Genomic DNA, 68137 nt, shown 5'->3' with positions numbered 1-68137 from the left:
CTTAAAAAAAAGTATCTATGTCATATGTGTAAGAGTGCATGCACGCCAGGCGGTGGTGGCGCACGCCTTTAATCCCAGCACTCGGGAGGCAGAGCCAGGCAGATCTCTGTGAGTTCGAGGCCAGCCTGGGCTACCAAGTGAGTTCCAGGAAAAGGCGCAAAGCTACACAGAGAAACCCTGTCTCGAAAAACAAAACAAAACAAAAAAAGAGTGCATGCACTATTTGTAATAGCCAAAACCTGGAAACAACCTAGATGCCCATCAACGGAAGAATGGATGAAAAAAATGTGGTACATATACACAATGGAGTACTACTCAGCAGAGAAAAACAATGAAAGCATGAAATTTGCGGGCAAATGGATGGAACTAGAAAAAATCATCCTGAGTTAGGTAACCCAAACCCAGAAAGAGAGTCATGGTATGTACTCACTCATAGGTGGATTCTAGATATAAAATAAAGAACAATCAGACCACAACCCATAGAACCATGGAGGCTATATATATAGCATGGAGGTCCCTAGGACGACTGTGGCTTATAATAAATTTCAGTTTTACTCAATTATTGAAAAAAAAATAGCCAAATGAATGGAAACACATGAACTATGAACCAAAGGCTGAGGGGCCCCCAGCTGGATCAGGCCCTCTGAATAGGTGAGACAGTTGATTGGCTTGATCAGTTTGGGAGGCAATTAGGCAGTGGGACCAAGTCCTGTGCTCATTGCATGAGTTGGCTGTTTGAAACCTGGAGCTTATGCAGGGACACTTGGCTCAGTCTGGGAGGAAGGGACTGGACCTGCCTGGACTGAGTCTACCAGGTAGATCGCAGTCCTCGGGGGAGGATTTGCCCTGGAGGATGTGGGAATAGGGGGTGGGCTGGGGGTAAGGGGAGGGGGTGGGAGGGGGGAGAATAGGGGAACCCATGGCTGATATGTAGAACTGAATGGTATTGTAAAATAATATATATATATATATATATATATATATATATATATATATATATATATATTGCATGCACACATGTATGTGCACCTTAAGTGTGCCACATGCTTGAAGAGACCAGAAGGGGGTGTCAGATCCCCTGGAACTGGGGTTACAGGCAACTATGAACTACCATGTAGGTGCTGGGAAACAAACCCAGCAAGAGCAGCCCGTGCACTTAACTACTGAACCATCTCTTCAGGCCCATCTTCTCCTTTTTTTGAGGCTTTGCTCTGTAGGCTGGCCTCAAAACTATGGTGATCCCCTCACCTCTACTTCCTGAGTTCTGGGATTACAGATGAAAACTGCCATGCCCAGGCCGCCATAATAATCTTGAAAAGGAACAAAGTTGACAGACTTATGCTTCTCATCTTTAAAACTTAACGACCTAGCCACAGAAATCAATACCTGGTGGCATTGGCTTGAGAATGGATCCACAAGCTAGGCATAGTCATACACACATTTAATCCCAGCCCGCAGGAAGCAGAGGGCAGGTATAGGGTTGTGAGTTCAAGGCTTGGCCAACATAGGGAGTTCCAGGCCAGCCAGGGCTACATAGTAAGAACTTGTCTCAAAAACAAAACAAACAGAAAGAGGAGCTTGAGCAGGATCGAGTTCAGGGAGAGACCCACGTGCTAACATCGATTGATTTTGGACAAGGACACCAAGTAATTCAACGGAAGAATGAACAGCCTTTGAATAGATAGATGGTGCTAGAATCTTCATGGACAACACACACACACACACACACACACACACACACACACACACACACACGCATTAAACCACATTAAACCACAACTATGGAGTTGTGACTTTGTGCCAGACACAAAAACCAACTAAACAGATGAAACTCCAAATGTAAAGGCTAAAGCAGAAAACTCTTCCAAGAAGACTTAGGGTCTTACAGCCTTGAATTCGACTACGTCTTCTCCCATGTGTCAGCAAGGACACAACAGAAGGAAAAATAGACAAGCTGGACTTCATCAGAACCTGAAGACTTATTTTTATTTTCTCCAAGATCTATTTTCTTTTCACCTTTCCCCTGACATGGGGGAGTTGAGGAGGCAGAAACCTGGGGGCACTGGTTTCGCTTCTCCCGAACACCGCAGCCCACCTCCGTGGCTGAGGACGGCATCGCTGGCGGGAGGTGTAGTAGACACCAGGACTGCTCCACAAGAGTCGAAGAACTCCGTGGTGGAATTCACGGAGCTGCCAAATCTTAAGACAAGTGTCAAGCCCAGCCTTGTGTACATCAAACCGCGGTGAGCCAACGCACGCCAAATTAGCGGAGGCTCTTTGTGGTGAGTGCGGTCATCCTAACTAAGGCTGAAAACAAGCAGAACCTAGGTGCTGTAGAACACTGTTCTAAGGTGTGTTCCTTTTGTTTCTGCTGCATTTAACTCTGTGAAACTGTGTTACTGTGCCTGTCTAAAACACCTGTTGGGCTAATAAAGAATTGGCCAATCGCAAGGCAGGAGAAAGGATAGGCCGGGTTGGCAGGCAGAGAGAATAAATAGAGAAAGAAATCTGGGAGGAGAGAGATCAAGGAGCCAGAGAAGGAGGAGGGTTCTGGGGGTCAGTCACCCAGCTTCACAGCAAGCCATGGAGTAAGAAACGAAGAGAGGTGTACAGGAATAGAAAAGGAAAAGCCCAGAGGCAAGAGATAGTTGGGATAATTTAAGTTAAGGCAAGCTGGCTAGACACTAAGCCAAGTTAAGGCTGGGCATTAATGATTAAGACTAAGCCTCCATGTGTAATTTGTTTGGGAGCTGGGTGGCAGCCCCCCCCCCAAAAAAAAAAAGACTAAAAACCGCCAACAACACCCAGAAGAATGGGCAGGCCTCTGCAGAACTGACGGAAAGGGAACCCCGCAGGGTGGCTGGTTGCAGTTTGTGTAGTGGTTAAGGGCCGTGGAAAGAATCTCAGGCCCAGGATGTCTTTGAAGAGCACTTCAAATACAAGAGAGGGAGAAATTTTAAAAATATTATGCTCAAAACAGGAGCATAACACAGCTTAGGGTGATGGAGTTTTCCAGTGTAGGCATAACTAAAAAACCCATCATGGTAGCACATACCTAAGGTTCTAAAACGGGACGCTGAGGCAGGGGGAATCATGAACTTGAAGCTTGTCCAGGCTGTATAGAGACCTGGCGGAAGACAAAAATGGAAAAACAAACAAGGCCATGCTGATTAGCTTTGCCTCCTGGGAAGTGGTTCTGGCAATGTCACAATGGGCTGTATCAGGAAAGGAAGGTGGCCAACCGATGGGTCAGGGCCTAGTGCAGTGGAATAGCGACTCAGCTCAGGTAGCCTTGGTAGAGATGGAGAGCAAGGGAGAGATTCAAGGTCAAGACTTCCTTCTCCCCAAGGTGAAGCACCCTGACGAGCTACTGGGACAGACAAGTCAGAGCCACGGGCTGAAGGGGGTCCAGCCAAAGGTGGTCATTGAGGCCACAGTGCGGGTGAGATGGTGTGGATCCTGGGGCACCACAAGAAACAACAGTGTTTTAGAATCTTGGTATCAAGTGGAGGAAGACAGTGGAGGGTTGGCCGGGAGGCTCAGTGGAACACCTGCCCGAACCACAGAGAGAAGGAAGTGTTTCATGTGGTGGTCACAGGATCATGGGCGGCCTTGTCCAGGCCGAGTCCATGCAGCAGGCAGTGGCAGAGGCCTCAAGTGGGAAGAAAGGAGGTGATGAGGAAGTGGAGACCATGCAGAAGCCGGCCAGGCCCAGACTTGAGTGTGAACAGTGGGGGTGGGGGATGGGAAGCGTTTGGGGCTGCAGGTTCTCCTGACACACAGGACAAGAGCTCTGGTTTTCTTTCTTCCTTTCTTCCTTCTTTTCTGACAGGTTCTGGCTATTGTAGCTCAGGCTGGCCTTGGACTCTTCTCTTGCCTGGGCCCCTCAAGTGCTGGGGTCACAGGTGCACACCACTGCACGCAGCTTATTTGCTTAACTCCCCCCCCCCCCCCCCCCCCCCCCCCCCCCCCCGTGGTTCTGGGGATGTAGCCTAGGGCCTGTGTGTGTTAGGTGATTGCTTCACCACTGAATTACACTCCCAGCCCTCAAGTGGTTTTTTTTTTTTTTTAACTTCTCTTTCTCCCTCCCTCCCTCCCCGGCCCCCCCCCCCCCCCGTGTGTGTGTGTGTGTGTGTGTGTGTGTGTGTGTGTGTGTGTGTGTGTGAGAGAGAGAGAGAGAGAGAGAGAGAGAGAGAGAGAGAGAGAGAGAGAGAGAGATAGCATGTGTACAGAGGTTAGAGGACAATTTGCAGGAATCACTTCTTTCTACCATATAGGTTTTGGGCCTCACACACCCTCAGGTAGTCAGGCTAGGCAGCAAGTGTCTTTACCCACTGAGCCACCTCACAGGCCTATTTAAAAAAAAATAAAATTTGTTTGGAATGAGCACACTATGTCAGAAACATAGATAGGCTGAGGGGGGTGGCACACACCTTTAATTCCAGCATTTGGGAGACTGAGGCATGTAAGTAAGTAAGTTTGAGGCCAGCCTGGTCTACATGGTGAGTTCCAGACAAACCAGAGTTCCATGGTGAGATCCTGTCTCAAAAAGAAAGGGGGTGGGGAGGGGAAGGAGGTCTGTGTCTTTCCACAACGTCAAAAATGGAACAACAATAAGTTCACAAAGAAGGGTTGTCAATGGCAACAATTTGTTGATAATCCTGCACTTCCGTGGTAACCCTGGCTGAAGCAGACACAAGCTCCTTTCTAAGTTTTGTTTTGTTTTTATTTTAGGTGCATGGCATTTTGCCTGTGCTTATATCTGTGAACATGTGCAGTGTCCATGGAGGCCAGAAGGAGGAGTTGGAGCCTCTGGACCTGGAGTTTCCTCTTTCCCTTTTTGTTTTGTTTGTTTTGTAACATGGTCTCTTTCTGTAGCCCTGGCTGTCTTGGAACTCGCTCTGTAGACCTGGCTGGCCTCGAACTCACAGAGATCCACCTGTCTCTGTCGAGTGCTGGGATTAAAGGAGTGCTACACCAAGCTTGGCTTGAAACTGGAGTTACAGACGGTTGTGAGCCACCATGTGGGTGCAGGAATTGAACCTGGGTCCCATGCAAAGCAGTCACTGTTCTTAACCACTGAACCATCTCTCCAGCCCCAGCCCAGAACATGAGTTTTCTTACTCCAATTTTAATTGCTATACTAACTCTTAGGGGTGGTTTGGATGAGAGTGAACTCCATAGGCTCATATCTTTGAATTCTTGGTTCCCAGTTAGTGGGCCTGTTTGGGAAAGATCAGCTGTGCCCTAGGGAAAGCCTTTGAGGTTTCAAACACTCCTGAAGTTCCCAGCACTCTTTCTCCGCTTCATGGTTGTGGGTAAAGATGTGATCTCTCAGCTACTCCTGCCTTCCAGCCTTTGCTCTGCCATCATGGACTCCAACCCTCTGAAATAAGACAAATTCAATGCTTTCTTTTATGTTTCCTTGGTCATGGTGTTTTATCATAGTGATGGGAAAGTAACTGAGACATCCTCAAATCTCATGTTATGCAGCACACAGTGAATATATCTATACATGTGTATATGTAGGTAGGTTGCAGGGTACTTACAAAGGATTGAAGAGGCAAAGACAAAAAAAAGCCCAAGAAGTGAAATTTGGGAAAGAGACTGGGATGGAAAAGTCTGTACTGGTAAGAGAATGACCCTGCTGCTGTGGGTCGCAGGTTTGGGAGCGAAGCTGTAGGGCCGAGCCCAGCTGCAGAGGCAAGAGGGCAGGACTGGATGCCCAGAAGGAACGGTTGGACAGATCCAGATGAACAAACAGGACAGACAGATAGCAACTGAGTAAATACACACTGAGATGGTTAAATGACAGATTGGTGGGCCATCACAATTGCAGCAACTAGTTTGTGGGTTACAAGTGAGGGAGTTACCCCTTTTCTTCTGACTGGTGTGTCTCGGATTTGATTTCCCGTATTTTACTATGCCCATGTTCCTCTACACCACAGTCTCAATTCACCCAGTAAAGTGTTGTGGATGATTTTGTTTCATGTATAAGAGTGTTGTGTCTGCGTGCCTGCTGATGTCAGAAGAGAATGACAGATCCCCTGGAACTAGTTATTGACAGTCATGAGCTACCATGTGGGTGCTGGGAACTGAACCCAGGCCATCCGTAAGAGCAACAAGTCCTTTTAACTGCTAAGCCTTTCTAGCCTTTCACTGAATAAATTGATAAGAGTGGCACCCTATCTGCTCCCAGGAATAACTCGTGTATCAGTTTGTGCTGTATGAATGGTGCCAGGGAGACGTGCTGGTCACGTGTTCACCCTTCATGATGAATGAAGATGCCGTCATCCTTCATCCTTAAAGGCTACTTGTAGCCAGGTGTAGCGTTACACACCTTTAATCTCAGCACTTGGAAGGTAGAGGCAGGCAAATCTCTGTGTGTTCAAGACCAGCCTAGTTTACAATAGCAAGTTCCAGGCCAGCCAGGGCTATATAGTAAGACCCTGTCTCAAAACAAAACAAACAAACAAACAAACAAAAAAAACCCACAAACAAAACAAAACAAAAATGCTGCTTGTTAAATGGAGTCTCTCCAGGCAAATTATTCTCTACAAGAACTACTGTTCTATACAGTATGGAGTAACTTGGCACATGGCATAGCCTGATCTCATCACTACTCCAGAATGGATGAACCCAAAGGACATTGAAATAAATCCTTTATTCCTTACCTACAGCAGCTGCTCCTGAAGAACCTTGAATCACTTTCCCCCACACTTCAACGCCGTATTCAGGGAGGTGGGTTTGAGACTTGCATGCCCATCTCCACACACAGCTGTTTAGGAATAAAACCTCTTTTACAAAACTGTAAGCCTGGTTAGTAACAGTGCCAAGTGACCAGACTGACCGCTTGTTCAATGCAGTCCTGTCTCTGTGTGATGGCTCATCCTCATTGCCAACACAACTAGGTCTGGAATCACCTGGGAGACACACTGGGTGTGTATGTGTGGGTATTTCCAAAGAGGGTCAAGTAAGGAGGACAGACCCGAGTAAACGTGGGTGGCACTGTTCACAGGCTGAGGGCCCAGACCGAACGAAGAGAAGGAGTGAGCCAAGAGCGGAATTCAGCTCCCTCCCTTCTCCTTCCTGGCTGACAGCACAGTGACTGGCAGCCTCCTGTCCCTGCCACTCCCCCACCCCCCCACTTTCCCCCGAGCCAGCATGGTGGACTGTATTTCTCTGAACTGTGAGCTAGACTAAAGCATTCCTCCACTAATCGATTTCTGCCAGGTATCTGGTCACAGTGGTGAGAAAAATAACAAATACACATTGCTGTGCTTGGCCACAGGGGCAAACTTGACTCAAGCTGGCCTGAAACTCTCCACCCTTCTGTTTTAGCCTTCCAAGTGCTGGGCTTACAAGTCCATCCCACTCATCCCCCACGGGCTTTTGCTGCCATTTATTTGTCAAAGCCAGGTCGTGTGTCCTATGACATTTCCCACACCGAAGATTCATGTAATTGCCTCCTAATAGCATTACTTTGTCTATTCTTCTATCTTTATTTCCTATAAACCAACAGTTATATTTAGAGGCATGTCTGGATTCAAGATCATTATAGCTATTATTATTATTTTCCTAACATTAATACTTCCAAGGTGTTTCTGTATATTCATAGCATGAGCATAGTGTTTGGCTGTCTGATTCTTGGTAACACTGAGATGGAGTGATATGAACCAGGCACCTGTAATGGGTGAGCTGGAAGATCAGGTGACTGAGGCCAGCCTAGGATACAATAGCAAGATGGAGGAGAAGGAGGGAGAGAGGGAGGGAGAGTGGGAAGGAGAGGAGGAGGTGGTAGTTTGAATGGAAATGGTACCCATAGGCCCATGTTGGCCCCCAGCTGGCGGAACTGTTTGGGAAGGATTAGGAGGTGTGGCCTTGTTGGAGGAGGTGTGTCGCTGGTGGCGGGCTTGAGGCTTCAGAAAAGCCTGTGCCATTTCTAGTGTCCCATCCGCCCCCTGCTTAGGGAGCAAGCTGTGAGCTCTCAGCTGGTCCTGCTGGCACGCCTTCGCTCTGCCGTCATGGACTCAAACCCTCTGATACCAATCAAACACTTGCTTGTGTAAGTTGCCTTGGTCATGGTGTCTTATCACAGCAGTAGAGAAGTAACTTTTTTAGAGGCAGATAATTGGTTGTTTCACAGAAATGGAGCATCCTTCAAGTATATCTGGGTCCGCGGCGGGTCTGGAATATAGTCCTCGGGCCCCTGTCTTGTTCTCTTTTGGACCTCTCTTGTCCTCTGGCAGGGTCTATCCTCAGGCAGGCTTGTTTCCCGTGAAGATGAGAAGACACCAGAACCCTGACTCTGGCATGCCATGCATTTGTTGTCCTACTCCATTAGACTAGCAAGTTCTGTACTTTCTAGACAAGTTGACATCACTTGGGGAGGAGCCACAAGGAAACAGCAGTCACTGGGCCCTGTCATGTCCCACACCCCCTTGAGGCAGACAGACTAGAGAAGGCCTTGAGAACCTCCGGCAGGAGTTTGGACTTCCTATATTTTGGTCCATCTTTACTGGGCATATCTGGCTCCTTGGGTCTCTGACCCTGTCTCCCGCCAGGGTAGGTAGACCAGTTGGCACTCAAACTTACTGGTTTATGTGGGGGAAAACCCAACTTATCTCACAGAAAGGCTGAGTGATTCTGACATAGCTTGATCCAGACACTCCAACTATGCTTAGGATCTGTCTTTGTATCCTGCCTCTTTGTATTCACTTTGTATCCACTTCTCTTAATGGACTGTTCTGACTAGTTTTTTGTACATGGTGACAAGATACTCTATTAGGGTTGTGTTCACATTTTCAGGCTATTAACCAGAATGCAAAGAGGGTTTCCCCCACCTCCTGCAGCTCCAGGATGAATCTCTTTCTCACAACATAGACTTGAATCAAATCAGTGGAGCTAAACTAGTGAAAAGGGGTTTCACTGGACAGAGAAGCATGGCGCTACATGCTGAGTCCCAGATGGTCTATGATGGAACGCTACATCCCCAAAAGAAAATCAAGGTGATGCCACAGATGAGGGCTGGGGGTATAGCCTAGTGGCAGAATGCTTGCCTAGCATTCTCAAGGCCCTGGGTTTGGTCTCCAGCACACAGTCATACACATGCATGCGCGCGCGCGCACACACACACACACACACACACACACACACACACACACACACACATTAGTGAGATGCTGGGCCAACCTGCCACTGCGCTGATGCTCATTCTTGTGTTCTGTAGACATCTGCTTTGGAGAAGCCCCTCCCACCCAGGCTTGTGTCTGTCCTCTACAACAGCCCCATGTCACCCTCTCCCCACACTGCAGACTGTGCCTGGCATCTAAGGGCAGCACGTGGCTGCCTAGCTTTCTCTCTTTAGCCTGAACAGCTCACTGCCCCAAAGGCATGGGTTTTATCAGTGTGCTTGTTCTCCGTATGTGTGTGAGTATTCGTCCCTTCCCGGGTGGTGGTGTATGCCTATATACTCCCTAAGAAATGGAGAGTACCACCAAGTTCTAGCCACTCTCAGGGTTGGGGGTGTTTTTGAGATTTGGTCTTACTGTGTAGCCTAGGCTGCCACCCTGTCTCAGGCTCCAGAATACTGGAATTGCAGGTATGTACCTCCATGCCCAGGGAGCATATACATCTATGTTAGAACAGTATATAGTAGCTGCACAATAAACACTAGCTATTAGTATTTGCAGGAGACAGTTGAGTCAGGATCTCTTATAGCCCATGCCATCCTTGAACTCCCTAATGTAGCTGAGAATGATCCTGGATTTCTGAGCTTCCTACTCTCTACTGCCCAGATATTACAGACATGCACCATCATACCTGTTTTTGGTTTTAGATATTTAATTTTTTTTTCCGAGACAGAGTTTCTGTGTAGCCCTGGCTGTTCTGGAACTCTCTCTGTAGACCAGGCTGGCTTTGACACCAGAGATCCACCTGCCTCTGCCTCCTGAATCCTGGGATTAAAGGCCTGGGTCACCACCTCCTGGCTTAGATTTTTAAATGTTATGTGTGTGGTGGTTTGAATGAGAATGGGCCCCATAGGCTCATATGTTTGAATGCTTGGCTCCCAGCTGGTGAACTGTTTGGGGTTAGGAGGCGTGACCTTATTGGAATAGATGTAGCCGTGTTGGGGGACGTTTGTCACTGGGAGTGAGATTTTGAAAGCCTGTACCAGGCCCAGTCAGTCAGTCTCTTTCTGCCTGACTGTGGATGAGAATGTAAAGCTCTCAGTTACTGCTCCAGAACCATGATGATCACGGACTAACCCTCTAAAACTGTAAGCAAGCTCCTAATTGAATGCTTTCTTTCAGTCAGGTGGTGGTGGCCCATGCTTTTATCCCAACACTTGGGAGGGAGAGGCAGGTGGATCTCTGAGTCCAAGTCTAACCTGGTCTACAGCCTGGACTACACTGTCTAGAAAAACAAAACAAAGATTGAATGCTTTCTTTCATAAGAATTGCCTTGATCACAGCAATAGAGCAGTAACCAAGGCAACGTGCATGCTTGTTTCGCTTGCCTGTATGTATGTGCATCACATGCATGCCTGCAGATGGTTGTGAGCCACCATGTGGATGCTGAGAACTGAACTCAGGTCCTCTGCAAGAAGAGGAAGAGCTCTTAACCACTCGGCCATCACCCCAACCCCGACACCTAGTTTATGTGGTGCTGGAGGTCATGGCTTTATGCACCCTATGTGAGACTCTGCCAACTGAGCTCATTCTCAGCTCCACTACTGTTAACACTTTAGCTGGAGTCTGTATAGTCCCTGCCCACAGTTACAGATCCTCAGGCACAATACAACCCTGTACGGGTAACCGAGCACTACTCAATCTACATCACTTCATTTGAATCCCATCAGCTGAGGGGGGCAGGACACCTTTGCTTGTTTCTCGCCTACAGAAACTGAGGTTTGGAGAGGTTGGGCCTCTTGTCCAAGACCACACAGCTAATAGCAGAACTGGAGCAGGCCTCTTGCTCCTTTGAACTTTCTTAAAGAACAGTTTCTTCTGACAGGGTCTTACTATGTAGCCCAGGCTGGCCTCCCAAAGTGCTCAGATTACAGGAGATTATCAGTACACTTGCTTCCTTGACCTTTGCTGAGACTGCCTCAGCCCCCGCCTCTCCAAAGCTATGTCTGGTGTTCCCTCACCCCTCAGGACAGCCCAAAGCTTGGGCAAGTGATAATAATGAAAAGAACCAACACCTTTTAGTTTTTTGAAACAGGGTCTCATGAGGCCCTGGCCTGGAACTGTGGACCATATAAGTCACTGTGGCCTTGAAGTCACTGTGATTCTTCTGCCTCTGCCTCCCCGGTGAAGGCCACCACACCTGGCTCTAAGACCTAACTCTACTCAGCACCTGCCATTCTGTAGATGTGTGTCCAGCTCTCCATATGAGACAGGTAAGACCGTTATAGAGGGAAAATTGGGGTTGAGATGAAATTAAAGTGACCGGCCAAAGGTCACTCAGGAGCCATGATTCTAGCAAAGGCCTTTCTTGCCCGCCCTTGCTTCTGCGACAACCCACCCGCCACTAACTGGGGGACAGTGTGTGCTGCCAGACTGTGACAGACCGCCCCCACCCCAGGCTGAGAGCGCTACAGAGGAGCCTGACTCAGTTGTCCTCTCAGCCTGGAGCACAAAACAGGTGCTCCACACTGCCCAATTTCCGGTCTCTACCCCGTGAAGCAGAGGGCAAGGGTGTCCCCGTTGAAGCCCTGAGCCCCGAGAGAAGAACTGTGACTCCCAAGGCCACCCAGGGCTCTGTTTCGGGGCAGCAGCTAGAGCGGCCCCTCCTGTGGCAGACAAGGCTCTCAAGCTGGTCGCAGCCCTTCGGGAGCTTTCTCCGGTGCCAGGGAAAGGACCTCGAGGAGGCTGCGGGTGGACGGGGGAGGGATGAAGGAGCGGGATATTTTTGCGTTTTGACATTAAAAGAAGAGCTGATTCGCGTCAGCATCTGTTGGGGGTTGGAGCTGAGAGCGTGGAGAGCGGGTCTCGGCGTCGCCGCCGCCCGCCCGGGAGCGAAGGGCCGGGCCTCCACGAGCTCCGCCCAAAGGGGCGCTGCCACCCCGAGGAGGCCGGCGCACGGCCGCTGCTCATTCATTGTCTTGACAGAGCATCCTCGGCGGCCAGCCCGCGGCTCCTCCATCCTCTTCTCCTTCCTCCTCCACTTGGGGGGTCACGCTTAGCCCCCCGCCCGCAGCAGGTAAGACTGGGCGCAGGGGGAGGGCTGGTCACAAGGCGGGCATTGCTGCTCCGGGCCACCTGTAGGGCCAGCGCCAGCGTGGGAGCAGGGCTGTGGGGGCGGGCGGCCGAGCTGTCAGGGCCACCAGGCTGTGGTCAGGGAGCCTGCTCCTGAGCCTCGCCGCCCAGAGGGCCCGGGACCAAGGGGTGCCGAGCCACAAGCAGGTCCCAGAGTGCTCCAAGGTGAGGGCGAAGGACCATCGTGACCAAGATGGAGGTGGGCGCACTGGGAGCGGCTGCAGCTGGTCTCGGGACCCAGGTCCCTGGGAGGCAGCTTCTGGGCGGTGAGGGTGGGGGCCAGGGTGGGGTGAGCTGAGTAGCTGCCCCAAGCTTTGAGACAGGAAGGGGTTGAGTGCAAAACAAGAAAAGACCAAGTTCCCCTTTCCGTGGTTTCCGGGCTTGGTACCTGGGTGGGGGAGGAGGCCGGGTGGGGCACATCTTCCTGCCCCCACCTCTAGCTTGGGGTTTCCTTCTCCCAAATCCAGACGGGTCACTGGGGGCTCATGTCCCCTTCTTGTCTTGGAGACTTCACTCACGCACTTCACCTGCTTTCTGTGCAGACCTGGGAGCCTCCTTAGGGGTAGCAGGGTGGGTGAGGGCTGAAGTCCAGAAAGAAGGGGCTCCCCATGAAGGCAGAGCAGCCGGGGGAGGCTGGGGAGATGGGCTCTGGGAAGGATGCTTTCCGAGGGGCAGCCGGGGCTCCTTCACTGGGCACAGGGATGGGGCTCTGGAACACTGGCTGGCTGCCCGGCCACAGTGGGTAACCATCCTAGCTTACCTCAGGGCAGTCGTGGTGGGCCTCCCCTTCCTTGACGGAAGCAGAGATGGCACAGAAGAGCACCTGTTTTTTCTGAGCGGAGGGTGAGAGGCAGAGGTGTGGGGAGATGCTGGAACCCAAGCCACTGCTGCTGCTTGTCGCCAGAAACCTGGGGAAGCCATCCTGCCACTCACTCCCTCCTAGGCAAGCTGGCACACATCCCCCCGTGTGCCATCCCTGAGCTGGAAGGCTGAGGAGGAGCAGCCCTGCCCTGTCTCTAGGAAGTTCTGTGTGGGAGTGAGGGATGTAGGATCTGGAAGAGGTCAACAGGAGGGAACCCACCTCCCGGGTGTCGGGACCACTAGGAAGGAGGCACTGTGTCTCAGTCAAGAACCAGACCCCGGGTGCTTATACCACATCGGGCCCCGTTGTAGGGCAGATGGTGCAGGATTGAGGGTGTGGCTTGAAATGTCTGGGAGTTTGACACAAGAAACACTGGGGAGGGTAGGCAGGGGGATAAGCAGGCTTCTCAGTCACGGAGAGCAGGTCAGGGTGCCTCAGACTTGATGCCGGAATCCTAACAGCCAGGCCAAGGGCTGCTCTAGGGCCGACAGTGTTTGGTCAGAACTGACTCAGAGAAAACTTTACAATCTGTGTCCCTCAGGATGAGCCGGCAGGTGGTTCGCTCCAGCAAATTCCGCCACGTGTTTGGACAGCCAGCCAAAGCTGACCAGTGCTATGAGGACGTGCGGGTCTCACAGACCACCTGGGACAGTGGCTTCTGTGCTGTCAACCCCAAGTTCATGGCTCTGATCTGTGAGGCCAGTGGGGGAGGGGCCTTCCTGGTGCTGCCCCTAGGCAAGGTGAGCTTCTGGCAGCGCTCCTGGGGGCTTCTGCTGTCCGCTGACTGGGGGGCCCTGAGTGGGTGCCTGTTACCAAGACTTCCGGGGGCTCGGTGGTGTTATCTGTAAAATGGGACCGGGCCATTTGCTCCTTAAGCTCTCCGGGACAAGACAAGGCAGTGGGGAGCAGGTATCCCAAGTCTCAGCCTGGGGGCTTCTGCTCAGGGCAGGGCTGCTCCAGGGTTCTCATGAGTGAGGACACCAGGTCTGGCCTGTGAGGAAGCCAGCCTTTGGGGACTCACCAAGTGTGAGCCCTGCCTCACAGGTGGAGATGAGGCAAAAAGCCTTTTCCTGTCCTCTACACTTGCTCCCCTTCAGCCCCAGCACACTCCTGGACTCTTCGGGGGGTGAAACAGGAAGGGAGATAGGCCCCGAGTTGTTACCTTAAAAGGGCCGATGGAAACAGAGGAGAAGAGGAAGTGGTTGTCGGGGTGAAGCTGGGCCTGCACCCTGCACAGGAAGCAGTTGGCTCTCGGAAGAGGCCATTTCCAAACCTCTGCAGCTGTCCAGAGGCATGGGGACAGACGTCAGGCCCCTATCTATCCATCAGGACACATCCTATAGCACCCCCCCAATACATTCTCCTCTTGGGGACCCCAACCCTATGCTTGTCCTGGGCCTAGGGCCTGTGCTGCCCACAGATGACACGGAGATCGGGGGGGATTAGGATCTCATGCAGCTTGGTGCTAGCCTTCTTGGGCTGGAACGAAGGCCAAATTCTCCCACCCCAGTACTCCAGGGACCCCCAGCCTTCCTCCGCGTCCCTTTGCAGGGGTGTGGGGAGGCTGGATTGGGTTTGGGGGTCAGAAGCACCTCCATCAGAAGACTTGCTGTGCCCTCCAGACTGGACGAGTGGACAAGAACGTGCCCCTGGTCTGTGGCCACACCGCCCCGGTGTTAGACATCGCCTGGTGCCCGCACAATGACAATGTCATTGCCAGTGGCTCTGAGGACTGCACAGTTATGGTGAGTCTCTGTAGGAATGTGGGTGGCTTAGGAGGGGTCTCCAGGAAGAACCTGGCTTTTGAAGCCCCAGATACTCACTTGCCCCTTCCTGCAGGTGTGGGAGATCCCGGATGGGGGCCTGGTACTGCCCCTGCGGGAGCCCGTCGTCACCCTGGAGGGCCACACCAAGCGGGTGGGCATCGTGGCCTGGCACCCCACAGCCCAGAACGTGCTGCTCAGTGCAGGTGCTTGCTCTGAGGGTGAGGAGGGGAGGGCCAGGGGCCTGACAGGAGGGCAGGAGCTCACGGTTCAACGCTGGACCATTGTGCAGGTTGTGACAATGTGATCCTGGTGTGGGACGTGGGCACTGGAGAAGCCGTGCTGACGCTGGGCGCCGATGTGCACCCGGACACAATCTACAGTGTGGACTGGAGCCGGGACGGCGCTCTCATCTGTACCTCCTGCCGCGACAAGCGCGTTCGCATCATTGAGCCTCGAAAAGGCACTGTTGTGGCTGTAAGTTGCCAGGAGCCCTAAACCTTGGCCTCTGCTCTCCCTGATCCCGCCTAGGGTCTAGTCCCTTGGTGAGGCTGAGAAGCTGACCTGCCACATTTCTCTCCTCCCAGGAAAAGGACCGTCCTCATGAGGGAACTCGGCCAGTGCACGCTGTGTTTGTGTCAGAGGGGAAGATTCTGACGACCGGTTTCAGCCGCATGAGTGAGCGGCAGGTGGCGCTGTGGGACACAGTGAGTGCTGGGAAGCGGACCCTTTAGAGTAGCAATCAAGGCTGGAGGCTAAGTCTCCGCCCTACCACCTATGACCATGGCCTCAGTTTCCCTCCAAGATGGGGAGTTTCCACTGCTCAGTCTGAGGGCCCTTGCCTGCTCGCTGTCCCGTGAGGACCTGACATGGCCTGGCTGTTGCCACCCCACCTGTCTCCACAGAAGCACCTGGAAGAGCCACTGTCTCTGCAGGAGCTGGACACAAGCAGCGGGGTTCTGCTGCCCTTTTTTGACCCAGACACCAACATCGTCTACCTCTGTGGCAAGGTGACCGCCTGTCAGGCGGGCTGGGGGCAGGGCGGCGGGGAAGTGGCTTGGTGAGCCCCAGGCTGGCGGCCGGTGCCGGGCTGACTCTCGCCCACACCGCCCACAGGGCGACAGCTCTATCCGGTATTTTGAGATCACCTCGGAGGCTCCGTTCCTGCACTACCTTTCCATGTTCAGCTCCAAGGAGTCTCAGCGCGGTATGGGCTACATGCCTAAGCGTGGCCTGGAAGTGAATAAGTGTGAGATTGCCAGGTGAATGACCCCTGACCCTGACCAGACCTGCAGCACCCAGCCAGCCATGCTGTAGAGTGCCACTCACCTTCCTGTCTCCACAGATTCTATAAGCTGCACGAGCGGAAGTGTGAGCCCATTGCCATGACTGTACCTAGAAAGGTGATGTTCCTAGGCTCCTCCCTGGGCGCTAGGACAGGAACTGACCACGGGGGCTTGTAGGGAGGGGCAGGAACATAAACACTCTCGTGACCAGCCTTGGCCTTGCCCACAGTCGGACCTGTTCCAGGAGGACCTGTACCCGCCCACCGCAGGACCGGACCCAGCCCTCACAGCTGAGGAGTGGCTAGGTGGCCGGGATGCTGGCCCCCTCCTCATCTCTCTCAAGGACGGCTACGTGCCCCCAAAGAGCCGGGAGCTGAGAGTCAACAGGGGCCTGGACAGTGTCCGCAGGAGAGCCACACCAGAGGCCAGCGGCACTCCCAGCTCGGTGAGGCCGGTGGGGAGCTGGAGTAGCCGGGCAGGAAGATGGACCAGGGCAGAGGATGTGTGGATGTGCTCGGTGTCTCCCAGGGGAAGAGCTTGGCATTTAAGATTTCCAAGCTCCGCGTGGTGGGAGATTCTTGGAGGGCAAGGAGTGGGTGACCCCGAGGCCTTAGAAGCCAGGTGGCGAGCTTACGGGCCTACGGTAATCAGGTAGTAGCTGTTGGGACCAAAGGGCCCCGAGCCTTGGGTTTCTGGGAAGGGTTAGCTGATGTTGGAGGAAGGGAAGCTACAGAGAACTGGGCCTAATGCAGTGCCGGCCCCTCCAGGACACCGTGTCACGGCTGGAGGAGGAGATGAGGAATCTGCAGGCCACGGTGCAAGAGCTGCAGAAGCGCATGGACAGGCTGGAGGAGACTGTTCAGGCCAAGTAGAGGAGCCCAGAGCCTTCAGCTGGGCCAGCCAATCACTCTGCTCCCACCCCAACCCTCAGGCCATATGGTGAATAAGACGAAACTAATAAAATGGCTTTATTTTCTGGTACCTCTCAGACTCTGGTGAACTGGCCAGCCCCAAGGCTTCCCTGTGATGGTTCTGAATACATTCAGGTTGCGGGTCACTTCCAAAAGCACTCTAGCAAATGAACGGGGCCTTGGTTGGTAGGCTACCCGGTGATGAAGAAGAGAGACTGTTCCCTGTTTCCTAGCTCCATCTTGGAATGGAAGGTCTGAGTCATCAAAATCCCTAGCTCAGAGCCCCGAGATTTTCCATATTCACCCAAGTCTTTCTTGTGTTTTCTTTGATAGTGCTGGGGACCAAAGCCATGGCCGCTGACATGCTAGGGAGGCTCTTCATCATTCTAGCTCTGCCCCTAGCCCTGACCCCAAATTAGCACTTCCGGGTCAACTTGAGCACAAACTGCATACAGCTGTCCCGACACTGGTGCTTATGGGGAAACCAACAAGCACACGGTGACACTTCCAACTACACACTCAAAGAACAAAAAGAACAAGACTTCTGATCAGAAGCGACTCACACCTGCAGCCCAAACTCTTGGGAGACTGAGGCCTGCTGGGAGTTTCAAGCCAGAGACTCAACTGAGAGTGGGTTATCAAGTGAGCTACTGCCTCCCAAACCAGACCAGACCAGAAATGGAGCTGGGATGCAGCCTGGGTGGCAGCATGCACCAGGCCCTCGGTTTGATCCCCAGCACTGCATAAGCCAGGTGTCGTGACCCACACCTGTAATCTCAGCATTTGGGAGGTAATGGCGGGAGGATCAGAAGTCAAAGCTAGCCTAAAATAGAGACCCTGTCTCAAAAAACAACTGTAATAAGACAAACAATAACCAAAAAGAAAAAGAAAGAGGCCAGAAAGATGACTTAGTGGTTCAGTGTTTGCTCTGCAGTCATGAGTGCTGGAAGTCAGATCCCAGCACCCATGTCACAAGATGGGTGTCCCTGCATACCTCAGCTGCGATGTGAACAGAAACAGGACTGTGCAGCTGGCTGGCTTCCAGCCTAACAAAGATGCAAGCACCAGGTTCAGGGCGAGAGCCTGCCTCAAAGGAATAAGTAGAAAGTGACAGAGGACACCTGACATCCTCTTCTGGCCTCCACTCATGTGTAGGCATGTACACATATACATGTACACTCATGATACCTGCATGCACATATATTCATACACATAAGTAGAAATAAATCTTGTGCTGGAGACATAGCTCAGCAGTTAAGAACATTTGCTGCCCTTTCAAGGGACCAAAATTCAGATCCCAACACCCACATCAGGCGGCTCACAACCACCTGCAACTCCAGCTTCAGGAAACTTGGCACCCTCTGCAAGCAACTACACCCGAATCCACAACTACAAATGAGCCAGGTGTGGTGACACGCGCCTTTAGACCAGCACTGTGGAAACAGAGGCAGGCGGATCTCTAAGTTCCAGGACAGCCAGGAGAGAGCCACAGAGAGTCCCTGTCTCAAACAAACAAACCAACAAACAAAACAAAAAACAACTTGGAAGACAAAGTCCCATAAGGGCAAAGCTTAGGAAACAGGGAACAGCCTGACTCTGGATTGAAACACAGAGCAGGGCAATGATTGGCTGAGGGCAGTTCTGGAGTTATGGTTTAAGTGACCCCTTTCATTCACAGCATCCTGCTGCCTTGGAGCATTTCCTGTGGGTTTCACAGGACCTGGCATCTGAATAAGAGACAGATTTCTTAACCCCTGTCTACAGGAGTGTTTGTTTTTGTGTGTTTTGTGATTGTCTCCCATTGCCCAGGGTGGTCTTGAACTCCTAACACTTCTATCTCTACCTCTCAAGTGCTGTTCTAGGAGTGTATATATCACGGTGCTGGTTTATATGGTACTCAGGACTGAACTCAGGGCTTCATGTGTGCTGGGCAAGCTCCTCCAATAGCTCTATCCTCAGTGTGGGAGACTCCAGAGCTGGGATGAGATACAGGGGCTCAGGAGGGTATCATGACCACCACAGGGCTGAAGTCATACAGTTCAGAGAATACCCAGGACCCCAGCCCTTTCCTCCTCAGCATGCCATGGAGTTATCTGGATATAGAGAATGGCACACAAACAGGTCTGCCCACCCAGCTGTGTTTTGCTCTCTGACAGGACATGTGAGCCTGGGCAAGTCCCTTCTCTCCCATAAACTGGAGGAGGGCCATCAATGGAGAATGAAGGGTTACTCCTCTAGAGATGCGGGCGAGGATACTCTGCATCTTTCCTGTGTTCTCTTTTAGGATCCTTGTGAGTAGATTGAATCACTAGTTCTCCAGAGGAACTAAAAACGTTCAGGAAATGACCCTGGGGATGGAGAAGGCCTGACCAGTGACTATGACTCCAGCTTGATCAGTCTCTTTGATGGAAGAATGAGAAGGTGGAGGTACAGATAATAAAGTGTTAAGTGTCAGAGACAGGCCTGGACAATATGGGGAAGAACTGAGCGTGGTGACTGATGACAGCTGTAGTCATAGATGAAGGGAAGACTAAGGCGAGAGAACCATCTGAGTGGTCCTCTCTGAATTTAAGAGCAGCCTGGAAAACACATTGAGAGCTTGTCTAAAAGACAAAACAGGACAAAACCAAAGATCCACAGAGGAGAGGAATTAGATGTGCAGGAGCTGGATGGAACATCATGCTCCTTGACGCCTGAAAAGAGACTGACAACATGACAGGAAAGGTATGTCTTGTTTCTCTCTGATGTCTCCAGGAGCCTAGAGAGAGGGAGGCAGTAGGGAAAGGCTCAGGGTTTCTGGTTCTGGCGGGCTGGCAGAGCAGGAACACCCTGCTTTCTGGGGGCTGACCTTGGTGACAGTGCCACAGGAGTAGACAGAGAAGGTTTACAAGGCATCCTTGACAGAGACGAAAGGACAGAACAATGCCAAAGCAATGGCTGGAGGAGACGCAGGGGAAAGCCAAGTCCTCACCTCGGCCTCAGAGCCCTCAAACAGCACACTGACACAAGGTGGACCTGATTTACAATTTAATGGCTGTCCGGGCCTGGGTCCCTCACTTCCGCCACTGCTCTGGGGTCAGAGTTTTCTGCTCAAAGGCGTGGATGTGCGGGAGCTCTTCAGCTAAGCATTCATTCACCAACCTGGGAGAGAGATGGGGTTGGGAAATGATCGGCCTCGGCTAGGGTGGTAGGCTCCGAAGCAAGCATCATCAGGGAGTTCGGAGATGTCTCCGGGACGTGGGGATTCGAGGAGAGGACAGAAATCCAACCACAAAGGCAGGGGCGCTCTCGGGTTATGGGCCACATCACTGGGCTTTGGGCGTGAGTTAGTCCCCACCCGAGCCGGCAGCGACCCGGGCTGCCGTCCCGAGCCCGAAGCGCTGGGCGGGGGGCTCCCGGGGGCTCACCGGTGTCTCTGGAGCAGTGGCTTTCCCTCGAACTTAGCCGACACCACCAGGACTCGGAAGCTGGTCGCGCAACGGTTGAGAGTCGTGTCCTCCACCTCCTAGCCGGCAGGGGACCCGGACCATGAGGCACTCGCCCGGGAGCCCTTCCCCACCGCCCGAGGCCCCGGCCCCGCACTCACCACATGCTCTGCCTCCAGGTCCCGCCGCAGCTTCTCGCGGAGGTAGTCGGCGCTGAGTTCCATGGCCACAGCCCGGCGGGGGCACAGGCAGGCGTGCCCAGAACCTCGCCTCGGGTCCCCGCCACCGCGCCTTCCGCCCTCACTGCAGCCACTTCCTCCACGCCGCTCACTTCCGCCCTTCCTGGGGCGGCCTCGAAAGCAGCACTTCCGTCTCCCAGCGCAGCGGAATTCGCCACCCTGGGGAGGTTCCGCCCCAGCAGTTAGCCAATCCGAGCCGGGCTGGGAGGCGGCGGGCGGTGAGGCGGCGTTTGCTCATCCTCCTCCTGCCAGCAGGCGGCGCACCAAGCCGCGCTGCCGGGTTTCCAGGGCGCTGCACGCTCATCCTCGAGGGCTTTTTCCTAAACAAAACGTTTTGCAGTCCTGGCTACCCAGCCCTTCCCGAGGGCCAAGGTCCCAGAAGCAACCACCCCCGACTTCGGAGCCCCCGCCCAGAAAGTCCAGATGGGACCTACAGCGAGGCCGGGGCGCTTCTTCGGGGTCTACCTGCTCTACTGCCAGAACCCTCGGCATCGGGGCCGCGTTTACGTGGGATTCACTGTCAATCCTGCCCGTCGGGTCCGGCAGCACAACGCCGGTCGCAAAAAAGGTGGCGCCTGGAGGACCAGCGGGAGAGGACCCTGGTAAGAGGGCGCTGGTGTCTTGCCGGAAGGCTCGGGATAGGAGGCGGACCGCCTGGACAGAAGCCCAAAGACAGAGGCGGGGCCACTTCTGTGATCATGGGCGGTGCTGAGTCCCCGGCCTGTCACCCGCAGCGGGAAGGACTTTGTAAAGGCTAGATTCAGACTTGGGATGGCCGGGCGGTGGTGGCGCACACCTTTAATCCCAGCACTCGGGAGGCAGAGCCAGGCAGATCTCTGTGAGTTCGAGCCTGGTCTACAGAGTGAGATCCAGGACAGACTCTATGGTGGCTCACAACCATCTGTGCTGAGATCTGATGCCCTCTTCTGGCCTGCAGTCATACATGCTGTATACATAATAAATAAATAAACCAAAAAAAAAAAAAAAAAAAAAAAAGATTTGGGATGGTTAATTGGTGAACGGGGTCACAAGCTAAGGGGTGGTCTGTAACTCCAGTACCAGGGTATGGAACGCCCTCTTCTGACCTCTGCTCCCACCAGGCACGCACGTGGTACACATACATAAATGCGTACATACAGGCAAAAACACTCATACACATAAAATAATAAAATAAATCTAAGAAAAAAAATAAATACAGAAGCTAAGTTATGGGATCAGACTAAGTTAGGGTTACCGTTGCTGTGATGAAACACCATGACCAAAAAGCTTACTGGGGAGGAAAGCATTTATTTGGCTTACTCTTCCACATTCACTGGTCATCACTGGAGGAAGAGTCGATGCAGAGGCCATGGATCCAGGACCACCGGCCCAGAGGTTGTACCACCGACAAAGGCCTGGGGGGCCTTCCACATCAATCACTAAGAAAATGCTTGCATACAGCCCGGTCTTATGGAGGCATTTTCTCAACTGAGGCTCCCTCTTCTCTGATGACTCTACCTTGTGTCAAGTTGACATAAAACTATCCAGCACAGGGCCCATCAACAGGTGAAGGAAATGTGACATATGCAAGGTGTAGTTTTGAAAACCCAGTTTATTTTAATTTGGTTCGTAGGAGTGTTTTGCCTTCATCTTAAGTGCACCGTGTTCATGCAGTGCCCGCAGAGGTCACAAGAGGGCGCCGGATCCCCTGGAATGGGGGTTACAGACAGTTCTGAGCCCAGGTCCTTTGCAGGTGCTCCTAACGGAACCACCTCTCCAGCCCCCAAATGCAATGTGACTCAGCCGTAATGATGAATGAAATTATACCCTTGTGAGAAAGTGGATGGAACTGGACATCATCATGATAAGTTACATAACAAATATTTCAAGTGTTCTCTCATTCGGAATTTAAAGGAAAAGTTATGAAATTATGTAAGAAGGGAGCTATTGGAATGAGGAAGAAGTCAAAAAAAAGAGGGAAGTGGTTATGATAAGTAATGCCAAAATACATTACATAATTTAACTATTTTGTACAGTTAATATACACCAGTAAAACTTGTTTTAAAGACTGGGATCAGGAGACAGGGGCCCTAGTCAGCAAGGCTGGGTCTAGAATAATACTTTCTTTTTCTTTTTTCTTTCTTTTTTTTTTTTTTTTTTTGACAGGGTTTCTTCTCTGTGTAGCTTTGCTCCTTTCCTGGGACTCACTTGGTAGCCCAGGCTGGCCTCGAACTCACAGAGATCCGCCTGGCTCTGCCTCCCAAGTGCTGGGATTAAAGGCGTGCGCCACCACCGCCCAGCCATAAAATAATACTTTCAAAGGAGAGGAATCAAGGCCTGGGTGAGGAGCCTGAGGTTGGCGGGTGCAAGGATCTTACATCTCCATGAAGTGGTGTGAACTGGGCTCTCAACGTGAACTGGACCCCGGGGGGGAGGGGGGAACCAGTGCGATGGGGACTTACTGGCCGTGTCCTCTCCTCCCAAGGGACATGGTGCTGATCCTGCACGGCTTCCCGTCTGCTGTGGCCGCCCTTCGGGTAAGAAAGGTGTCTTAAGGGCAGGCTAGCCTGGGGCTTTGAGTTTGTCTAGAGGACCTTGCCCGGGACCACCCTGACCTCGTTGTCCATGTCCCTTCTATAGTTTGAATGGGCCTGGCAGCATCCTCACGCCTCACGCCGCCTGACTCACGTGGGGCCGCGCCTGCGCAGCGAGGCCTCCTTTGCCTTCCACCTGCGCGTGTTGGCGCACATGCTCCGAGCTCCTCCGTGGCTGCGCCTCCCTCTAACCCTGCGCTGGCTGCGACCCGACTTCCGCCAGGAACTCTCTCCGGCACCACCACCACACATGCCCATCGCCTTTGGGCCGCCGCCACCCCAGCCCTCGGTCCCGAAGCGACTCACTGCGAGTGAGGCTGACAGCGAGCGCCCGCTGGATCTTGATGCCAAGGCCAGCTGCATGCTGTGCGCGCGTTTGCTGCAGGTAGGGGCACACAGGGGCGGAGACCCCGGAGTTTGCCCTCCCTGACTCGGTCTAATGAGGACGATCGCACTCTCAGCTCTTTCCTGGCCTATCAGTGCCTGCCAGGGGCGGTTAGAGCCTCTGAATGGGCAACCAGCCACCGTGTAGATCGTTCCTGGCCTCCTTTTGAAGTCACGGCTCTTTTCTGTGCTTCTTGCTTTATTTCCTCTCTTTCTTGCCTCACAAGCCGTGTGCTGCTCTCTCGAGTTACTTCCGTGTCTCTTTACCTGCCACCTCTGACAGGATGAAGAGGGCCCCCTGTGCTGCCCCCACCCTGGTTGTCCCCTAAGAGCCCATATCATCTGCCTGGCAGAGGAGTTCCTGCGGGAAGATCCCGGGCAGCTTCTACCCCTCGAGGGCCATTGTCCTAGGTGAGTCCAGGCCCCCTTCCCAGCCCGTGTAGGCCTGGAAAGAAGGTGCTCCGCGTTTCAGTCCTGGCTAGGGAGTCTCACCTTGACACTCAGGGCCCGGTGGAGGGCCGGGGGGTGCCTGACTCTGCCCTCTCCACCAACCGCGCCCTTTGGCAGCTGTAAGAACTCATTGCTTTGGGGAAGCCTGGTCGGGCAGTGCCGCATGGACACCGAGGAGGAAGAGGACTTGGAATTGGAAGAGGTGAGAGGTGACTCTGGCCCCGCCCTCCCCCAGTCCTCCAAGACTACCCCCGACCTACCCTTTTGTCCTTACAGGATCACTGGACAGACTTGCTGGAGACCTGATTCTAAGTGTCCCCCACTTGCACCCTGTTCCTTTTCTGCCTCCGTCTTCAGTGCTTGGCAGCTTTTACTTGAGCACAATAAAAACGCTGAGCTAAGGGTACCTTCTGGTGTTTTCTCAGAGGAAGAAAGGAAGGAGGGGAGGAAGGGAGGGAGGGAGGGAAGTCGAGGTTTTGGGCCTGACGTGTGGCCTTGCTACTTCCTTGCCCTTCTCAGAGGTAACAGTTACTGTCTTACTTACTTGCCCGTGGCTGTGATAAACACTGGGACCAGCGACTTGGGGAGGAAAGAGATTGTTTCATCTTACACTGCCAGGTAATGGCCCATCAGTGAGGGAAGCCAGGGTGGGCACCTGGAGCAGAAGCCATGGAAGAAGGCTGCTGACTGGCACACTCTCTCGATGGGGCTTTAGTCACACTCTCACTCAGCCCAGGACCACCTGCCCAGAGTGGTCTGGGCCCTCACGTCAATCAACACTCAAGAAAATGCCCCCCCCAGACATGTCCACAGGCCCATCTGGCTGAGGCAGTCCCCCACTGGGGATCCCTCAGATATGGCTGGGCTGGGTAAAGCTGACAGCTGGGGCTGGACAGGTGGCTCAGTGGTTAAGCGCACTGGCTGCTCTTCTAGAGGTCCTGAGTTCAATTCCCACATGGTGGCTCACAACCATCCATAAGGAGATCTGATGCCCTGTTCTGGCATAAAGTTGTACATGCAGGTAGAGCATTCATATACATAAAATAAATGAATAAATCTTGAAAGAATAAGCTGATAGCAGGAGCTAAACAGAATAATTAAAAGCCCAGGAGGCCAGCACCTGTGGCTTGGAGACTGCGTGCCTCTGCTGGGAGCAGAGGTCCTTGTGCTCACAGATAAGCATGAGGGAAACAGGAATGCTAACCAAGCGAGATTGTCTTTTCAAGGGACAAGATGTTTTCTGCCCCGAAGGCTGGGAATGAGGCGGCTAACAGGCTGGGTGGCGGCGGCCCAAAGGCGATGGGCATGTGTGGTGGTGGTGCCGGAGAAAGTTCCTGGCGGAAGTCGGGTCGCAGCCAGCGGAGGGTTAGAGGGAGGCGCACCCACGGAGGAGCTCGGAGCATGTGCGCCAACACGCGCAGGTGGAAGGCAAAGGAGGCCTCGCTGCGCAGGACCAACACCGGCTACTGAGTTGTGCTGAACTGTATCTCCTTCCTGCCTCACTCAGGCCGTTTCTCTGCCAACCCTGGTGTTTGCAGAGGGCCCCACACGCCTCCAGAGCCAAGCTCGCTGCTAGGTCTTCATCTAGATGTTCCTGAACTTGGGAGTCACAACCTACACCAAGTCAGTCTGACCACCTGTCCTGAATAAGCCAATTAAAAGAGCCACATTAAGAGTTCAAAGCAGAAAAAGGAAATTATTCAGTGTGGTCATCATACTGGGGAGAAGAACAAAGGTCCAGCAAACCCCTTGAGCACATCTTCAAGGTCCTTCAGTGAGGTCAAAGTTTAAATGGAGGTCCAAGGACAGGCTCACCTGAGCAGTTCCGGTCAAGGTTTGGTCGCACCCACCACTGACATATGTGAGATCTCTTTCAGGGAGACAACTTCCCTCTCTAGCTGGGGCCCTTTCTTTTCCCCAGCATGATTTTTCCCGGAGGAAATTCCCAATTCTTCATTGTTTCAGGAGTCTGATAGTCAGCTTGAGAGACACAAGTGTCTACTTAGGTCTTCATTTCTGCCAGGCCAGTGACATAAACACTGAGACTAAGGTGATGGCTGTCTGCTCTCCACAGAGCCCTGTGGTTCACTCACATGTTGCTCTCTGGCTCTCCTCACTGCTGGTCTGCACCTATGGAAAGGGAAGCGGCCCCGCCCACCCTGCCCTGTCGTGTGTGGTCGTCCGCCCCGTCCCGTCCCGTCCCCCCCCTCCCCCCCCCCGGACCTCAACCTGGTGACGTGTTAGAAAAAGGCCATTCTGCAGAGGTGGAATTTCCAGGGCCAACCAGGTGTAGATCACTGTTGGGAAAACAAAGCAGCCCGCCTGTGGGCGCCTTCTCCCCTGGCTGTCCTTTCATGCTGTATCTAAGGGCCAGCCAGGTTTTGGTTTGCAGATGCGATTAGCTTGGTTCTAGCTGGGGTTCTCTAGAGGGTGACCCCATCTTCAACCTCTACTTCCTTCATGAAGGACAGCCAGTCTTAGCACTTAAATAAAGCTTCCTCTGCTTCACCCTTTCAAGGAAACGGCTCTAAATTCCTCCCACATGGGACTTTCAGAACCCCACCCCCAGAAAGAACCCTGTACCCAAGGCCGCGTACACAGTAAGCTGTGTGCCCAGGAGGCCACAGGGCCACGTCCTCTTACGTCAGGTGAGCCTTTGCTCTGCCCAGCACCTCACTCCAACATGCTCCACCTGAGGCTTGCTCTGGTTGTATGGGCAGCTCCTGTCTGGTCTCTGCCCGGGCTTTTCGTTTCTGTGTTCTTTCTCTGTGCTTACCCCATCTCAGTCATCTCCAGCTGAGCAGAAGTTTTGCTCATGCGTGGAGAAGCTTCTAACCCCCAAACAAGCTCGGGGCTTCAACTAACTGCATTTGTCCCTGGTGCCAAGTTGAAAACGGGCTGGGCAGGTGGGATCTGAGGAGTGCATACCCTGAGTGGCTGCCTTTCGTGGATGGCCTGAGAAGCTGAAGAAGGAACGTAGTGAGGACAGGAGGTCACGGTGATAGACTGACAGCTGCAATGGGAGGTAGTTGGAGAATGGAAGCAGGCTGCAAGCCGTGAGCATGGGCAGGTGCCTGGGGACCTTCTCTGGTACAGTGTGGCGTCTCCTGGGAAGCTGCCAAACTTTGCATCTGGGCTCTACCCGCAAGGGTTCTCCAGTGGTCTGGCTACCAGTGGGGTACTGAGCTCAGGAAATGTTCTGCAGGTAAACCGCTGTTCAGCCAGACTGGGGACCACTGCCCTGAAGTTAGATCTGCCTTCCAGTCACAGCCCTACCAACTTGCTGGCTCTGTGAGCTCCAGCAGAGTGCTCAGCCCCCCCAAAGCCTCCTGCTCTTTATTTTATGGCAAGAGTGCCTCAGATGGTAGTGGTGTGTACTAACAGAAATGGGATGGCTCTGTCTCGGCAACATGGAACGGGTTCAGGAAACCCCCGCCGGCCACTAGTGTACCTGCAGGTCACCCCGATTAGACAGATTGCAGAGGAGACTGCCGAACTGCAAAACTTTCAAACCATTCCTGATGACCTGCTCATCAGCACGTACCCAAAGTCTGGTAAGCCAGCAGAGTGCCATAACCAGGCCTGCAGCTTCCGATCGGCAGGCAGAGCCAAGCCCTCAGCCTTCCGACTTTCTTTCCACATCCTCCTTTCCAGGTACCACCTGGGTCAGGGAGACGCTCGACACGATCTATCAGGATGTTAATCTAGAGAAATGTCACTGGGCTCCCATCTATATCCAGGTGTCCTTCCTGGAGTTCAAAGCCCTGATGTCCCCTCAGGCATGTGAGGGGACCCTGGGGAAATGCCATCGAGGCAAAGAGGACCAGGGTCCTGATCACCATCACTTCCCTACACATGCTTAGGTCTTGAAGCTCTGGAAAACATGCCGGCCCCGAGGCTGTTCAAGACGCACTTGCCTGTGTCTCTGGTCCCCTAGAGCTTGCTGGGTCAGAAGGACAGCGTGAGAAGTCAGGACGGCACTAGACAGCCCTGGACAGACCGCTGTTCCTGTGCTGCGGTCTCAGCTCTTTCATTACCGAGAGGCCACCTGCCTATCAGTGATGTGGGATGCAGATGCAGATCTAAGAGAAGCCACAGAACATGGGGGAGAGAGCTGGCAAGACCCACGCCTGCCTTGTCCCAGCACAGGTGTGTGGCCCCTCAGGGGACCAACCTGACTTTAGACCCTTGTATTGGTTTGTTTACCCTCACCGTGAGTAAGATGGAACTTAAGATCTGTTCTGACTCATGGCTTCAGGACATAGCATATCTTTTTCCTGGGTTGTGGTAAGGCTTCCTGATTTGGAAGCACACGGGCGGGGAGCAGTAAGGAGTACAACACCATTGGTGCTGTGGAGTTCTCCAGCCCAGCCCCACCTCCTCGGATATGCCGCCTCCCAGGAATGCCGACCAAACATAAACCATGAGTGGATCAATCTCTGCATTTTAGGTCAGTCCTCACTAGCCGGTCACTTCACAGTGGTGCTGCCCAGCTCGAGCCAAGCCTTCAATAAGAATGCTCTGGGGGATGCTCCGACCCATGCCAGGGACAAGCACAGTATAAATCCCAGTTCCGTGGTACCCGACCACAGGCTGAAAGAGTCCAGGCTGTTCCTCCTTGGCCGCTTCAGGAGACAGTTCCCCCATGGGTGCTGTGAAGGGGGAAAGAATACAGGATGGCCCAGGCATGGTGTCACATGCCTTTAATCTCAGCACTGGGGAAGCAGATAGGTCTTCAGGAGTTTGAGATTAACCTGGTCTACACAGTAAATTCCAGGCCAGCATTGGTTACATAGAGAGACTCTGTCTCCCACTCCCAAACAAAACTACAGGCAGGCATGTTGGGAAATGCATTTAATCCCAGCATTAGGAAATCAGAGATGGGCAGAACTCTGAGTTCGAGCCCAGCTTGTTCTACATAGTGAATGCCAGGATAGCCAGGACTACATAGAGAGACCCTCTCCCTCCCCAAATAAAACAATAAAGCAAAAAAAAAAAAACAAAAAAACAAAAAAACATCCAATCCCTTTCCAGCTGAATATATATATATATATATATATATATATATATATATATATTTGATATGTATTTGGTGGCAGCAGGATTGGGGGAGGCTTGGTGTGTGAAGATTGCTACTGAGGGTGGGGGCATCTGTCCCTGCAGGTGATCTACACTGCTTGAAATCCAAAGGACGTGGCTGTCTCCTATTATAATTTCTACAGCATGGCCAAGGTGCAAGGTAAATATCTGATATGTGGCCCCCGTGTAAGGGTCATTGGACCCCCAAGGGAATCATGACCCACAGGTTGAGAACTGATGCTTTAGACAAATATGAAAAATGGAGGGACAGCCAGGTGGAGGTAGCACACTTTTAATCCCAGCACTCGGGAGGCAGAGGCAGGTGGATGTCTGAGCCAGCCTGGTCTACAGAGTCAGTTCTAGGACTGCCGTGACTGTTACACAGAGAAACCCTGTCTCAAAAAAGACAGACAAACAAAATCACTAAAGGAGGGAAAGGAATCACCAGATAGCAAACTCTAAATCCAAATGAATCCCAGGCCCCACAGGCTGGAGTGACGGCTTAGCAATTAGGAGCACTTGCTGCCTAGTACAGGACCTGATTTCTGTTCAGTGTCCATACTGGGCCCCTCACAGCAGCCTGTGACACTAGTTCCCGGGAACAGATGCCTCTGCCTTCCCAGCCTCCTGCACTCACAGGCATATAGATCACCGAACACACACACACAATTACAAATAATCCTAGCAGGGCTAAGAGCACTGGCTGCTCTTCCAGAGGTCCTGAGTTCAATTCCCAGTAACCACATGGTGGCTCACAACCGTCTGTAATGAGATCTAATGCCCTCTTCTGTCATGCAGGCAGACATGCAAATAGAACACTCAAATACATAAGTAAATAAACTCTTGAAAATAATAAAATAGTAATAAATAAATATATAAACAAAATACAATTCATTAAAAGAAAGGGCTAGAGCCGGGTGGTGGTGGTGCACACCTTTAATCCCAGCACTGGGGGGGGGGGGGCGGGGGGGGGGGGGCAGGCGGGCGGATCTTGAGTTCGAGGCCAGTCTGGTCTACAGTACAGGGCGAGATCCAGGACAGGCACCAAAACTGCACAGACAAACCCTGTCTCGAAAAACAAAAAAACAAAAACAAACAAAAGGAGACTAGAGACATGATTCAGTGGTCAAGAGCTCTCACTGTTCTTCTATGGGACTTCAGTTCATTCCTAGCACCCCCATTGGGTGCCTCCCAACTGTCTGTGAGTGCAGCTCCAGGCATCAGATGCATGTGGCCTTACAGCCACCTGCACTCATGTGTAATGCCCATATACACACATTTATACCTACACATAATTTAAAATAATAAAAATAATTATTTAAATAAAAGGAAAAAGTAGCTGGTTGGTGGTGTTGCACGCCTTTAATCCCAGCACTCAGGAGGCAGAGGCAGGAGGCAGGAGACAGGAGAGTCATCCATCTTTAACCTACAGGCTTAGCATATCTGACAAACTTTTCTGTGAAGCAGGATATTTGAAGGACCTTCCTACCTTGTCTTGGCAAGGTTTGGCAGTCTTTTCTTTTGTGTCCTGCTTGTCCGGTTTAGACAGCATCCTGTCAGCAGTCAAGACAAGGGCATTTTCTTGCCCAGTGGCTAACTTTTGCCACAGTGAAAGTAAACTCCATAAGGAGTTTCTTCGATGCCCTTCATCTTCTCTGAAGTAGACTGGTGCTGCCAGGAGCAGAAATGTCTCATTGTGATTAAAAAAAAAATCTATGTTATTAAAACATCTTAAATGCCATATTCTGTAGATCTCTGAAGTGTTTAAAGATGACCTGTCTATCAAAAATATATCTGTTTAACCTTGAAAACATACCTAACCTGATTACAAGTTTGATTGTAATGACTAACTACTAACTTGAATTTCTTTATATACTAATTAGCTTTTAAGAACTGTCAGCCGGGCGTTGGTGGCGCACGCCTTTAATCCCAGCACTCGGGAGGCAGAGCCAGGCGGATCTCTGTGAGTTCGAGGCCAGCCTGGGCTACAGAGTGAATTCCAGGAAAGGCGCAAAGCTACACAGAGAAACCCTGTCTCGAAAAACCAAAAAAAAAAAAAAAAAAAAGAACTGTCAATTTGCATTACTTTCTTAAATGAACTGTATAGGCACAATACCTTGAACAAGAGTAGAAATATATGTACAGTATATTCTAACAAAATTAATCTCAAATATGTGTCAACATACAAAATTTGTATACAATATACAAAAATCCAATCCAATGTAAAACATTTAAAACTAGTAGTTGCTTTTTAAAAATAGATTCAATAATCTACGTTTTTATCATATCCATATTCTCCCTTTTTTCTTTTCAAAGTAGATTCGATAATCTACTCTTTTATCCTATCATTTCTATATAATTTTTTTCAGAGTAGATTCAACCATCTACCTTTTATCTTATCATATCTATATCATCTTTTTTTCTTTTCCTTTTTTTTCAAACAAGAACCCTGAATCTAATTCCTTTGTTTAGCTTTTTGTCCTGACTATTACCAATAATAACTTCAATCAACCACCAAAACAATGACAAATATCCATAACTCATTGAACAACCAACAACCACCCACCCCACCTCTTCAGAATATGTGTGTCATGTTCTTAAATTTACTTCCTGCCGTCTGGGGCAAAGGCATCTTTAGGGGATCCTGAAAAGAAAAATTTTGGGCTAATTGTCAAATCATGGGAGAAGTAGCTGTATCATTTGTTGTCCAGTCTCTGTATAAGGGGAAAGTGCTGGGCTAGTCTCAAGTCCTGGCTAGAAGAATCTGTGAGGCTAGATTATGTCAGGTAGCCATCGTGAAATTGTCCTGAGCAGTTTGCAGTCCAAAGCCGATCTTTAGGCAGTGTTGGTCAGCTTAGTGGTCTTATCATCGTCCTGATGGAATCATCATTGTGAGATCCTGTCATCTTTTTGGAGACTTCAGAGATAGCATTAGGTCAGATTATTCCTTTTTTTGGTGATTTTTTTGGGGGGATAGTTTTCCCTTCTTCTTTAGATGTTTATTTGCCCTAATGTCTTTAAATTCTTTAATATGGTTGTTTTTAGTTTCCTGAAAAGACAAAAACAAAATCCTTCCCCAACCCTAACTTTGGGGAGTTTCTAAATTTACTCTTTATCAATTTTGATTTATGGTTTCTCCTGATTTTTTGTTCTCTCTTCAATAACTATTCTATCATCCATAGCAGTATGGTTTTTTACAATACGCACTAGGTTTTATAATTGCTCTGGGAAGGAGTTTCTTCCATGATGGCAGGAAAGGACTGAACAGAAGTTACCATGGGGGCCTGCGAGAGGCCCCCTGGGGCGTTTCATCACAGCAAAAAGTAAGGGATTACTTGTCTGTCCCTTGTTGATCTCCATTCATTAGTCCAATGTCTACCTTTACCACACCTTCTGCATAATCCAGAAGGGAGGGGCATTCTGTTGGAATTTTTCCTTGAAAAAATATTATTTTTAGGAACGCCCACTTACAGTCCTTTTTCAGGTGACTTTGTTTACTGCAATTGAAACCTTTGAAATGAGTATTTCTCTTCAAACCTCTTGAAATCACATCTCCTATCCAAGCATCATCATGGTCATGAGGTTCAATATTGATTGAATTGAATGCATTCCTCCAAGGGTGCTGATCTTGCCTTTAATGGCCTAACTATCCTTTTCATTGTGCATTAGCATTTTCAAAAGCCAGAGATTCAATTATTACTTGTCTAGCTTCTGAATTCGGCATCATTCTGTTTACTGCTTAGGAACATGAATAGTCCTGTCTCCATCTGGCCATTTCTCTCCCTTTGCTAGACTGTGTCAATTGTCTGTTGATCTACCCTTAAGTTTAGGTGAGTGAGGAAGGAGCCAGAAACAGGGCAAAAATAAAACTACCTTCCTTTCAACATCCTGTTTTGTTTTATTCGTTCTTTCTTGTGAATGGTCCAGGAATATAGAAATATAGGAATAAGACAGGAATATAGGAACATAGGTATATAGGAATAAGACAGGAATATAGGAATAAGACAGGAATATAGGAATAAGACATTATAAGCAAAAGAGATGGACGCTGACAGGCATCAGCTCTGCCAGCAAATAGGGATTAACCTTTAACTAGGCCTTTCTTTGTTTTACGATGGGCAGCTCTGTCAGCAACCCAAATGTTATTTTTTCCCTGCAGCCCTGGGGTTAGCTATTCTCGATAACCTCCCCCACTCACCACCAAAACCAAAGTTAACTTTTTTTTTTTTTTTTTGGTTTATCGAGACAGGGTTTCTCTGTGTAGCTTTGCGCCTTTCCTGGAACTCACTTGGTAGCCCAGGCTGTCCTCGAACTCACAGAGATCCGCCTGGCTCTGCCTGCTTTGCATTTTTTTCATATTCTCCATGCCATGGGAACCCAGATGTCAGGAAAAGTTGCCGGTTTGGGGCAAACATCAGTTAGCTATGTTGGGAAAGACTTCAGGAATATACACAAATCAATGAGTTGAAACCCTCTAAAACCTTGTTAATGGAAAATTGTTAATCCTAAAAAGCAATTTATCTCTAAAAGTTTAACTTCAAAATAGTAAAAATTCTTCTGTCCATGCATAATGTTTGCCCCTTACTATAAAAAGGGGCTCATAACGGCCCCCCTACAGTTGCTACAGTTACAGAATCCCGAACTCTGGCTGTGGTTTCAGCTAGCTGACAAGCCTTTTGTGTCCCACAGTGATTTTTTTGGAATAAAGTTTTGTTTCTGGTTTTCGACTGTGGTTTATTTTATTTTATTTTATTTTTTTTCCTTATTTTTCGAGACAGGGTTTCTCTGTGTAGCTTTGCGCCTTTCCTGGGACTCACTTGGTAGCCCAGGCTGGCCTCAAACTCACAGAGATCCGCCTGCCTCTGCCTCCCTATTGCTGGAATTAAAGGCGTGCGCCACCACCGCCCGGCTCGACTGTGGTTTACACCCCGTTATTCTGCACGTTCACCTTGGACCCAACACTTGTTTTCTGCTGGCTAAACCCAAGTCCATAGTGGGGGTGACAGAGTTCCGCCCCATCTCCACCCACCTTGGTTTTGGAGAACAGCCAGTCTCAGTACTCCTGCCATTCCCTCCCACTTGGGATGCACCAGATCTCCAGCTCAAAGTCCAATTCAGAATTCCCCACATTGCAACACCCACACAAAGATCCCCATCACTGTGCACCGGGGAGGAGAGGCTCAGAAACTCAGAATCAGGTGAGTGGCAGAGTGGGGTGGCCACCGTTGCCCTGCCTGGCTACAGACAGGTTCCAATATTCTTCCAGGGCCAGCTACTTCCTACACCTTGATTAGTCTATCTGACCCCTGCCTGGGCCTCTAGCCTCTCTGTTCTTTCCCCCCACACACACTCCACCTCAGAAGAGCTTGTCTGAGGCCTCCCTCCCCCCTCTCTTTCTTGGCTGGTTTTAGAATCCTTTTTAGTAGAAAATCTCTCCCTGGCCTAAAACACTCTTAGTAACTAAACTGGTTATGCTCACACTCTTAGTAACTAAACTGGTTATGCTTGTCTCAGGGCAAGAAAGGCATCAGGTCTGGATGGTGTGGGGCATTTCTGAAGGTAACAGAAAGCTCAAGGAGGAAAAGTGAGGAGAGACACCCATGCCGCAGGGGCCGACCTTCCAGCTGCACCAGGGAGGTATAAGAGACATGGCTGGTACTCAAAGTTTCCTGAGTACATGCTGGAATCTTCCCCCAAAATGTCAAACCCTGTATTGATTCTACCTCAGTGTGCTTTAATGTCTGGACTATGCTTGGGCACCCGGGACATGCAAAGTTCTGCAGGAGAGCAGTGATGCAGCCACAGTAGTGACCTTTGCTGGAGTTAGAGTTGCCTCTGATCCCAGGTCTACCTGGCACCTCAGTGAGCTGCCAGAGCCTCTGGATCCCAATCTTAAAGCAAGAATTCAGCACAGAATTGTGAACTTGTTGGGAAAGTGAGTCTTATATTCTGTTCTCAATGCAGCAACATGGAGTTGATTGAGGATTTCTCCCGTCCACCACTGGTGCCTGTGAAGGGCATCCCACTCATCAAATACTTTGCAGAGACTATTGGGCCATTGCAGAACTTGACAGTCTGGCCTGATGACTTGCTTATCAGCACATACCCAAAGTCTGGTGAGCAGGGTGTTATTAAATGGTGCTTGGGAGGCCTTTGTGGGTTGGGCCAAGGTGCCCTGGTGGGTGAGGGAGACAGCTACGCAGACACAGCTGCTGTCTGCAGCATGGAGTGGTGGAAAGTTAATCACACCATGCAGATACATGTCCATGTGGAAAGCTTATTACTAAAGGGAGAGAGGAGAGAGGAGAGAGGAGAGAGGAGAGAGGAGAGAGAGAGAGAGAGAGAGAGAGAGAGAGAGAGAGAGAGAGAGAGAGAGAGAGAGGTGCATGCTACCTCTGGTGGCGGGGTGGTGGTGGTGGTGCGGGGGGGGGGGGGGTTTGAGAGTGAAGAGGGAGGAGTTTTTCTTAAAGGGGACTTTACATAAGATGATGTCAGGAGACTGGGCGAATTCCCAAGGGGTGGGTCCCCGAGAGGCGGTTCCAAATACTAACATTTCTCCATTTTTGATTACTATAAAAAGGTGAGCCTCAACCTAAGTCAGAAGCTCATTTTTTAGTAAAAGGGGACCTGTAGGGTCCTGGCCCCCGTTTTGGGTAACTGTTGCCTTGCTTGCTGACCTTGACCTTGATATCCTACCTATGCCAATTCCCTGCCGGGTTCCACCCTCCTGAATGCTTAAGGGAAGTTCCTTGTCTGTGTATCCTGAATAATGGGTGTTAACAGCTTAGATGCAAGATTGTAAAACATCAGTAGCGAACTTCTGCCCTCTGGGGTTCTCGCATTGTGCTGTAACCCTGTATTTAAGACCTCTTCCCTCCTTCAATAAACAACATTTGGCATGAAAGAAAGAAAGAAAGAAAGAAAGAAAGAAAGAAAGAAAGAAAGAAAGAAAGAAAGAAAGAAAGAAAGAAAGGAAATATATTTAACTCACTACAGCCCAGAGGAGCAGCTTGAAAAGTAGCACTTTTATTTTGTCTACATACATTTGTCAGAGAGTGTTTGCAGTTTATTAAAGAGAGCTAATTAAACACATAGTATTATTTAAAAAAAAAAAGGTGAGCAAGTTGGTGGAGGGGAAATGAGGGCACCCAATTCTCAAGACTGCTCACAAGGGGCGAAGTGGGAGGAAGTCAGGAGTCAGGGCCACACGTGGCAGGAGGTGTGAGTGAAGGAGTATTAGCTGTCATCCTGGAGACCCCTTGAGGGAGCTGAGAAGGCAGGTTGCTAGTGGAAGAAATAGATTGTTATCATTGGCTCCATGAATGGAGTGGAAGAGTGCCCTGGTTGCAGAGAAGAGGCAAGGGTGAATGAGCGAGGCAGGAGAGCACATATGCCCTTCATTGGGACATCTTGGAAAACCAGGTTCCAGTTGCTGGGTAGGTGCTGGCTTGAGCCTGGAGTGGTGGTACCAGCAGTGAAGTCCCAGGAACTTGGCAAGATGGCATATGAAATTGAAGGATGATGTGTTCTAGGAGTACAGGAGTCTTCACATCTGCTGTTTCTTTGAAGGTGGAAAATGTCCCCATCCTGGAAAAATGTCAACAAGTTAGGAGATAATGGAGTTTTTATAAGTCAGCATGTGTTAAGCCAACCTGCTGGTCTTCACCCAGTTGTTCTTGATTGGTGCAGTGGCTGGGGTGCATATGGAGGGTCTTTGAGGGTCTGGCCTTGGCACGAGTCTGGCATGAGGGATGTATGTGTGCAGGAACCCGCAAATGTCTATAAAATACTGGAATAGATTTATATCTTGGTGTCATAGCAAAGTGATGGCTTTGGGTTAGAAGGTATGAACAGTTTCAGCCCAATGAAACACACCTTTAAATCTATAACCAAAGGAAATTTACTGAATGGAAGTGGTGGGGTGAGTGAAGAAGGAGGAGGGAGGCTTCTCTACGCTCTCCAATGCTAGCCTGTCTCTAAAAGCTGGGACCAGTAAAGTCCACAGAAACCTTGGAGGTGAGGGTGAGAGCTGTTAAAACAGGCAACATCATCATGTCTGAGGAAGATAAGTGAACAGAAGTGAGACAGTTTTCCTATCTTCATGTAAACAAACTTAAAGCACTTTTTAAAAAAATCTAATTCACTAAGAGATACTGAGAGAAGTCATTGAAAAATGAGTTAACCTCTTTTTCAGTCTGGTAGCTTAGTGAACAGTGTGAACTGTGTCTAGACTTAGTATTATTAGCTCTAAGAGAATGAGACCTGTGAATTTTACATAGAGCACTGAGAAGGCAGCTGAAGCAAAGCCTGGTCATCAAATGGCATCTGGGGTCTGAGAAGAATAAATTATACCTGAGTCCAGACCTAGAAGCTTCTGAATCTATTAAAAATGACAGGGACCAGTCCATTTTCAGTTAGTCATACCCAGGTCTCTACATCATTGGAGGCAGAAGTGTCAGAACAGCATCAATCTTCAGCCACCAGATCCATAAGGTGGGAGTTTTTTTCATGAAAGAAGGACATAGGGAAGACTGATCTTACTTTATCTAGGCAAAAGGGGTTCAATAATTCTCCAATGTTCTGCTGCTTGTCCAAAGTCTGGCCCAGGTCCTGGTGGCAGGTGTTGCATTGGGGCATCTTGCCCAGAGGTCAGTGTTGCCGTCATCCAGGCCGAGACATCGTGGTGCCTCATAATCTTCAGAGTCCTTGGGTCACTGCTAAGATCTGGGAGTCTGTCTGATATAATAATCTTTTTGATTAACATTTTAAATGCCATATTCTGCAGATCTCTGAGCATTTGAGGACTGCCTGTCAGTCAGGTATGAAGGACAGATTATCAGCTTGTGTTCTCTAACAGTCTCCAATTTGTTAGCAGCTTTCATAAGACTAGGACTTACTGTCTCCTGAGAAGGCAAGGAGGAGTGACAGCGGAAAGATCCCAGAGTCAAATGAGAACAGGAAAAAGGGGCTTGAGAGTTGGGATGTGGCCCAACTCTGGGGAAAAGGCCCTCTCAGGGGACCAGTAGCTCTATTATAGAATGTGTTTATATATATATATATATCTTATCAAATATTTTATTTATCAAACATAAGCCATTATTTATGTCAATTCTCTAGAAGCTTGATATTGAATACTTGGCAAAGACATTGGTATAAATCTCTATGTCAGCTATTGTTAATCTGAACAGATAAATTTCATATCAATCTAAGTTATTTGAGGTTTGCTGTTTCCTTACTCTAGAAGGAGATAAAATGAACAGAGAGCTCATTAGGACTAAATGTATTTTTTTTTAAACCTTAGTAAACCTCAGTAAAAGATGACTGCCAGCCATGTGGCTGTCTACATCATGATGAGGTCAGGGGAACAAAATCACATGCTATGTAGACTTAATTTTGAGAGCATATGTAAATTAAATTTGGACATATAGTTTTCCCAATTAGTTACAGGTTAACAAAATTAGCAAGGACGAGGAGGCTTACATACTTAAGCCTGAATAGACCTTGAAAAGGGAGAGACATTTTTTAAGCCATAGGCAGTAATATCTGCATCTATTACCATTTTAAGGTCCTGTAGTTCTGATCTGATCTTTGAGTAAAGCCAGATCATAATCCTGATTGATTTATATAAAATAATAATTTCTTAAGGTTATATAATATCTCTTTGGTTCTGCATAAAGAAAGTCAAGTGTCTTATTGCAGAACCATTTTAGTTAAAAAAAAATCTATCAATTGACAATATTGGATCCAGTTCCTGGTATATCACTGGGCATTAGGTAACCATTTTGTCCCCTATGCCAGGGTGTTTACCTTTAACTTAGCCTTTTGGCCTGTTTTTGGGAGCAGGGAGCATAGGATGACATATTTTCTTCCATAACTGCTTCAAGCCGAAATGGGGTGTAGATGGTCAGAGCCCAGTGAGGCTGAAAGGCTAGTCAGAGGTAAGGAGGGAATTTAGGCAATGGGGTATTTATCAGAAGCATGTGGTCATCTGACCTAGCTCTAGAGACAGGGAACAATTACATTTGGTTGGACTGTTCCACATCATTCTTGTCATGTTCTTTATTATCCTAATCAATTCCTTTCATATCAGCCTTCAGCAAGTCCAGAGCTCGAGGTCATTTGGAGCAGGTTGCAGTCAGCAGGTGCTGCTTGGATGTGTCTGCCAGCCTAGTGGAAGCCTGCTGACGCAGACAGACCAGAGACAAAGTTAAATTATGAACTTATTTGGAACCTTTAGGCCCACAGCCTTAGTAAGTGGGAAGGGGGGAGTTTGAAAACTCAAGCTGTACTGTTGTACTTATCTGGAGTCATTTTGACCTCTGTGAAGTGGATCCAATGGCTTCTTTTGATCCTCTGAGGCTTATATGAATTTTTATTTAATGAAGGACATAAAACTTTTAGATATATTAGTATTACCAATCAGTATTGAAATCCATATTGTAGAAAAGCAGGCAATGGGTATCTGCAAAACAGCAGTGGCCTCACACCTTGAGTCCTAGCAGAATTATAGATTTGTGTTAAAAGCATGTATATTTTTTTTTTAGAGAGAGCCAGGTACTGTAGATGAATTACTAAATAGTCTTATTAAATAAAAACCCGGAGCCAGATATCAGGGTTGAAACCTGAAAAATCAGAGGAATAGGAAAAGCCACAGCTAATCTCACCTCACCAATTCCACAGTTTCCAAAGAGACCTACTTCCTGTATACCCACGCCTAAATGCCTTTCTGTTCTGCTATATCATTTGCTCTCTCTGTCCAGCTACATCACTTCCTCTTCCTGCCCAGCTCTATCACTTCCTGTCTATCTGTACAGACCTCCAGAACTCTATGGTTAGTACTGGAATTAAAGGCGTGTGTCAAAATGCTTGGCTCTGTTCCCAGTGTGGTTTTGAACTCACAGGGATCCAGATCCCTGCCTCCAGAATGATAGGATTAAAGGTGTGTGCTACCATTGCCTGACTTCTACTATAGTTTACTATAGTGGCTGACTTTTTCCTCTGATCCTCAGATAAATTTTACTGGGGGACACAATACATCACCACAAGGTGCACAGTGGATGGAACTATCTCTGACTTGATGAAGTTTAAGTCTATATTTAGAAGACAACCAAAGAAAATCTAATATCTTGAGCTTATAACCCAAACAGTATCAGAATTCTATTAACATTAAAATCTGAAATTTTAAAATCTTAATATAACAATATCATAGAAGGAGAAAGTAATCTGAAGCATTTAAATCATTTATGTCAAGAGACCTAGTGGCTTTAGGAATAGTAAAACTTGATTTTTTTATCTATAAAATGAGGTGGCAAGTGGGCTATATCATCACTATGTGGTGCCATTGATTCCCTAGAGCCCAGGAGAGAGGAGGAGGATAGATCTCCAGGCCCTACCCACAAGGGTGCTCAAGTGGCCACAGAAGAGCATGAGACATTACTGGAAGCTTGAGTCCTTGGCCCCTGTAAAGTAATGCTTGGCTTGAGGTAGAGATTTCCTATCCTCCCTCCTCCTCACACAGATGGCCTGAGCAGCCGGCACCCAGCCCCTGCTTGAGCCATGGACAGGAAGTCACATTTTGCTGCCCTTAGTAAAGATGGCTCCTGACCACATGAATGCCCTTATCAAATATGGCAACAGAGCCATAAGACCTGTTAGTCTTTGACCTTAGTCAGGATGGTGCCTGCCTGACCACTTAATTGCCCTCTGGCACCTGACCATGTGTTCACAAGGGTTTTTTTTTTTTCTTTCAAGACATATGGAGCACATAAACTCAAGCATTCAAAAGTCAGTCAGATTCATGTGGCCATATCTATCACACTTTTCCATCTGTACAGATGAAATAAACTTTTTCAACAGAATGATGGACAAAACTTTCCAGGAAACTATCAGCTGACCAACCTAAAAGCCAGAGATAACAATTACAGGACTTCAGGTGTAGACTGAGAGACAGCATGGTGAAGAAAGCCAGAAAGTAGCTGAAGACCAGGGAGGCATCCTGGGTCTCCGGAGCCTCAGTAGCAGCAGCAGTCAGAGGGGAAGGGGGGCCGTGGGGGGGGAGGGGGGTCAAGGTGGTGGCAGCAGGAGGAGGGAGAAGAGTGGAAACGGAGCAGACAGAGACAGAACAGGACGAGACAGTTTGAGCAGAAACCTGAGGGAGTGGGTGGGTGCTGAGGAAGGAGTCAAGGGATAGGAGAGCGAACAGGACAGGTGTAGAAAAAACCTGGAGCCAGATATTGGGGTGAAAGCTGAAAGATCAGAGAAACAGAACAAGCCAGCCCCATTCTTACCTCTTTGAAATCCTCAGCCTCAAGAGAGTGAGTTCCCATTTCCTCAGGCCTTATATACCTTTCTGTGTCCTGCCATATTACTTTCTGGGATTAAAGGTGTGTGTCCTGCCCAAGCAAAGACATGAGATCTCAAGTGCTGGGATTAAAGGTGTGTGCCACCACATCTGGCTCTGTTCTCCATGTGGCTTTGAACTCACAGAGATCCAGGCAGATCACTGCCTCCCAAGTGATAGGATTAAAGGCTCGTGTCACCACTGCCTGACTTCTATGTCTAATTTAGTGGCTGGCTTTGTCTTCTCATCCCCAGGAAAGCTTTATTGGGTGCACAATGTTTCATCACAGACAAGGATCACTGGCAGCAGTTATAAAGACAGAAGTTTGGTAGGAGGCTCGTTTTCCATAAGTGAGATAGAAGCAGATCCAGCTGGCTGAGCTTCTAGCACCCCAGAGGCTCAGCAAGGATGGATGACAGAGTGGGGTGGTCAGTGGATCATCCTCAGATTTAGGGGCAGTGCAGTGAGTTGGCACCAGCTGTCCCATATGTGGTCAGATCGGAACAGGGGCTGGAGGGCTAAAGACCAAGATGTGTGGTGCTCGGGACAGGGTCTTTTGGACAAGGCCAAAAGGTGAGAAACCCTGGTTGAGAACGATACAAATCCCCACTTGTGGAAAATGGCCAGAAGGTGGAGGGGCTTACCGAGTATGGAGTGAGTGTTGAAGTTTCTGGAGATTCTAGCATTTCAGAGTGCCGGCAGGCAGGAGAAAGAGCCTGGAAGGCCTCTGTGGAGTTACACAGCACCAATGTTATGAAATAACGTGATGGAGGCCTTGGTGGGTTGGCCTAGGTGCCCCAGTGGGTGAGAGAGACACACCATGCAGACACTGCAGAGGGCTGCGGCTGTGGTTGCAGCATGGAGCAGTGAAAAGTTACACCATGCAGACACATGTCCAGGTGGAAAGTTTATTATTAAAGGGAACAAGGCAGGGGTAGGGGGAGAAGGAGGTGAGCACTACCTTTGGCAAAAGGGAGGAAAGAGAGAGAGTGAAGAGGGAGGAGATTTTTCTTAAAGGAGACTTTAATAATAGGACGTCAGGATACTGGGCAAGTCTCTAAGGGGTGGGTGCCCAAGGGGGAGGCTCAGAATACCAACACAAGGGTTTTTCTAATGTCCTATAGACCTCACTTTGGCAAGCAGGTCCAGAATCTGGGCCCTCCTCACCGCTTGTTCCCTTCTTTGCAGGTACTACCTGGATGAGTGAGATCCTGGACATGATCTACCAGGATGGCCAGCTAGAAAAGTGTCGCCGGGCCCCCATCTATGCCCGGGTGCCCTTCCTTGAGTTCAAATGCCCAGGAGTTCCCTCAGGTATGATCACCAGAGTGCGAGACACAAGTGGAGAGAGGTAGGACCTCTTAACAAAGTTCTCTGCTCAACTTTAGGTCTTGAATCTTTGGAAGAGACACCAGCCCCACGGCTCCTCAAGACACATCTACCCCTGTCCTTGCTTCCTCCGAGTCTGCTGGATCAGAAGATCAAGGTAAAAACAAAAACAAGAAACACCAGTTATGGTGGTACCTTCCAGCATTTGGGAAATAGAGCCAGAAGGATCACAGTAAGTTCAAGACCAGTCTGAGCTGTATCTCACCCTGTTTCAGGAAGACAGAGGAAAAGTAAGGAAAGAAAGGAGGAAGGGAAAGAGGGGGACACAGGGAGAGAAGGGGGGCTAAGGGGAGAGGATTCAAGGGCTCCTGGGATCATCCTACCCTTGATCTGTTCTGCTGGGAATTGTGGGACTACTCAAGCCCGGTTTCATCTTGGATGGAGGATCTCTGGCTGTCACTCTGGCAGGGCTCAGGTAACAAGGAAAATGAATTCTTCAGTGTAAGCTAGAGATGCAGAGTCCAGGTGCTCACAGGACAGAGATGGAGGGCAGGTGGAACTCTGACCTACCATGTGGATGTGTTGACAATAAAGGAGTCAGATAAAATATAGTTCATGGAATAGTCAGGACTCTGGCATCAAAGGTGAAATCTTAGGTCAGTGGTGCCCATACCATGAAATCTCAACAAGTCAACTTCTAGTCCTGTGTTCTCTTCTGCCTTCCCCAAAAAAAGTGCTGAGAGTCCCCAGTGCTAGAAAGTATGGCACCTCACTGGGTCCTGTGAAGGGTGACAGGACAGCAGAAGGAACCAGAACTAGGGATAGTCTCCCCGTGCAGGTGATCTACATTGCTCGAAATCCAAAGGATGTGGCTGTCTCCTATTATAATTTCTACAGCATGGCCAAGGGGCTGTTCCCTGATCCAGGCACCTGGGAGAGCTTCCTGGAGAACTTCATGGACGGGAAAGGTGAATCTGAGTCTGTAGTCAGGAGGGGGCTGGACCCAGGGGCAGAGCTGGAGCTAACAGGCCTGTGTCTGTGCCGTCTTGTCCCCAGTGTCCTATGGGTCGTGGTTCCAGCACGTGAAGGAGTGGTGGGAGCTGACACACACCCACCCTGTCCTCTATCTCTTCTATGAAGACATGAAGGAGGTGAGGCTGCCTGCTACCACCTCCTTCTGGGTCCCACAGGCAGGACCCTCAGGAACCTGGCCCTGTCCTGGCCCTGAGCCCCATCCCTATCCCAGCCCCACCCCAGACAGCACCTCCCATCTTACCTCCTGGCTCAGGACCCCAGCACAGCTCAGCAGAGAGCATGCTCAGCCCTTATCTTGGAGTAGATGTCAGTCATGTGCCAGGATTGACCTGGTGGCTTGCTGCTTCTTGCTTCTCCCTGCTCCAGAGGTGCCAAGTCTGGGCACCAGTGATCAAAGTCTGTCCCTGTCCTCTCCAGAATGAACCCAGAGATCATACCAAGATGGCAGGGTAGGAAGCTACCTACTTTGCCCCAGGGAAAGAGGCTCAGACTTAAGACACAGAGAGTCAAGAGGTCCTTAGTGGAAAGGCATAGATAGCTTCCTGTCACATCACAGAGGTGCCTCCCCTTATCCCAATGAGCATCATCAACCTCCACTGCAAGCATCCTTCTGTGTTCCAGGACCCCAAAAGGGAGATCAAGAAGATTCTGGAGTTTTTGGGGCACTCCCTGCCTGAGGAGACTGTGGATCTCATTGTTTACCACACATCCTTCAAGAAAATGAAGGAGAACCCCATGGCCAACTACACCACCCTCTCCTCTCACCACATGGACCACTCTGTTTCCCCCTTCATGAGGAAAGGTGGGTCTCGGGAAGGATGGGGATTGAGGGATTTGGAAAGCTACCAAAGCCACCTGAGCCTCCTCTGCGATTGTCACTGTCTTTCTTCTGTCCCTCCCAGGCGTTGCTGGGGACTGGAAAAACACCTTCACTGTGGCCCAGAATGAACGTTTTGATGTTCAGTATGCTGAGAAGATGGCAGGTTGTGACCTCATCTTTCGCTGGCAGGTCTGAGTGACAATATGACTAATCACCCCCAGAGAACTGTCGACACCACCATAACACCTCCTTGGGCATAGATGAGCCATGTCTTCAACCTACCCCTCCATTACAAGTCAAGGGGAGAAGCTAAGCTGCAAGACTAAAGACCAACAAAGACAAACCCTGAGTTTACAAAGGACTGGGAGTTGGTTCAATGTTTTCATGCCTGGCTGGCCTGTCAGGTCCTGGCTAGAGAACACCAAAAAGGAAAAAAAAAATTTTAATGCCACAGGCATAAGATGGAGAATTAAGGACATCCTAAATGCTCTAAACACAAAAGGTGAGGTGTGGTGGCAGCGCACGCCTTTAATTCCAGCACAGAGAGGCAGAGGCAGGGGGATCTCTGTCTGAGAAAACATAAGAGGTTCCAGGCCAGCCAGAGCCCCACAGTGGTACCTGATTAAATAAGTGCACACTTGTAACCCCAGCACTTTGAGATAGAGACAGGAGAACCATATAGATGCTCAGGGTCATTCTGCTCCACTACAGAGCAAATTCCAGGCCAGCCTTGGCTCCTCAGCCTGTATCAAAGTGAGGGAAAAAGAGGAGGAATAGGGCTGCCAGGATGTGGGCATCCACAGCAGTCAAGTCCAGCTGGGGCCACATGGCAGGGCTGTTTCCACAGCACTGGAAAGACTCTAAAAACAAAGAACTGGCATTAGAACAGCTGGGCCTGTTCCCATCGCACATCCTGCCATGTCAGGGTGGGGGTAGGGGTGGTGTAAGCCTGATGGGGGCTGTGGTGCAGTATTTAAACTTGATCAAAATAAAACCCTTGTTGTCTTTTCCCAAGAAGACACCACTGGCTGATATAGGCCTGCCAGTCGGCTTTCCTTTTCTGGGCTCCATGAGGTTGTGGGTCCCTAGGATGGGTGAAGGGGGACCTAATATCCATTTGTGTGTTTGTTGGCTTTCTACCCTTAGCAACAGGTGGTAAGCGTCCATTGCTTTATGAGTCTCTCCCCCAGCAGAGATTCTCTCTCTGAAACCCAGCCCATCCCCCCTGTATGTGATGGGTCTCTCTGTACCTGTCATGCCACAGGGAGAGGAGGTTGGGGTGCCCATTCTTACTCCAGCCAAACAACATCTATAGAGACAGAGACCCAGTCCTGCTACAGAAGGGGCTCATAGAAACCATCCAGGGGTTCTCAACCTCCTAATGCTGTGACCCTTTACTACACTTCCTCATGCTGTGGTGACCCCCAACCATGAAATTATTTTGTTGCTACTTCCTAACTGTAAGTATTTTGTGACTGTTATGAATCATAAGGTAAATATCTGATATGCACAATATCTGATATGTGGCCCCTGTGTAAGGGTCATTGGACCCCCAAGGGAATCATGACCCACAGGTTGAGATCTGATGCTTTAGACAAATATGAAAAATGGAGGGACAGCCAGGTGGAGGTAGCACACTTTTAATCCCAGCACTCGGGAGGCAGAGGCAGGTGGATGTCTGAGCCAGCCTGGTCTACAGAGTCAGTTCTAGGACTGCCGTGGCTGTTACACAGAGAAACCCTGTCTCAAAAAAGACAGACAAACAAAATCACTAAAGGAGGGAAAGGAATCACCAGATAGCAAACTCTAAATCCAAATAAACCCCAGGCCCCACAGGCTGGAGTGACGGCTTAGCAATTAGGAGCACTTGCTGCCTAGTACAGGACCTGATTTCTGTTCAGTGTCCATACTGGGCCCCTCACAGCAGCCTGTGATACTAGCTCTCAGGAACAGATGCCTCTGCTTTCACAGCCTCCTGCACTCACAGGCATATACATCACCGAACACACACACCCAATTAAAAATAATCTTAGCTGGGTTAAGAGCACTGGCTGCTCTTCCAGAGGTCCTGATTTCAATTTCCAGTAACAACATGGTGGCTCACAACCATCTGTAATGAGATCTGATGCCCTCTTCTCTCATGCAGGCATACATGCAAATAGAACACTGAAATACATAAGTAAATAAAACTCTTGAAAATAATAAAATAGCAATAAATAAATAAAATACAAATCATTAAAAGAAAGGGCTAGAGCCAGGTGGTGGTGGTGCACACCTTTAATCCCAGCACTGGGGGGGGGGGGGGGAGCCGGGCGGATCTTGAGTTCGAGGCCAGCCTGGTCTACAGTACAGGGCGAGATCCAGGACAGACACCAAAACTGCACAGAGAAACCCTGTCTCGAAAAACAAAAAAACAAAAACAAATGAACAAAAAGAGACTAGAGAGATGATTCAGTGGTCAAGAGCTCTCGCTGTTCTTCTATGGGACTTCAGTTCGTTCCTAGCACCCACATCAGGTGCCTCACAACTGTCTGTGAGTGCAGCTCCAGGCATCAGATGCATGTGGCCTTACAGCCACCTGCACTCATGTGTATTGCCCATATACACACATTTACACCTATACATAATTTAAAATAATAAAAATAATTATTTAAATAAAAGGAAAAGTAGCTGGTTGGTGGTGTTGCACGCCTTTAATCCCAGCACTCAGGAGGCAGAGGCAGGAGGCAGGAGACAGGAGAGTCATCCATCTTTAACCTACAGGCTTAGCATATCTGACAAACTTTTCTGTGAAGCAGGATATTTGAAGGACCTTCCTACCTTGTCTTGGCAAGGTTTGGTAGTCTTTTCTTTTGTGTCCTGCTTGTCCGGTTTAGACAGCATCCTGTCAAAAGTCAAGACAAGGGCATTTTCTTGCCCAGTGGCTAACTTTTGCCACAGTGAAAGTAAACTCCATAAGGAGTTTCTTCGATGCCCTTCATCTTCTCTGAAGTAGACTGGTGCTGCCAGGAGCAGAAATGTCTCATTGTCATTAAAAAAAAAAATCTATGTTATTAAAACATCTTAAATGCCATATTCTGTAGATCTCTGAAGTGTTTAAAGATGACCTGTCTATCAAAAATATATCTGTTTAACCTTGAAAACATACCTAACCTGATTACAAGTTTGATTGTAATGACTAACTACTAACTTGAATTTCTTTATATACTAATTAGCTTTCAAGGACTGTCAATTTGCATTACATTCTTAAATGAACTGTATAGGTACAATACCTTGAACAAGAGTAGAAATATATGTACAGTATGTTCTAACAAAATTAATCTCACATATTTGTCAACATACAAAATTTGTATACAATATACAAAAATCCAATCCAATGTAAAACATTTAAAACTAGTAGTTGCTTTTTAAAAGTAGATTCAATAATCTACGTTTTTATCATATCCATATTCTCCCTTTTTTCTTTTCAAAGTAGATTCAATAATCTACTCTTTTATCCTATCATTTCTATATAATTTTTTTCAGAGTAGATTCAACAATCTACCTTTTATCTTATCATATCTATATCATCTTTTTTTCTTTTCCTTTTTTTTCAAACAAGAACCCTGAATCTAATTCCTTTGTTTAGCTTTTTGTCCTGACTATTACCAATAATAACTTCAATCAACCACCAAAACAATGACAAGTATCCATAACTCATTGAACAACCAACAACCACCCAGCCCACCTCTTCAGAATATGTGCGTCATGTTCTTAAATTTACTTCCTGCCGTCTGGGACAAAGGCATCTTTAGGCGATCCTGAAAAGAAAAGTTTTGGGCTAATTGTCAAATCATGGGAGAAGTAGCGGTATCATTTGTTGTCCAGTCTCTGTATAAGGGGAAAGTGCTGGGCTAGTCTCAAGTCCTGGCTAGAAGAATCTGTGAGGCTAGATTATGTCAGGTAGCCATCGTGAAATTGTCCTGAGCAGTTTGTAGTCCAAAGCCGATCTTTAGGCAGTGTTTGTCAGCTTAGTGGTCTTATCACCGTCCTGATGGAATCATCATTGTGAGATCCCGTCATCCTTTTGGAGACTTCAGAGATAGCATTAGGTCAGATTATTCCTTTTCTTGGTGATTTTTTTTGGGATAGTTTTCCCTTCTTCTTTAGATGATTATTTGTCCTAATGTCTTTAAATTCTTTAATATGGTTGTTTTTAGTTTCCTGAAAAGACAAAAACAAAATCCTTCCCCAACCCTAACTTTGGGGAGTTTCTAAATTTACTCTCTATCAATTTTGATTTATGGTTTCTCCTGATTTTTTGTTCTCTCTTCTATAACTATTCTATCATCCATAGCAGTATGGTTTTTTACAATAGGCATTAGGTTCTATAATTGCTCTGGGAAGGAGTTTCTTCCATGATGGCAGGAAAGGACTGAACTGATGTTACCATGGGGGCCTGCGAGAGGCCCCCTGGGGCATTTCATCACAGCAAAAAGTAAGGGATTACTTGTCTGTCCCTTGTTGATCTCCATTCATTAGTCCAATGTCTGCCTTTATCACACCTTCTGCATAATCCAGAAGGGAGGGGCATTCTGTAGGAATTTTTCCTTGAAAAAATATTATTTTTAGGAACGCCCTGCTTACAGTCCTTTTTCAGGTGACTTTGTTTACTGCAATTGAAACCTTTGAAATGAGTATTTCTCTTCAAACCTCTTGAAATCACATCTCCTATCCAAGCATCATCATGGTCATGAGGTTCAATATTGATTGAATTGAATGCATTCCTCCAAGGGTGCTGATCTTGCCTTTAATGGCCTAACTATCCTTTTTATTGTGCATTAGCATTTTCAAAAGCCAGAGATTCAATTATTACTTGTCTAGCTTCTGAATTCGGCATCATTCTGTTTACTGCTTAGGAACATGAATAGTCCTGTCTCCATCTGGCCATTTCTCTCCCTTTGCTAGACTGTGTCAATTGTCTGTTGATCTACCCTTAAGTTTAGGTGAGTGAGGAAGGAGCCAGAAACAGGGCAAAAATAAAACTACCTTCCTTTCGACATCCTGTTTTGTTTTTCTCGTTCTTTCTTGTGAATGGTCCAGGAATATAGGTATATAGGAATAAGACAGGAATATAGGAATATAGGTATATAGGAATAAGACAGGAATATAGGAATATAGGTATATAGGAATAAGACAGGAATATAGGAATATAGGTATATAGGAATAAGATAGGAATATAGGAATATAGGTATATAGGAATAAGACAGGAATATAGGAATATAGGTATATAGGAATAAGACAGGAATATAGGAATATAGGTATATGGGAATAAGACAGGAATATAGGAATAAGACAGGAATATAGGAATATAGGTATATAGGAATAAGACAGAAATATAGGAATAAGACAGGAATATAGGAATAAGACAGAAATATAGGAATAAGACAGGAATATAGGAATAAGACAGAAATATAGGAGTAAGACATTATAAGCAAAAGAGATGGACGCTGACAGGCATCAGCTCTGCCAGCAAATAGGGATTAACCTTTAACTAGGCCTTTCTTTGTTTTACGATGGGCAGCTCTGTCAGCAACCCAAATGTTATTTTTTCCCTGCAGCCCTGGGGTTAGCTATTCTCGATAACCCCCCCGCCCCGCCACTCACCACCAAAACCAAAGTTAACTTTCAATGAGTTCTTCTTGACAACCTGCTTTGCATTTTTTCATATTCTCCATGCCATGGGAGCCCAGATGTCAGGAAAAGTTGCAGGTTTGGGGCAAACATCAGTTAGCTATGTTGGGAAAGACTTCAGGAATATACACTTAGCAATGAGTTGAAACCCTCTAAAACCTTGTTAATGGAAAATTGTTAATCCTAAAAAGCAATTTATCTCTAAAAGTTTAACTTCGAAATAGTAAAAATTCTTCTGTCCATGCCTAATGTTTGCCCCTTACTATAAAAAGGGGCTCATAACGGCCCCCCTACAGTTGCTACAGTTACAGAATCCCGAACTCTGGCTGTGGTTTCAGCTACCTGACAAGCCTTTTGTGTCCCACAGTGATTTTTTTGGAATAAAGTTTTGTTTCTGGTTTTCAACTGTGTGTGTGTGTGTTTTTTTTTTCAATATTTTTCGAGACAGGGTTTCTCTGTGTAGCTTTGCGCCTTTCCTGGGACTCACTTGGTAGCCCAGGCTGGCCTCAAACTCACAGAGATCCGCCTGCCTCTGCCTCCCTATTGCTGGGATTAAAGGCGTGCGCCACCACCGCCCGGCTCGACTGTGGTTTACACCCCGTTATTCTGCACGTTCACTTTGGACCCAACACATGTTTTCTGCTGGCTAAACCCAAGTCCATAGTGGGGGTGACAGAGTTCCACCCCATCTCCACCCGCCTTGGTTTTGGAGAACAGCCAGTCTCAGTACTCCTGCCATTCCCTCCCACTTGGGACGCCCCAGATCTCCAGCTCAAAGTCCAATTCAGAATTCCCCACATTGCAACACCCACACAAAGATCCCCACCACTGTGCACCGGGGAGGAGAGGCTCAGAAACTCAGAATCAGGTGAGTGGCAGAGTGGGGTGGCCACCGTTGCCCTGCCTGGCTACAGACAGGTTCCAATACTCTTCCAGGGCCAGCTACTTCCTACACCTTGATTAGTCTATCTGACCCCTGCCTGGGCCTCTAGCCTCTCTGTTCTTCCCCCCCACACACACTCCACCTCAGAAGAGCTTGTCTGAGGCCCCCCCTCCTCCCTCTCTTTCTTGGCTGGTTTTAGAATCCTTTTTAGTAGAAAATCTCTCCCTGGCCTAAAACACTCTTAGTAACTAAACTGGTTATGCTCGTCTCAGAGCAAGAAAGGCATCAGGTCTGGATGGTGTGGGGCATTTCTGAAGGTAACAGAAAGCTCAAGGAGGAAAAGTGAGGAGAGACACCCATGCCGCAGGGGCCGACCTTCCAGCTGCACCAGGAAGTATAAGAGACACATGGCCGGTGCTCAAAGTTTCCTGAGTACATGCTGGAATCTTCCCCCAAAATGTCAAACCCTGTATTGATTCTACCTCAGTGTGCTTTAATGTCTGGACTATGCTTGGGCACCCGGGACATGCAAAGTTCTGCAGGAGAGCAGTGATGTAGCCACAGTAGTGACCTTTGCTGGAGTTAGACTTGCTTCTGATCCCAGGTCTACCTGCCACCTCAGTGACCTTCCAGAGCCTCAGGATCCCAATCTTAAAGCAAGAATTCAGCACAGAATTGTGAACTTGTTGGAAAAGTGAGTCTTATATTCTGTTCTCAATGCAGCAACATGGAGTTGATTGAGGATTTCTCCCGTCCACCACTGGTGCCTGTGAAGGGCATCCCACTCATCAAATACTTTGCAGAGACTATTGGGCCATTGCAGAACTTGACAGTCTGGCCTGATGACTTGCTTATCAGCACATACCCAAAGTCTGGTGAGCAGGGTGTTATTAAATGGTGCTTGGGAGGCCTTTGTGGGTTGGGCCAAGGTGCCCTGGTGGATGAGGGAGACAGCTATGCAGACACAGCTGCTGTCTGCAGCATGGAGCGGTGGAAAGTTAATCACACAATGCAGACACATGTCCATGTGGAAAGTTTATTACTAAAGGGAGAGAGGAGAGAGAGAGGAGAGAGAGAGAGAGAGAAAGAGAGAGAGAGAGAGAGAGAGAGAGAGAGAGGTGCATGCTACCTCTGGTGGCAGGGTGGGGGGTGGGGGGGTGGGGGGGGGTGCGGGGGGTTGAGAGTGAAGAGGGAGGAGTTTTTTCTTAAAGGGGACTTTACATAAGATGATGTCAGGAGACTGGGAGAATTCCCAAGGGGTGGGTCCCCGAGAGGCGGTTCCAAATACTAACATTTCTCCATTTTTGATTACTATAAAAAGGTGAGCCTCAACCTAAGTCAGAAGCTCATTTTTTAGGCCCTGGCCCCCGTTTTGGGTAACTGTTGCCTTGCTTGCTGACCTTGACCTTGATATCCTACCTGTGCCAATTCCCTGCCAGGTTCCACCCTCCTGAATGCTTAAGGGAAGTTCCTTGTAAGTGTATCCTGTATAATTGGTGTTAACAGCTTAGATGCAAGATTGTAAAACATCAGTAGCGAACTTCTGCCCTCTGGGGTTCTCGCATTGTGCTGTAAGCCTGTATTTAAGACCTCTTCCCTCCTTCAATAAACAACATTTGGCATTAAATAAATAAAGAAAGAAAGGAAGGAAGGAAGGAAGGAAGGAAGGAAGGAAGGAAGGAAGGAAGGAAGGAAGGAAGAAAATATATTTAACTCACTACAGCCCAGAGGAGCAGCTTGAAAAGTAGCACTTTTATTTTGTCTACATACATTTGTCAGAGAGTGTTTGCAGTTTATTAAAGAGAGCTAATTTAACACGTAATATTATTTTTTTTTAAAAAAAGGTGAGCAAGTTGGAGGAGGGGAAATGAGGGCACCCAATTCTCAAGACTGCTTCCTGCTCACAAGGGGCGAAGTGGGAGGAAGTCAGGAGTCAGGGCCACACGTGGCAGGAGGTGTGAGTGAAGGAGTATTAGTTAGCTGTCATCCTGGAGACCCCTTGAGGGAGCAGAGAAGGCAAGTTGCTAGTGGAAGAAATAGATTGTTATCATTGGCTCCATGAATGGAGTGGAAGAGTGCCCTGGTTGTAGAGAAGAGGCAAGGGTGAATGAGCGAGGCAGGAGAGCACATATGCCCTTCATTGGGACATCTTGGAAAACCAGGTTCCAGTTGCTGGGTAGGTGCTGGCTTGAGCCTGGAGTGGTGGTACCAGCAGTGAAGTCCCAGGAACTTGGCAAGATGGCACATGAAATTGAAGGATGATGTGTTCTAGGAGTACAGGAGTCTTCACATCTGCTGTTTCTTTGAAGGTGGAAAATGTCCCCATCCTGGAAAAATGTCAACAAGTTAGGAGATAATGGAGTTTTTATAAGTCAGCATGTGTTAAGCCAACCTGCTGGTCTTCACCCAGTTGTTCTTGATTGGTGCAGTGGCTGGGGTGCATATGGAGGGTCTTTGAGGGTCTGGCATGAGGGATGTATGTGTGCAGGAACCTGCAAATGTCTATAAAATACAGGAATAGATTTATATCTTGGTGTCATAGCAAAGTGATGGCTTTGGGTTAGAAGGTATGAACAGTTTCAGCCCAATGAAACACACCTTTAAATCTATAACCAAAGGAAATTTACTGAATGGAAGTGGTGGGGTGAGTGAAGAAGGAGGAGGGAGGCTTCTCTACGCTCTCCAATGCTAGCCTGTCTCTAAAAGCTGGGACCAGTAAAGTCCACAGAAACCTTGGAGGTGAGGGGGAGAGCTGTTAAAACAGGCAACATCATCACGTCTGAGGAAGATAAGTGAACAGAAGTGAGACAGTTTTCCTATCTTCATGTAAACAAACTTAAAGCACTTTTTAAAAAAATCTAATTCACTAAGAGATACTGAGAGAAGTCATTGAAAAATGAGTTAACCTCTTTTTCAGTCTGATAGCTTGGTGAACAGTGTGAACTGTGTCTAGACTTAGTATTAGCTCTAAGAGAATGAGACCTGTGAATTTTACATAGAGCACTGAGAAGGCAGCTGAAGCAAAGCCTGGTCATCAAATGGCATCTGGGGTCTGAGGAGAATAAATTATACCTGAGTGCAGACCTAGAAGCTTCTGAATCTATTAAAAATGACAGGGACCAGTCCATTTTCAGTTAGTCATACCCAGGTCTCTACATCATTGGAGGCAGAAGTGTCAGAACAGCGTCAATCTTCAGCCACCAGATCCATAAGGTGGGAGTTTTTCATGAAAGAAGGACATAGGGAAGACTGATCTTACTTTATCTAGGCAAAAGGGGTTCAATAATTCTCCAATGTTCTGCTGCTTGTCCAAAGTCTGGCCCAGGTCCTGGTGGCAGGTGTTGCATTGGGGCATCTTGCCCAGAGGTCAGTGTTGTCGTCATCCAGGCCGAGACATCGTGGTGCCTCATAATCTTCAGAGTCCTTGGGTCACTGCTAGGATCTGGGAGTCTGTCTGATATAATAATCTTTTTGATTAACATTTTAAATGCCATATTCTGCAGATCTCTGAGCATCTGAGGACTGCCTGTCAGTCAGGTATGAAGGACAGATTATCAACTTGTGTTCTCTAACAGTCTCCAATTTGTTAGCAGCTTTCATAAGACTAGGACTTACTGTCTCCTGAGGAGGCAAGGAGTGACAGCGGAAAGATCCCAGAGTCAAATGAGAACAGGAAAAAGGGGCTTGAGAGTTGGGATGTGGCCCAACTCTGGGGAAAAGGCCCTCTCAGGGGACCAGTAGCTCTATTATAGAATGTGTTTATATATATATATAGTTTATCAAATATTTTATTTATCAAACATAAGCCATTATTTATGTCAATTCTCTAGAAGCTTGATATTGAATACTTGGCAAAGACATTGGTATAAATCTCTATGTCAGCTATTGTTAATCTGAACAGATAAATTTCATATCAATCTAAGTTATTTGAGGTTTGCTGTTTCCTTACTCTAGAAGGAGATAAAATGAACAGAGAGCTCATTAGGACTAAATGTATTTTTTTTAACCTTAGTAAACCTCAGTAAAAGATGACTGCCAGCCATGTGTCTGTCTATATCATGATGAGGTCAGGGGAACAAAATCACATGCTATGTAGACTTAATTTTGAGAGCATATGTAAATTAAATTTGGACATATAGTTTTCCCAATTAGTTACAGGTTAACAAAATTAGCAAGGACGAGGAGGCTTACATACTTAAGCCTGAATAGACCTTGAAAAGGGAGAGACATTTTTTAAGCCATTGGCAGTAATATATGCATCTATTACCATTTTAAGGTCCTGTAGTTCTGATCTGATCTTTGAGTACAGCCAGATCATAATCCTGAATGATTTATATAAAATAATAATTTCTTAAGGTTATATAATATCTCTTTGGTTCTGCATAAAGAAAGTCAAGTGTCTTATTGCAGAACCATTTTAGTTAAAAAATCTATCAATTGACAATATTGGATCCAGTTCCTGGTATATCACTGGGCATTAGGTAACCATTTTGTCCCCTATGCCAGGGTGTTTACCTTTAACTTAGCCTTTTGGCCTGTTTTTGGGAGCAGGGAGCACAGGATGACATATTTTCTTCCATAACTGCTTCAAGCCGAAATGGGGTGCAGATGGTCAGAGCCCAGTGAGGCTGAAAGGCTAGTCAGAGGTAGGGAGGGGATTTAGTCAATGGGGTATTTATCAGAAGCATGTGGTCATCTGACCTAGCTCTAGAGACAGAGAGAGCAAATGATATAGCAGAACAGAAAGGCATATAGGCATGGGTATACAGGAAGTAGGTCTCTTTGGAAACTGTGGAATTGGTGAGGTGAGATTAGCTGTGGCTTTCCCTATTCCTCTGATCTTTCAGGTTTCAACCCTGATATCTGGCTCCGGGTTTTTATTTAATAAGACCATTTAATAATTCATCTACAGTACCTGGCTCTCTCTAAAAAAATGTACATGCTTTTAACACAAATGTATAATTCTGCTAGGACTCAAGGTGTGAGGCCACTGCTGTTTTGCAGATACCCATTGCCTGCTTTTCTATGATATGGATTTCAATACTGATTGGTAATACTAATATATCTAAAAGTTTTATGTCCTTCATTAAATAAAAATTCATATAAGCCTCAGAGGATCAAAAGAAGCCATTGGATCCACTTTGAAGAGGTCAAAATGACTCCAGATAAGTACAACAGTACAGCTTGAGTTTTCAAACTCCCCCCTTCCCACTTACTAAGGCTGTGGGCCTAAAGGTTCCACATAAGTTCATAATCTAACTTTGTCTCTGGTCTGTCTGCGTCAGCAGGCTTCCACTAGGCTGGCAGACACATCCAAGCAGCACCTGCTGACTGCAACCTGCTCCAAATGACCTCGAGCTCTGGACTTGCTGAAGGCTGATATGAAAGGAATTGATTAGGATAATAAAGAACATGACAAGAATGATGTGGACCAGTCCAACCAAACATAATTGTTCCCTGTCTCTAGAGCTAGGTCCGATGACCACATGCTTCTGATCAATACCCCATTGCCTAAATTCCCTCCTTACCTCTGACTAGCCTTTCAGCCTCACTGGGCTCTGACCATCTGCACCTCATTTCGGCTTGAAGCAGAAACCTGAGGGAGCGGGTGGTGAGGAAGGGGTCAAGGGATAGGAGAGTGAACAGGACAGGTGTAGAAAAAACCTGAAGCCAGATATTGGGGTGAAAGCTGAAAGATCAGAGAAACAGAACAAGCCAGCCCCATTCTTACCTCTTTGAAATCCTCAGCCTCAAGAGAGTGAGTTCCCGTTTCCTCAGGCCTTATATACCTTTCTGTGTCCTGCCATATTACTTTCTGGGATTAAAGGTATGTGTCCTGCCCAAGCGAAGACATGAGATCTCAAGTGCTGGGATTAAAGGTGTGTGCCACCACATCGGGCTCTGTTCTCCGTGTGGCTTTGAACTCACAGAGATCCAGACAGATCTCTGCCTCCCAAGTGACAGGATTAAAGGCTTGTGCCACCACTGCCTGACTTCTATGTCTAATTTAGTGGCTGGCTTTGTCTTCTCATCCCCAGGAAAGCTTTATTGGGTACACAATGCTTCATCACAGACAGGGATCACTGGCAGCAGTTATAAAGACAGAAGTTTGGTAGGAGGCTCGTTTTCCATAAGTGAGATAAAAGCAGATCCCGCTGGCTGAGCATCTAGCACCCCAGAGGCTCAGCAAGGGTGGATGACAGAGTGGGGTGGTCAGGGGATCATCCTCAGATTTAGGGGCAGTGCAGTGAGTTGGCACCAGCTGTCCCATATGTGGTCGGATCGGAACAGGGGCTGGAGGGCTAAAGACCAAGATGTGTGGTGCCGGGACAGGGTCTTTTGGACAAGGCCAAAAGGTGTGAAACCATGGTTGAGAACGATACAAATCCTCACTTGTGGAAAATGGCCAGAAGGTGGAGGGGCTTACCAATTATGGAGTGAGTGTTGAAGTTTCTGGAGATTCTAGCGTCTCAGAGTGCCGGCAGACAGGAGAAAGAGCCTGAAAGGCCTCTGCTGAGTTACACAGCACCAATGTTATGAAATGGCGTGTGGGAGGCCTTGGTGGGTTGGCCTAGGTGCCCCAGTGGGTGAGAGAGACACACCATGCAGACACTGCGGAGGGCTGCGGCTGTGGTTGCAGCATGGAGCAGTGAAAAGTTACACCATGCAGACACATGTCCAGGTGGAAAGTTTATTATTAAAGGGAACAAGGCAGGGGTGGGGGGAGAAGGAGGTGAGCACTACCTTTGGCAAAAGGGAGGAAAGAGAGAGAGTGAAGAGGGAGGAGTCTTTTCTTAAAGGAGACTTTAATAATAGGACGTCAGGATACTGGGCAAGTCTCTAAGGGGTGGGTGCCCAAGGGGGAGGCTCAGAATACTAACACAAGGGTTTTCCTAATGTCCTATAGACCTCACTTTGGCAAGCAGGTCCAGAATCTGGGCCCTCCTCACCTCTTGTTCCCTTCTTTGCAGGTACTACCTGGATGAGTGAGATCCTGGACATGATCTACCAGGATGGCAAGCTAGAAAAGTGTCGCCGGGCCCCCATCTATGCCCGGGTGCCCTTCCTTGAGTTCAAATGCCCAGGAGTTCCCTCAGGTATGAGCACTAGGGTGCTAGACACAAGTGGAGAGAGGTAGGACCTCTTAACAAAGTTCTCTGCTCAACTGTAGGTCTTGAATCTTTGGAAGAGACACCAGCCCCACGGCTCCTCAAGACGCATCTGCCCCTGTCCTTGCTTCCTCCGAGTCTGCTGGATCAGAAGATCAAGGTAAAAACAAAAACAAGAAACACCAGTTATGGTGATACCTTCCAGCATTTGGGAAGGAGAGGCAGAAGGATCACAGTAAGTTCAAGACGAGTCTGAGCTGTATCTCACCCTGTTTCAGGAAGACAGAGGAAAAGAAAGGAAAGGAGGGAGGAAGGGAAAGAGGGGGACACAGGGAGAGAAGGGGGGCTAGGGGAGAGGATTCAAGGGCTCCTGGGATCATCTGAGTCTTGATCTGTTCTGCTTGGAATTGTGGGACTACTCAAGCCCGGTTTCATCTTGGATGGAGGATCTCTGGCTGTCACTGTGGCAGGGCTCAGGTAACAAGGAAAATGAATTCTTCAGTGTAAGCTACAGAAGCTCACAGGACAGAGATAGAGGGCAGGTGGAACTCTGACCTACCACGTGGATGTGTTGACAATAAAGGAGTCAGATAAAATATAGTTCATGGAATAGTCAGGACTCTGGCATCAAAGGTGAAATCTTAGGTCAGTGGTGCCCATACCATGAAATCTCAACAAGTCAACTTCTAGTCCTGTGTTCTCTTCTGCCTTCCCCAAAAGAAGTGCTGAGAGTCTCCAGTGCTAGAAAGTATGACACCTCACTGGGTCCTGTGAAGGGTAACAGGACAGCAGAAGGAACCAGAACTAGGGATTGTCTCCCCCTGCAGGTGATCTACATTGCTCGAAATCCAAAGGATGTGGTTGTCTCCTATTATAATTTCTACAGCATGGCCAAGGGGCTGTTCCCTGATCCAGGCACCTGGGAGAGCTTCCTGGAGAACTTCATGGATGGGAAAGGTGAATCTGAGTCTGTAGCCAGGAGGGGGCTGGACCCAGGGGCAGAGCTGGAGCTAACAGGCCTGTGTCTGTGCCGTCTTGTCCCCAGTGTCCTATGGGTCGTGGTTCCAGCACGTGAAGGAGTGGTGGGAGCTGACACACACCCACCCTGTCCTCTATCTCTTCTATGAAGACATGAAGGAGGTGAGGCTGCCTGCTACCACCTCCTTCTGGGTCCCACAGGCAGGACCCTCAGGAACCTGGCCCTGTCCTGGCCCTGAGCCCCATCCCTATCCCAGCCCCACCCCAGACAGCACCCCCCATCTTACCTCCTGGCTCAGGACCCCAGCACAGCTCAGCAGAGAGCATGCTCAGCCCTTATCTTGGAGTAGGTGTCAGTCATGTGCCAGGATTGACCTGGTGGCTTGCTGCTCTTGCTTCTCCCTGCTCTGAGGTGCCAAGTCTGGGCACCAGTGATCAAAGTCTGTCCCTGTCCTCTCCAGAATGAACCCAGAGATCATACCAAGATGGCAGGATAGGAAGCTACCTACTTTGCCCCAGGGAAAGAGGCTCAGACTTAAGACACAGAGAGTCAAGAGGTCCTTAGTGGAAAGGCATAGATAGCTTCCTGTCACATCACAGAGGTGCCTCCCCTTATCCCAATGAGCATCATCAACCTCCACTGAAGCGTCCTTCTGTGCTCCAGGACCCCAAAAGGGAGATCAAGAAGATTCTGGAGTTTTTGGGGCACTCCCTGCCTGAGGAGACTGTGGATCTCATTGTTCACCACACATCCTTCAAGAAAATGAAGGAGAACCCCATGGCCAACTACACCACCCTCTCCTCTCACCACATGGACCACTCTGTTTCCCCCTTCATGAGGAAAGGTGGGTCTCGGGAAGGATGGGGACTGAGGGATTTGGAAAGCTACCAAAGCCACCTGAGCCTCCTCTGTGATTGTCACTGTCTTTCTTCTGTCCCTCCCAGGCGTTGCTGGGGACTGGAAAAACACCTTCACTGTGGCCCAGAATGAACGTTTTGATGTTCAGTATGCTGAGAAGATGGCAGGTTGTGACCTCATCTTTCGCTGGCAGGTCTGAGTGACAATATGACTAATCACCCCAGAGAACTGTCCACACCACCATAACATCTCCTTGGGCATAAATGAGCCATGTCTTCAACTACCCCTCCATTACAAGTCAAGGGGAGAACCTAAGCTGCAAGACAAAAGACCAACAAAGACAAAGCCTGAGTTTACAAAGGACTGGGAGTTGCTGGGCGGTGGTGGTGCACTCCTTTAATCCCAGCACTTGAAAGGCAGAGGCAGGCGGATCTCTGTGAGTTTGAGGACAGCCTGGGCTACCAAGTGAGTTCCAGGAAAGGCGCAAAGCTACACAGAGAAACCCTGTCTCGAAAAACCAAAAAAACAAAAACAAAAACAAAAACAACAAAAAAAAAACAACAAAAAAAAAAAACAAAAACAAAAACAAAGGACTGGTAGTTGGTTCAATGTTATCATCCTTGACTGGCCTGTCAGGTCCTGGCTAGAGAACACCAAAAAGGAAAAAAAAATTTTTTTTAATGCCACAGGCATAAGATGGAGAATTAAGGACATCCTAAATGCTCTAAACACAAAAGGTGAGGTGTGGTGGCAGATGCCTTTAATTCCAGCACAGAGAGGCAGAGGCAGGGGGATCTCGGTCTGAGAAAACATAAGGGGTCCCAGGCCAGCCAGAGCCCCACAGTGGTACCTGATTAAATAAGTGCACACTTGTAACCCCAGCACTTTGAGATAGAGACAGGAGAACCATATAGATGCTCAGGGTCATTCTGCTCCACTACACAGCAAATTCCAGGCCAGCCTTGGCTCCTCACAGCCTGTATCAAAGTGAGGGAAAAAGAGGAGGATTAAGGCTGCCAGGATGTGGACATCCACAGCAGCCAAGTCCAGCTGGGGCCACATGGCAGGGCTGTTTCCACAGCACTGGGAAGACTCTAAAAACAAAGAATTGGCATTAGAACAGCTGGGCCTGTTCCCATCGCACATCCTGCCATGTCAGGGTGGGGGTGGGGGTGGTGTAAGCCTGATGGGGGCTGTGGTGCAGTATTTAAACTTGATCAAAATAAAACCCTTGTTGTCTTTTCCCAAGAAGACACCACTGGCTGATATAGGCCTGCCAGTCGGCTTTCCTTTTCTGGGCTCCATGAGGTTGTGGGTCCCTAGGATGGGTGAAGGGGGACCTAATATCCATTTGTGTGTTTGTTGGCTTTCTACCCTTAGCAACAGGTGGTAAGCGTCCATTGCTTTATGAGTCTCTCCCCCAGCAGAGATTCTCTCTCTGAAACCCAGCCCATCCCCCCTGTATGTGATGGGTCTCTCTGTACCTCATACCACAGGGAGAGGAGGTTGGGGTGCCCATTCTTACTCCAGCCAAACAACATCTATAGAGACAGAGACCCAGTCCCTGCTACAGAAGGGGCTCATAGAAACCATCCAGGGGTTCTCAACCTCCTAATGCTGTGACCCTTTACTACACTTCCTCATGCTGTGGTGACCCCCAACCATGAAATTATTTTGTTGCTACTTCATAAGTATTTTGTGACTGTTATGAATCATAAGGTAAATATCTGATATGCACAATATCTGATATGTGGCCCCTGTGTAAGGGTCATTCGACCCCCAAGGGAATCATGACCCACAGGTTGAGATCTGATGCTTTAGACAAATATGAAAATGGAGGGACAGCCAGGTGGAGGTAGCACACACTTTTAATCCCAGCACTCGGGAGGCAGAGGCAGGTGGATGTCTGAGCCAGCCTGGTCTACAGAGTCAGTTCTAGACTGCTGTGGCTGTTACACAGAGAAACCCTGTCTGGAAAAGCAAACAACAACAAAAGATAAGGAAAAGCCAGGTTGGGATCAACTGGGGGAAGGAAGGGAACTGGTTGTGGGGGAGACACAGGAGGGAATATGAGAGAGAACCATGTGAGAAAAATGTTTAACGACATCACTGTGACAACGCAGGAGGAAACTTATGGCTGTATACCAGTCATAAATCAATAAGCTGGGCATGGGGGTCCATACCTGTAATCTTAGCACTTGGGATATCAGGGCAGGAGGATCCATGTTCAAAGTCATCCTCAACTGCGGAGCCATGTGAGGCCAGTCTGGGCTAAATGAAACTGTGTCTTGAAATTCCCTCTCAAGGGAAGATTGAAGCTCCTAAGACTCAGAAGGTTCATGAAGCTTAACAGGGGCAGGAGGCCCAAACCCCTAACGGCACCAGGCCTCCATGATGCTATCCACAGTACCTGCTGCTGGGGCAAGGGACCAGCAGCCGGAGACACCTCTGCTGCCTTGTCACCTAGGCTCCTGTGAGTCCCCCCCCTTTCCCCACAAGGTAGCTCCTTAGTTCAGTAAGCTGGAACCTGGTGGGAGCCCACAACTGACTCAGTTTCTCAGTTTGAGTCTGAAGTCTATTTTGAGTCAATAGAGTTCAGGCTTGCTTGCTTCAGGGCTGTGAGAAAGTTCTGATTAGCCCATGGGAAGGAACACACTATCTAGCTAGACCTGGGCTGCTGATGCCAGCCGGGGGTACACTGAGATAGAAAATGAAGCTGCCTGCTCCTTGCTGCAAGGCAGGATAGATAGTGGCTGAATGCCTGCGCTGTGCGTTGTTCTACCTCCGTCCTTCAAGACTGTGTATAAGCTGGCTGTGGAATAATCTCGGGGCTGTCCGGCATTGACCGGCAGACCTCTCGACTCTTTTCTGTCTTCTTCACTGTCTCTGCAGTCCGCACGCCTCCACCCAGCTACCCAGCTGACTGGTCAGCAAGCTCCATCAGAACCTGTGGACCTGTTTCTTTACTCTGTCCTTGGCACCCTTTTTGGGCTGAACAGTTGTTTGGCAGTATCTTCCCTGGAGAAGACACCCAAATGTTCCCATCCCCTGTGGCTGAGCAGCCAATGGTCCTACGCAGGGCAAGTGTGGTCACATCAAACCTAAGGATATGGAGATCAGAACTCCACTGGGTTGGCTTCCATGGGCCAGCAAACAGCATTGCAGGTTTGGAGCAAGACTCAACACAACTTCCCGGGACGCATGTAGAACCTGCCAGAAGTCTGTATCTTGTCTGAAATCTGGGGTGCTTAGAGGGAGGAGAGGTGTGTCCAACTGCTCGGGAACTGAAACCCTGAGCACTATCACCCTCCTAGAGGGCTGGCAGCGGGCCACCCTGCGGTCTGGGGGTTACATGGGTGTGGCAGCCCAGACCAAGACCAGATGGAGAAGGCTTGGAAGCAGCCTTAGCAGGGACTTGGGACAGGACTTTCTTTATTTTTATTTTATTTTATTTTTTAAGTTGGGACCTGAAAGACCTAGGTGGGGAGAGGAATCCATCCAAGTGTACTAACTCCAATGGATGAAGGGGAGGCATGAAAAGCCAAGTCCCTTAGTTTCCTCAGAGCCCCTCCACATAAAAGGGGCTGATACAGCTGGTCCCGATTTACAGCTTAATGGCTGTTCGGGCCTGGGTCCCTCATTTCCGCCACTCTGGGGTCCACTGCTTTGGGGTCAGAGTTTTCTGCTCAGAGATATGGATGTGCGGGAGCTCTTCAGCTGGGCATTCATTCACCAGCCTGGGAGAGAGATGGGATTGAAAATAATTGGCCTTGGCTAGGGTGGTAGGCTCCAAAGCAAGCATCATCAGGGAGATAGATGTCTCCAGGAAGTGGGGATTCAAGGAGAGGACAGAAATCCAACCACAAAGGCAGGGGCACTCTTGGGTTATGGGCCACATCTCGGGGCTTTGGGAGTGAGTCCCCACCAGTGTGGCCAGAAACAGGAGCTGCAGTCTGGGAAACTCAGGTTAATGTCTGGTGCCTGTGGAGGCCAGAAGAGGGCGAAAAATCCCCTGAAACTACAGTCCTAGATGACTGTGAGTCCCCAAGAGGGTACCAGTGCTCTTAACTACTCTCTCCAGCCTCCAGCCCCCTCTTCCTTCATCGTCCCCCTTTTAAAGCAAGGTCTCACTCTGTAGTCCAGGCTGACCTTAACTCAGGTTATCAGGATTGCATGGCAAAGTGCCCTTACCCACCTAACCATCTCACTGGCCCCTTATTTTATCAATAAACTTCAACAGATTGATAAGGTGAAAATTGTCTACAGAGAAAATGTATTTTTGTAAAGACATCTCAAACAAGGATGTGAGAAACAAGATGGCCCATGTTTACTTAGGACGATTGTGTTTGTAACCCTGAGGTTTACCACATCAACACTCCTCATTCCTAAGTCTAACCACTATACCTCAGGAAACCACCTGACAACTTTTCTAGACAGGGTTTCTTTGTGCAGTCTTGGCTATCCTGGAACTCATTCTGTAGACCAGGCAGGCTTTGAATTCAAGAGATCTGCCTGCCTCTGCCTCCAGAGTTTTGGGATCAAAGGTGTGTGCCATCACTGCCTGGCCACCTTACAACTTTTTACAAAGGGAAATGTTTAAGAAGTCTAAGTAGCCGAGCAGCAGTAGCAGGTGGATCTCTGTGAGTTCAAGGCCAGCCTGGTCTACAAAGCAAGTTGCAGGACAGCCATGAAGAAACCTGCAGGACAGGTATGAAGAAACCCTGTTTCATAAAAAAACAAAACAACAAAAGCAAACAAACAAAAATCACTAATACACTTTTAAAAAAGACTTATTTTTTTTTATGAGTACTCCATCTGCATGTATGCATGCAGGCCAGAAGAGGGCATTAGATCTCATTACGGATGGTTGTGAGCCACCATGTGGGTGCTGGGAACTGAACTCAGGACCTCTGGAAGAGCAACCAGTACTATTGACTGCTGAGCGATCTCTCCAGCACCAGGTAGATATTCTTTTTGTTTGTTTTGTTTGTTGTTTTGAGACAGAGTTTCTCTGTGTAGCCCTGGCTGTCCTGGAACTTGCTCTGAAAACCAGGCTGGCCTCGAACTCACAGAGATCCCCCTGCCTCTGCCTCCTGAGTGCTGGGATTAAAGACATGTACTACGACACCCAGCACAATCTTTATTTTTTTTTCTAAGATTTACTGTGTATGCGTGTTTTGCCTGTATGTGTCTGTACACCACCTGGTGCCTATGGAGGTCAGAATAGGGCATGAGATCCGCTGGAACTGGATCTGATTGTGAGCCCTCATGTGGGTGCTGGAACCTGAAACTGAGTCCTCTGAAGAGCAGCCAGTGCTCTTAACTACTGAGTTATCATTCCAGCCCATTTGCTTAATCTTTAAATCTTGTTACAATTGCACCCTGTAGGGAAAATGTGAAGTTTTGAGTGTGTTAGATTTCACAGGAGGCAGAATGAGACCAGAGTCTGAGCTCAGACAAGGCCGTGTTTATTAGTACACACAGAGAGGGGCAGCCTCTCTCCCTGGGGGAAATGGAGGGGTGTGCACGGGAGAAGAGCTAGCTGGGACCCTTTACGGAGCCTTGGGAACGTGGCTGATGCAGCTGAGGGGCTGTGTTGGAGTTGAAGTCTCTCTTCCCTGGAGTTGTTTGCGTCAGACAAGCCAGGTTATCTCGGAACACAGGCTCTCTTTGTAAACATTCCTATCTGGGCTGAGTAAAGTTGAGCAGGGTCAGCTGTAATCTCCTAAGAAGCCTGTTCTTACAGAGCAAGAGGCGCTCTACCACAGTGAGCGTGTTGTTTACCTGGGCAAGGCTACACCAAGCAACCCCAGGGGAGGCAAAGCCTTCTTCCCCGGGGCGAAGTTCAGTGGGATGGCAAAGCCTTTCTCCTGAGTGCAAATGCTGACAGTGTTTGCAGAAAATGTCCATTCTCCACATGTTTACAGCCTGCAGACTAATGCCTTACAGAGTGCTCCTACCATGGTTAGCTGAACCTGCCTCCTTGTTTATCTGATGGAATAACCCCACCTCCTTGTTCAACCGTAATAAATGTGCTGAACTAGAGTGCTGCAGCTAAATCCAACCCCAGCTTTTCTGTACCTGTTTCCATGTGTCATTTATTTATCCCGTCAAAAATACTCAGGGACTGAGGCTGTGCAGGATGAGGCAGCATCCTTTGAGGAATGGAACGTAGAAAATGACAGGATCATACAGCCACTGTAAAGGAATCTAGGCATGAATACTCCCTAAGTAGCCCACCCCAGGTCCTGGGATGTATGTTGTCCTTTTCCTGTGTGACTGTCTCAACACTTCACTCACTACCTGCTTCACTCCGACTCATCCTAAAATCAAGGATCTGACCTTCCCTAGTGGCTGTCCTCAAGGTCAAAGGGAGCACCTCAGATGCTGGTCCTGTGTTGGGATATCCTCTAGCACTACTGACAAACTGTTCATTCAATTTGACACGTCTCCGTTTCTTTTGGCTTGTGCGATGAAAGATTTCTCAATCTTGTCTTTTCAGAACCAACCAACGGCAGTTTCGCTGACCCTTTGTGCTTTTCCAGGCTCCATGTCTCTAATCCCTGCCCTGTTCTTTCCATTTACTCATTTGTGGGTGGACTTTTTTCTAAGTCTTGATATGCATGAATTTACAGCCTCATGAATGCTCGGCAAGAACTCAACCAATTAGCCATATCCCCAGTCCCAATTCTTAGGAATTTTTAGGTTGCCTTGTTCAGTCAGAACTGAACTGCATGCTCACTCCTGCATGATCTGGAAAGCCCCATTCCTCTCTCTCTCCAAACCCTGCCCCCTCGGAGAGCCTCTGAAGAAGAGGTGCCAAAAAGTCCAGTTCCCCACATTCTTGGCAGCTACAGCAGCTCCTCCCCTCAAGTCGCAGCTGCCCAAGTCCCTGTCTAAAGTGCTCAGCTTTTGACCAGATTTGGGCACAACCCAGCTTGTGGTGGACACGTCATCACCTCTTTCCTAGCCTATAAAGTCTGCCTGTTTTGTTTGTGGGTGTGGCTTCTCCAGCCTCTGTCTCTGGGACTAGAAAACACGCCTGGCAATTGTTTTGCATGAATAAACCTGTTACACTGTTTCAGTTTGTCTTGAGCCCGCTTATTGTGTCTGCAGGGAAACCTATCTGTCCTCCCTGATTTCCTCAATGAACATAGGTTGTTACAAAATCTATTGTTCATCTCCATGTATCTGTATAGCATCTGTACAGTTCCTTTGTATGAGACAGGGTCTCCCTAAGGCAGTACTGGAACTTGATATGTAGCTCAGACTGGCCTTGAACTCAGAGGTCTACCTACATGTGCCTCCCATGTTCTAGGATAAAAGGCGTGCACCACCTCACCTGGCCTTTATAGTTTCTGTCATCTCTTGTCATTTATCTTGTTTTATTCCACTCTGATCTTATTAAATGCAAAAAAAAAAACGAAAACTCCAACCAACCAACCAACCAACCAACCAAACAGGTCACTGAGATGGCTTAGTGGATGAAGGCACTTGTCCCCAAGCCAGACAACCTGATCTCAACCCCATGGCCCACGTGGTGAAAGAGAACTGACTCCTGCTAGATGTCCTGACCTCTTGTACTGTGTTGGTCCCGTGCTGGCCTGTGTGTACGCACACACAATGTAGCAAGACTTGAGAGATATGAAAATATATTCTAATTATTTTGTTGCTTGTTAAGGCTAGCTTTCAGATTAAGATGTGACCTATTTTAGAGAAGAGCCCATGGGTGGCTGAGAACATGTATTCTATAGCTTTGAGCTGGAATTTTGTATAGATGTCATTTAAATGTAACTCTGGTTTTCCTTGTTTGTTTTGGTCCGGATGCCATAGCTACTGGCACAATTGGGTATTGAAGTCATCTGCTATTATTGTA

The 68137-nt window shown here is 48.7% G+C and overlaps 5 protein-coding genes and 1 long non-coding RNA gene across 9 annotated transcripts; 4 read left to right on the top strand and 2 right to left on the bottom strand.

Annotated features, from left to right (window-relative positions):
• Positions 1–11733: 11733 nt before the first annotated feature.
• Positions 11734–17155, top strand: Coro1a (coronin 1A). Its single transcript, XM_006977102.4, has 11 exons — positions 11734–12207; positions 13667–13865; positions 14748–14870; positions 14965–15094; positions 15181–15365; positions 15476–15595; positions 15794–15898; positions 16005–16150; positions 16234–16291; positions 16404–16619; positions 16942–17155. The coding sequence occupies exons 2-11, from the start codon at positions 13668–13670 to the stop codon at positions 17044–17046; spliced, it is 1386 nt and encodes a 461-aa protein (XP_006977164.1). The 5' UTR covers positions 11734–12207; position 13667; the 3' UTR covers positions 17047–17155.
• Positions 17156–20099: 2944 nt separating this feature from the next.
• Bola2b (bolA family member 2B) lies at positions 20100–20890 on the bottom strand. Its single transcript, XM_006977103.4, has 3 exons — positions 20672–20890; positions 20493–20590; positions 20100–20226 (listed from the first exon to the last, which is right to left on the bottom strand). Exons 1-3 carry the CDS (start codon positions 20732–20734, stop codon positions 20139–20141), a joined length of 249 nt encoding a protein of 82 aa, XP_006977165.1. The 5' UTR covers positions 20735–20890; the 3' UTR covers positions 20100–20138.
• A 123-nt stretch (positions 20891–21013) lies between these two features.
• Slx1a (structure-specific endonuclease subunit SLX1A) lies at positions 21014–24562 on the top strand. Its single transcript, XM_006977104.4, has 6 exons — positions 21014–21351; positions 23214–23265; positions 23369–23707; positions 23990–24117; positions 24274–24358; positions 24433–24562. The coding sequence occupies exons 1-6, from the start codon at positions 21173–21175 to the stop codon at positions 24460–24462; spliced, it is 813 nt and encodes a 270-aa protein (XP_006977166.1). The 5' UTR covers positions 21014–21172; the 3' UTR covers positions 24463–24562.
• Positions 24563–34275: 9713 nt separating this feature from the next.
• LOC102904422 (sulfotransferase 1A1-like) lies at positions 34276–50837 on the top strand. Of its 2 annotated transcripts, none has more exons than XM_076552458.1 (8): positions 34276–34433; positions 35200–35351; positions 42764–42889; positions 42964–43061; positions 43743–43872; positions 43961–44055; positions 44561–44741; positions 44842–50837. In XM_076552458.1, the coding sequence occupies exons 2-8, from the start codon at positions 35204–35206 to the stop codon at positions 44952–44954; spliced, it is 891 nt and encodes a 296-aa protein (XP_076408573.1). In that variant the 5' UTR covers positions 34276–34433; positions 35200–35203; the 3' UTR covers positions 44955–50837. The 2 variants fall into 2 exon arrangements, with proteins under 2 accessions (XP_076408573.1, XP_076408578.1); XM_076552463.1 differs by lacking the exon at positions 34276–34433 and adding an exon at positions 34455–34872.
• A 320-nt stretch (positions 50838–51157) lies between these two features.
• On the top strand, positions 51158–61527 carry LOC102904739 (sulfotransferase 1A1-like). The gene is made up of 8 exons (XM_076552425.1): positions 51158–51300; positions 52039–52190; positions 58287–58412; positions 58487–58584; positions 59252–59381; positions 59470–59564; positions 60067–60247; positions 60348–61527. The coding sequence occupies exons 2-8, from the start codon at positions 52043–52045 to the stop codon at positions 60458–60460; spliced, it is 891 nt and encodes a 296-aa protein (XP_076408540.1). The 5' UTR covers positions 51158–51300; positions 52039–52042; the 3' UTR covers positions 60461–61527.
• On the bottom strand, positions 53053–57448 carry LOC121831691 (uncharacterized). Of its 3 annotated transcripts, none has more exons than XR_013044991.1 (2): positions 57047–57448; positions 53053–53642 (listed from the first exon to the last, which is right to left on the bottom strand). It is a non-coding gene; the product is annotated as an uncharacterized LOC121831691 (long non-coding RNA). The 3 variants fall into 3 exon arrangements; XR_006075215.2 differs by lacking the exon at positions 57047–57448 and adding an exon at positions 54388–55291; XR_006075212.2 differs by lacking the exon at positions 57047–57448 and adding an exon at positions 54460–55291.
• Positions 61528–68137: the final 6610 nt, after the last annotated feature.

This window comes from Peromyscus maniculatus, chromosome 1 (genome assembly GCF_049852395.1).
Source record: "Peromyscus maniculatus bairdii isolate BWxNUB_F1_BW_parent chromosome 1, HU_Pman_BW_mat_3.1, whole genome shotgun sequence".
NCBI lineage: Eukaryota > Metazoa > Chordata > Mammalia > Rodentia > Cricetidae > Peromyscus > Peromyscus maniculatus.
Note: the sequence above shows the minus strand (reverse complement) of the source record. Positions and strands in the feature narration are given on the sequence as shown.

What these genes read in the sequence shown, in the direction of transcription:
- Slx1a (XM_006977104.4), top strand. Translation starts at nt 21,173, where the DNA reads ATGGGACCTACAGCGAGGCCGGGGCGCTTCTTCGGGGTCTACCTGCTC. An exon ending in TGTGCGCGCGTTTGCTGCAG is followed by an intron (nt 23,708 to 23,989) that starts GTAGGGGCACAC and finishes CACCTCTGACAG; the next exon opens with GATGAAGAGGGCCCCCTGTG. An exon ending in CTCGAGGGCCATTGTCCTAG is followed by an intron (nt 24,118 to 24,273) that starts GTGAGTCCAGGC and finishes GCCCTTTGGCAG; the next exon opens with CTGTAAGAACTCATTGCTTT.
- LOC102904422 (XM_076552458.1), top strand. Translation starts at nt 35,204, where the DNA reads ATGGAGTTGATTGAGGATTTCTCCCGTCCACCACTGGTGCCTGTGAAG. An exon ending in GAACTTCATGGACGGGAAAG is followed by an intron (nt 43,873 to 43,960) that starts GTGAATCTGAGT and finishes TCTTGTCCCCAG; the next exon opens with TGTCCTATGGGTCGTGGTTC. An exon ending in TCTATGAAGACATGAAGGAG is followed by an intron (nt 44,056 to 44,560) that starts GTGAGGCTGCCT and finishes TCTGTGTTCCAG; the next exon opens with GACCCCAAAAGGGAGATCAA.
- Coro1a (XM_006977102.4), top strand. Translation starts at nt 13,668, where the DNA reads ATGAGCCGGCAGGTGGTTCGCTCCAGCAAATTCCGCCACGTGTTTGGA. An exon ending in GAAAAGGCACTGTTGTGGCT is followed by an intron (nt 15,366 to 15,475) that starts GTAAGTTGCCAG and finishes CTCTCCTCCCAG; the next exon opens with GAAAAGGACCGTCCTCATGA. An exon ending in AATAAGTGTGAGATTGCCAG is followed by an intron (nt 16,151 to 16,233) that starts GTGAATGACCCC and finishes CTGTCTCCACAG; the next exon opens with ATTCTATAAGCTGCACGAGC.
- Bola2b (XM_006977103.4), bottom strand. Translation starts at nt 20,734, where the DNA reads ATGGAACTCAGCGCCGACTACCTCCGCGAGAAGCTGCGGCGGGACCTG. An exon ending in ACCTGGAGGCAGAGCATGTG is followed by an intron (nt 20,591 to 20,671) that starts GTGAGTGCGGGG and finishes CCTGCCGGCTAG; the next exon opens with GAGGTGGAGGACACGACTCT. An exon ending in CCACTGCTCCAGAGACACCG is followed by an intron (nt 20,227 to 20,492) that starts GTGAGCCCCCGG and finishes TCTCTCTCCCAG; the next exon opens with GTTGGTGAATGAATGCTTAG.
- LOC102904739 (XM_076552425.1), top strand. Translation starts at nt 52,043, where the DNA reads ATGGAGTTGATTGAGGATTTCTCCCGTCCACCACTGGTGCCTGTGAAG. An exon ending in CAGCACATACCCAAAGTCTG is followed by an intron (nt 52,191 to 58,286) that starts GTGAGCAGGGTG and finishes CCTTCTTTGCAG; the next exon opens with GTACTACCTGGATGAGTGAG. An exon ending in TGCTGGATCAGAAGATCAAG is followed by an intron (nt 58,585 to 59,251) that starts GTAAAAACAAAA and finishes CTCCCCCTGCAG; the next exon opens with GTGATCTACATTGCTCGAAA.